Source organism: Anticarsia gemmatalis, chromosome 8 (assembly GCF_050436995.1).
Source record: "Anticarsia gemmatalis isolate Benzon Research Colony breed Stoneville strain chromosome 8, ilAntGemm2 primary, whole genome shotgun sequence".
NCBI classification, from domain to species: Eukaryota; Metazoa; Arthropoda; class Insecta; order Lepidoptera; family Erebidae; genus Anticarsia; species Anticarsia gemmatalis.
In genome coordinates this window covers 4,065,951-4,138,039 of record NC_134752.1, presented here as the reverse complement: position 1 = coordinate 4,138,039, position 72,089 = coordinate 4,065,951, and the positions used below count along the sequence as shown (strand labels likewise).

General features: G+C 34.1%; 1 protein-coding gene and 2 pseudogenes across 1 annotated transcript; 2 read left to right on the top strand and 1 right to left on the bottom strand.

Annotated features, from left to right (window-relative positions):
* Window positions 1-54,948: 54,948 nt before the first annotated feature.
* Window positions 54,949-55,736, top strand: LOC142974595 (L-fucose dehydrogenase-like). Its single transcript, XM_076117023.1, has one exon. The coding sequence runs from the start codon at window positions 54,959-54,961 to the stop codon at window positions 55,709-55,711; it is 753 nt and encodes a 250-aa protein (XP_075973138.1). The 5' UTR covers window positions 54,949-54,958; the 3' UTR covers window positions 55,712-55,736.
* A 2,484-nt stretch (window positions 55,737-58,220) lies between these two features.
* Window positions 58,221-59,101, top strand: LOC142975018 (L-fucose dehydrogenase pseudogene; annotated as a pseudogene).
* A 1,381-nt stretch (window positions 59,102-60,482) lies between these two features.
* Window positions 60,483-61,340, bottom strand: LOC142974566 (L-fucose dehydrogenase pseudogene; annotated as a pseudogene).
* Between the last annotated feature and the right edge of the window lie 10,749 nt (window positions 61,341-72,089).

Genomic DNA, 72,089 nt, shown 5'->3' with positions numbered 1-72,089 from the left:
TATCAATCTGAAAGTATTCAGACCGATATATAATAAAATATAATTTAATTTGGATTACTAATGTTCGCAGAAGTGAACATGAGAAAACTCTGAAACACTTCTTCCTCTTTTTTTCCGTGTAGTTATTTTGTTATTAACCTAGTGCTCAAACTACATAACTGGTAACATAAGACATTTTAAAGGCCTGAAAAAAGGAAGAGGTTCTTAATTCGACTGTATTTCTTTTCCCTAATGTAAAAAGATCATCGTCAGCCTATCCTTACTTCAACTAAGTTGGAGTCAGCTTCCAGTCTAATATAGAAAGAAACAGCTATTATTATTGACCATCGCTTACAGTCTGCTCTTCATTGCTTAACTAATAGTTAACTAACTATTGATAGCAATATGAACGTCTCAACATCACAATTAAGACTGAATAGCAAATAGACGCCGTCTCAAATTAGTTGCTGTTACTTGAGCAAACTTAATATCATGTGTTGAATACGATAATGTATGCATTTCAACCAAAGCAACTAGAACTAATGGGAATGAGTGATATGTATTGATAGTTTCGAAGGATATTAGGACAATATATTCGATATTAAGCAACTATACTTAGTTACTCTAAACTGACACTGAATGTGGTGAAACGTAATATTGGTATATCTTCTTAAACAAACATTGATAAATAATAATTGTATTACTTAAATCTATAGAGTAAATGTGATTGCTGCTGTATCTGTGAAAAGTGCTACAACTGCGACTTTCTGTATAGATTGTGCATTAACCTCTTACTGTAACATAATTAAAATGTACTGCCAAAATAATTCCTACGACGCCCGTTAAAGGCGCTGAACCGATCGTACAAAAGTTCTCGATGGCTAGCCGGTTGTCGATGGTTGATAGAGGTAGAGAATCGCAACACTGTAGCTCGTTTCTCTACTACTATCGACTACCGACAACCGAACTGTCATCGAGAAATTTTGTATGAAAATCTGATCAGCGCCTCTGACGGGTGTCGTAGGGAACATTTTGGCAGTACATTCTAAATGTCAAATGTCGATAACTAGCCGGTTGTTGGTAGTCGATAGTGGTACAGAATCGAGGTACAGGTCGTAACATTTAGCTAAAATAATGTACATCAATGATTATTGCAGAATAATTTATCTACGCTCCAGAGACGGGCTTTTAAAAGAAACACTTTAGGACTCTCTCTAATATCAAAACTAAAATATTATTCAGTAAAAATAATATTATTTTTTACAATAATTATACAAGTTTTTATCTTAAATTCTACACACAGAGGTTTTGTTCAGGTGTTCGAACATCTTAAGCAATATCCAATATTGTAGCGTTATTACGGTTACGTGCAATCTCAAGGCGGATCATCTTCAACGCAGTGGAGACAGGGAACGCTTTAGAGAATAACCCCATGTTGTATATAGCAAGTGTATACTGTATAGCTATGGGACGGAACATGGATTGATTACAAGTCTATTTCTCATTCTATACACTGACAACTTGGTAGAAACCCTGCGCGATGATGCGATGGCGATGAGTAAATGTGTATTTCTAAAATAAAATATCTGTACGAAACGGGCCACTGCCAGATGTATACTCGGCGGTTCAATGATGTTTTAAATTCTATATTTTGTACGCATCTACCAACCACTGACTTAACACACGAGGTTTTTTACTAAGTTGTTAGACTATAATTCATAAAGCAAAACTAACTCTACCTAAAGAACTACCTTATTAAATGAGCATACTTTAACTGACTGAAACTAAAGGACTTACTTTTTTTTATAAATACTTTTTTTTACATATTTTTAAAAATATGTTAAAGAATCGATTTGCATAGGATAATGAATCTCACTTTTGTCCAGTATTTGAAATAAAACAGTGGACAAAAATTCCAAGACGTAAAGTATCCGTTACTTTTTCGAAAAGGCAAATAATTATAGGCTTTGTATAAGAGACGGAGGCTTTCCCGCCAGTATTAACACTGATTAGTTGTAGTAAGCCCAAGTAGAAGCGTGTAAAGGTGGTATTAGAAGCTCTTGTTAGACGTAACTGACCGACTTGATTTAACCCAGTGGTTGGCCACCAAACAAAAATATTGTAGAAGTTTAATATGGAATAATATAAGGTATGAAATGTTAAAATTTTTGGTTATTATAAAAAAATTGAAGACTCAATTATACAATTCCTTTCGATAGCACATCTTTGAAAGGACAACATATTTGATTATTATTAGATTCAATTTCCACCAGTTGGAGTGATTTTTAAGGAAAGTTTTTGTGAGACATTTTTTAAGGTTAACCCGGTATAACCCGGGCAGAGCCAGAGGGGGACGCTTGATTAACGTATTGCAGCAAATAGTTTCAGTCTGCTGCAAAAAGAATTACTTTAGAAAACCTCATACTGTCAATACAAACTTTGTCTGATGAAGGAATCAGATTTGATACCTTATAGTTTTTGTGATTCAAATTCAATCAAAAATTTATTATTTTAAAACAATTTAAGTGGTTATGACGTTGACGATTAAATAAAATATAACATTTAACGACCGCTTATACCACAATTCAGAAAATAGTGTAAACAAAAATGCTTCGCAGAAGTTAATAAATATTGCAACACGATTCCATTGAATCGCGTCGAATAGTTTTTATGTAAATCATGGGCAAACAGACACAGACAGGACAAAACATGGGAAAACCCTCCCGATGTATTTACATATCCTTTTTTTGTGACAAAGAGGCCCTGAAGTAAACTGTTTATATATTATACTGAGAATTTTTCACTGTATTTTATTTGCAGAAAAAGTAGTGAATACGATGCTACAAATAGATTGATAGATTTTTTCAAAAGAAAAGTTTCACTTTTATTTATCTGTACCTATTTATATAGATAATTAAGAAACAGAATTCAATAAAAACCTGCTGGTCTGGTTTACTGTCGGTCATACTCGAGAGCTCAAGGTTTCAAACCGAAAGCAACACACTAGTATCTTTTCACAAAATTAAACATCGTGATATTATATTGCATGCCTAAGAGTTGTTTAAAAAATCTTAAAAGGAGGCAAGAATTTGAATATTCCGGTAAATATCCGCTAAGGACGTTAATCAGATAGTTATACAAAACTTTGTCGATAACTACCTGGGTCTCGAAAGTCGATAGTATAAAGAAATCGCTCTGTAATTGCTGTCTAAGTGGGTTGGTTATTATTTAACCTTCGTGAAGACATTACAAACTTAGACTACTGTAATAAACCTATACAATGTCTCGGTTCAATAATGCAGGCGGGCTTGTGTTGCGTTGTGCGAGATGATTGCCTTCCCATTGTGTCCATTGACATGGCCGGCTCTTTATTATACGATTGTGCCTCAGTCCTAAGCCACTCCAATTCAATTGGACAGGGTGTTAGCCGTGTAAGGGTGGAAAAACATTCGTTATCTCATATCTTAGGGATTTTGGTGTTTGTACGTTTAATTGGTTACCTTTTTCAATACTTTATTATAAAGATTGTTATGTCAAGGAACTAAATGGAATAAAAGGTCAGGTCAATGTCAGTAGGTAAGTATAACATATTTCATTGACGTCCTACGGGTTAGTAAAGTATAAATTGAAAGTTTTAGTGTTTTCAAGTATTTTTTGAGTGCTTATTTACCACTAATTCTTGACTTTTAACTCAGACAGTTCGTGTTCCCGATTTCTGAGATAAAAACTACTCTATACGTCTTTTCTCAGGTATCATACTAGCTTCCAACAAAATTTTATCCAAATTGGTTAGTAATTTAAGTACGATGAAGACACAGGCAGACAGTGTTACTTTCACATTTATAATATTACAAATGATAACTTTTAGGCTATAATTATGTACACTGTACATTGTTCGTAGTTTTCTAAGGACTTAAATACTCGCGACGTACTTGCCAATTTGTACAGGAGCTTCCACATACTTTACCCACGAAATTTGGCCTGCGTACTTATGATTCAAAGTCGGTCAGGCAAACTTGAAAGTACGCAAAACTACACAGTTTTGAGGCTTTAAGTTTTAAGTAGTGTGATTCTTGAAACCCTAGAGAATGAAAGTTGTATAATGTTGATCAGTTTGGGTAATTGTGTTAGTTAGAACCTTGTTCTATCCACTAGTTAAGTAACTATTCACTGGACTAACGGAAGATTTAAGCAAATATTTTATATTTTGACTATAAACTCGATGCATAGAAAAGTTGTACAAATATCAGTTCAAAACGTCAAATCAGGGTTTTAAAAGTAGAAAAATGCGTGCTACATTTTTTCCTAAATTCAATTTTTAATCGAAATCTATTAAATATAAAATGCTTGTTGATAATATAGAGCTTGTGTTTACAAAACGCAACTATTTTATCAAATGTTTACATTTATTTATAAAACAAACCTCTAGAATTAGTAAACGCAAATATAAATGTTCGTATTTATAATATTTGTATTCAAACTCACTGATAAAATACTTTTGTCTAACAAACGCTACGTCGTAGCTGTCACCGCCTACGGCGCTACGGAAGCTACGGGCTAATTATAAAACCGTTGAAGAAATATAATATTATTGCGACGTAAATAGAAACAAAGCGTGTCAAGGAAAATATATATACTAATTTGAAGTGAAAATATTGTGAACATTAAATTACACCTTATACAGAGTTTAGAAACCTAATTCCCTACGACTATCGATTATCGACTACCGGCTATCTATGTAGAAATTATGCAGATGACGTATGGACTAATTGTTCAGTAGCTCGATTCTTTGCTACTATCGACTACCGAACTGTCATCGAGAAATTTTGTATGAAAATCGGATCAGCGCCTCTGGCGGACGTCGTAAGAAATATTTTGGCAGTACATACTAAATGTCAAAATTTCGATACTCGACAGTACCGATTGTACAGAATCGCGCTACTGTTCATTTTAAATGTCAAATTGTTGCTATACATATGTTTCTACCGACTACATACAATGACAGGGTATGAAGATTGCAAAGATCAAAGAACGCTAATTGCTGCCTTCGAAGTCATTTAACTTCATTCGCCTCCATGCATTGACTTGACATACATGAGAACTCCTCAGCCACATCACTTGCGTGGAAAATGTATGCCTATACCGCGCCTATCACTGCTCTAGATAATTATGATCCTAATAAATCCACGTTAATGGTGTTAAACAAAATAATCTATTCGATACTACATCACGATTAAATAAACCACCAAACCAAAATTAGGTTCATCCAATTTAAATTCTAGATAAACTAGCAATAAATATTACGCTACAATATGTAAATATTTTAGTACTAGCTGACCCGCGCAGCTCTGCTCACAAATTATATTTCTTTTTTTTCTATCCATAAAAAATCTTTCCCGTGTCTTTATAAAAACAATAAGTCGAATTGGTTTAGCCATTCTTGATCTTTGCACTTAACGACACATTTAGCGACTGGACAACGTGATAAATTTATAGGAAATATTTTTTTTCGTAATTGATATTTACAATGAGTTACAAGCTGATACTGCTATCCTAGTCGTATCACCGCTGGACAAAGTTTCATAGTCTCCTTTTCTTAATCTTTTATCATAAACGTTATATAATCTACATAAAGAGGGTTAAAGTGCGAATCTATTACTCTGTCACGGTTAAAACCAATTTGAACTAAAGTTGGCATAAACATAGCCGTAGAAGAGCCGCGATCAGATATAGTCTACTATTTTCAAAAAAGACAAACCGTGCATGCTTTGGCAACAAGCTAGTATAATTATTAAAATTTATTTTAAACACCTTCGTAATTATCTCTGCATCACCCTAAGGTAGACTGGCAGAAACTTCCCCTGGCATTAAGTCCACCTTTATACAGAGTTGTATATTAAGTTTAAATAATATAAAATGATTTAAATATTCATTTTACAAATCTGTCGTAACATTTTAACTACCACAAAACCCAACTTTTCACAATTCGTTCGCAGTAATCAACCGACACCGGCTAACAGCTCACGGTCAATTTCCAATAAATTCAAGTGCACTCACTATCCCAATTAGTACTTTCCAATGTAAAGTTGTAAATGAAAACTCAATTTAGCAGCAATCATTCACAATTTTGTACGAAATAAAATTATGTTAAACAATTCCGTAGTTATAAATTTTCGGATTCAAATTCTCGTAGTTGTGTAGTTGTTATTAGTTTAGTACGTGGATAAAATGATGGAACTACATTTTGATATTACGTTTAGGAGAATATGGAAATGAGTAGCTTTAGTATTACTGTATGTGGTTGCCAATCACGAGGTTTTGTTTCTGATTTTCGGTGGTAAGCGCAATGTTTACTTTAGTTTCATAGTACAAGAGCAAAGTTTGTTTAGGTACACGTCTCTTTAAAGACAAGCATTTTGACTTACTATGTCAAGGTCAAGTACGAAAGATACCGTCGATAATTTTATTGTAATATATTCTAGACGCCATTAAAATTGCATTATTTTAACTAACAGTAGCAATTCGGAGAGCAATAACCGTTATATTGAACTTATAAACACATATAAATCTTCAAAACATATTTTTGTATGAAGTATTTTATATTCATTCGCATTCGGTGCTGAAAAGTCGAATTATCGAAGTGTGAACTGAATAAAATGGAAACTACATTAAATTATAAGCTGTAATAAACTTTCGCTATAAAAATGTGCCTCTATATAATATCATTAGAGTCTTTCATTGGTCTATAAATTCTTTTAAAAGTTGGAAGCGTTCAATTTAAGTTTGAAATTATTTCGATCAAATAAGTTAAGGTTCGGCTAACGCGGTCAATGATACAATCAAAAGGGTAAATGTTGCGTAACTTAAGTATAAGGATAGGTCACTTTGCATACTATTAAATAGAGCTATATTTTTCAAGTTAAGAAAATCTTCATAGAGGTCGCACTAGTTTTTATTTGATAAAATCTCCATTATAGTAAATAATCTTTCTGAAATTCGAACTAAGTTACCATACCATTGTAAGTTTTAATAATTCCCAAAGCTGCATTAAACACGTGAACAACAATAATATTTGATTTTTTGCTATTAAAGCTTGACGGGAAACTCATCAGTCAAATAAACAATTTCTTTACAAAAACTTTTATTGTAAAGTAATTCCCAAAAAAATAAGAGAGTAATCAATAATGTACCCTGAATTCCTTTGGATCCTCAATGCCTAACCCCTCGAAAGACACTTTTAAAAAAAGCGTGATTTCTTTTCTGAAAAATTATTTGTTTATTTCTCACAACTTACAACTACCATATTATCTTTCTATCAAACACTCGTTCATAAATAATTTCCAACAGATTCCGAAACAATTTAACACTTAATTTTCAATCTACTTTTCGTAAATATTAATGAAATCCGAAACTCCAATTGACGTCTATTCGGAGCATAAAATAGGTGATTTATCTTCGTCGAGTAGTAAGATGGCAGTCTCGGGTGATTAAAACAATGCAAAGCGGTTATAACTTAGACAAGATTCTCGTTAGTATTCCGGTGGAAAAAAACTTGTTCCGAAGCTCTTTTATCGTGGTAAACTATGTAAAAGGAACTATTTCTTTAACTTAGGAATAATGATGCGGGCTCCCGTTCTTAGATTTTAATGGGATTTCTTTTCGGTATTTCCTTTGAGGGTGTTTAAGTAAACTGGCTTCTTAGTTGTTCAGGATGTTGAGGTAATAGGACTTTTTTAACACGTCTGTAAACATAAGTAGCTACATATAGTACAAATATTATTTGGTTTCAGTTTCCATTACTGCCTGTTGGAATAATTGAAGTAAATTAAAAGATGACATATTTTAAGCGCTAGTTAATTTTTTCGTCCGATCCAAGACAATCATGATCAAGCAAGTGAACAAACGTAATTTTAAAAAAATACTGACTTAAATAACACATATTAAAAATTTTTGACAATATTTTTAATAAGAAAATAAAATGTTTAAATTACATTTGAGTAATACGTATCAAAGCTTATCACAACAATATTTAGTCAAACATTCAACAACATAAAATTTAATAATACAGCTCTGATAAAAACGTTTTATTTCAGTCAAAAACCCCATGATGCATCCCCAACGTATATCTAAACTCATATTAATATTACACTATAACAGTTTCAACCTGATAATACTTTAAACTTCACATCAACCTTTATCTGCATAACGTAAACTGCAGACAACCGACAAATATTGTCGTTTCACTGGCTCATTTAGAAATACACTGTTAGTCGCAGGTCGTAACGTGTGCTGTGTTGAACACAAAAATATACAGATGAATGCGAAATGAATAGTGAGAGAGAATCCGATACTAGTATTTGATGGTCACAATTCCTTTATCTTTTACAAATCTAACTAAATGTAAAAAGACTTCGCAGTTTTTTTTAAACGTAAAAAAAAAACATTTTAATTACTCTCGTATTTACGGTGTTTGATGTGTGTTTAGTAGAAATATTTATATGATTTGATTTTTATCCAAACACCCTTTAAAATATGTTTAATTCTTTTGAAAATAAGCGTCCGTTTCGTTAAAGGTCAGTAACCTTACAAAATACACAAAATACTAAAGATTTAGAACATTTCATCGACTAAAAATCGTTCGTTTATATAGTCTAAAAACAGGTAAGCAGATAAACAGGGTAGATTTGTAACGACGTATGCGAACTATTGTTTGTAGCTGAATACGCAATCTCGACGCTCAACAATACCTTTGAGATATTTTGTCGGACTCTTGTATTATCGTTAATGATGACGGTTTAGATGTTCTGTTGTTTTTTTGAATGTTTTTATTGAAAATAAAACTTTGTTAGTAATATACTGATGGAATAATTGAGCTTAGGACCCAATCTAATGTCTTTTAACTATTCTAAACTGCGTCTGTAGATCGAAGGGTAGATTTGTTCAACGTAGTTCTGCTATTTAATAGAATCACGGGTGATATTGTTGTTCATACATGCGACTATTGATCTTAAGGTGCAGGGTCAATTCCTGGGTAAGGCTGAGTGTTATTGATTTTTAAATTGGGTTTATGCATTCTCAGTTACCTTACAGCTGATATTGTGACAGTGTTTTGAAGGAACTATAAACAGCGAAGAAAATTTAACGGACCTGGTACCATCATAAAAATGTAAGTGAAAATCTAGTGTAGTTGTTCTAGCGTTCTCACGTTATCTACAAGAGTTATGTGAGTTAAAGGAACTGTTCGTGGAAGCGTTACAAAGCTATTAAGCCGTATGTCTTTACGGGTAAATAAATTGTGTAGTGAAGTGAAGAATTGGAGTTCTGGGAGAGACGGTGCAAGGTATCTATGCAAAGATACGAGATGTGCGACCAAGTGGTACGATTGGGGTTCGTTAGATTGCTTTTGGTAGTTTTGGGCCTTTATTTTGAAAAGCTTCTATCTAGATATGGCATGTTTCTGATGTTAATAGGCTAACGAGGATTTGACTAACATTGCTAATGGCGAAACGTGGATATTTTTCATTACTCTTCTGCAATCACCTTCATGTATATCTTTGTGTGGTATATCTTGCAAAAATGATGTCTAGAAAAAGGTTAGGTGCGTAACTAGTAGTCCGCGACGGTCCCGTTTCGCAAGGATGTGAATGAAGCAACGCAATTTTGTAAGGAACGTACCAAGTGGCGTCGTTTAGGGAGATGTACATATGTGCACCTAGCTCTACTCTGCAATAATATCTCAGAGATAATGCAAAAATTGATAGTAAAATGAACTAATTTTGGAATACAAAACATTAAAACAACATTATTTATACCTCGATTCTCTACTACTACCGACAACCGGCTAGCTGTCGAAATTTTAACACTTAGCATGTACATGCTAAGTGTCGATAGTCGATAGTAATAGAGAATTGAGCTACTAGAATGGTTTACTAATTCATTGCCACAAAACTGAGTTCAAATTACCATGAGTATTTTCAGGACATAATGTACGAATACAATAGATACATTTTCAGGTATTCAGATACAAATGGATACTGTTACATTAGGATTATATTATCAGTTTGCGTGACTGATATGCATAAAATGTTTCGAATAGATAGCATGACGTCATTATGTGCAAAATGAGCAGCGATTTACTGCAATTGCGGTTTAGAAAACATTTTTGAAATGTTATTTTTGAACTACTATAGCATTGTTAATTGCTTACGCGATCTATACATTTATGTATATTAAAAAGATAATTTGTGCACGGAGAAGCAAGTTTTTGTAATATAATTTGTATTGAATCTCTGTAAAAATAAGCAGTCATTTGTAGTGTGCTGTGTTTTGTCATCACATCGGGTAGAATTGACGAAGGATAAAATGAATATACGTAACTTGAGTCCCTACCACTGGACAGTTTATAATTATTTTTTGAACATCATTCTGTATTAATAAGTAATTTTAATACCACTAAATTGCTGATAACTATTCTAAAGGTATTATACTAACTATTGTACGCTGGCTAAGTGCAGGTTAGGGACTTATTAATAAGAAGTCAGTTAAGTAATTTTTATGCAACCAAATCACACACTGTCAGACACAATTTGAAAATAAAATTTGTCTCGCTTTCAGTAAAAACTATTTTGAAAACGTACGAGAGCCTGTCTATCAAACAAACAATTTTCTATTGCAACTATTTCAGTTGGATACAAACCACAGAGTTTTCCTTCAATGCAGCCAATTTCAACCAATTCACTCTCGAATTGATACGAGTCGATATATTGCGTTCTTAATCAAACTATTTCACCGCTGAAAATATACAGACCGAATTGTGATTTGAGCATTTTATTATGCAACTGTTAGTCACGGAGTCTCGAGTTTGATCCCCGGGTCGGGCAAGGTGCTATTGGTATTATTCCCAGCCAACATAAAAAAGGAGGGGGCTATAATTTTTTTTTATATATTCTCAACAATAGTTTAACTTAAATTGTTCGATATGATGCAATAGGCTCTACGTCCACTATTATGTGGGGCTGTACTGTTAGTATTTCGAACCTATACCATCGTGCATATGCTTTATAAAAAACGGGTATGCCCGAAGATTTCGGCAAGACGGTATGAAATACACTTATTTTGCATGGGCAGACGCGTGCAAATGGGATTCCACCATTTATAAATAAAAAACCCAATACTTCGCTCCTAGAAACTCACTATCCAACTCAAAATCCTTACCGCGAGTGCAAATTGTATTTTGTAAACCAAAACAGTAGTGGATATTGACCCCGCGTCCTGCCTACATAAACAATGAGAGGCCATTTATCAAATATACCTACAGTCTGCTATTGACACAAAATAATCTTTGATACATAATGGTAATTTGAATACGTTTACTGAATTTTGTGGCGAAATTGAGGCTTGTTTTTGTTGTAAAAGATTTATGCCTTGCCTGTTGTGTTATTTATGCCAGTTATTTTTAAGCACTATAAGTAACTGCCTCGGTGGTCGGGGCGGTAGTGTATTCGCTTGCTAAACACGAGGTCCCGTTTTCGATTCCCAAATCAAACAATTTAGGTTAGAGGTAAGGACTCTAAGCCTTACCCCTCCCTCATTACGGGAGAAGACCCTTGCCCAGCGGGACTTTAATGGGTTGAACAAATAAATAATATCTTAGATTATTTTAGAAAAGTCATCGAATTTTGGTAATGAAGCAATAGGTGCACCACCTATCACATGGGACTTACATTTACAATGTTAAACAATACAGCGAAACGCTAGTGTATTTCATTCACCTCTACCTCCACTTTCAGGTACAACTGGTATGATTTTATGTATGCATGTTGTAGGTGGATACTTTTTCTAAACACATAGCTTAAGAAATTCAAATCGCGCAAGAAGAAATCTTAAAATCTGTGTTAATGTCTAAAACATTAACGTAACTTTGATCTACACTCCTACTCTCAGAAGGCTTTCTTTCTTTGTCATATGAGTCATTTGCTTTACTTACGTTTCAAAGGCTTGCGAGCTTGCATTCGGTTTCTTCAAAGCAAAGTAAAAACTTGAAGAATAATTTTAATCGTAAAAACCATAAAAGGTATTGAGAACCTCTTCCAAGATTCAATGTTAAAAGCATTTTGGAGTGGCTAATTTCGTAAATGTATACTTTTAAATGTCGGCCTCTGAAATATATTTTTGGACATGTAATTTGAACCCTTTTATTTAAGATCAAACAAGTTTTTTATTGTTACTCAATATCAGGTGTATTCGTTTAATGGTACATGTTACAGAATATAGGGTTATCAAAGATTGAATATATTCAGTGACTTTTGTAGCTGACCGTATCTTCGCGCTTAAAGTATAATTTAATATTAAATTAAGTTAAAAAGCGTCTTTCTACTGTACTGTCCCACTGGACAACTTCTGGACACTTCCAGTAAATAAAATACAGGGCTATAACCTAAAAATTCCATTGATCATCCAAAATGCTATATAACTATGAACCGACTTTGTCAATGGTTCCTGGATTGTTTTTTTCTGAATTTTCTGCCGAATACAATTGCTTATAAGATTCAAAATAAAATCAAATTTTATACAATCAAATCCAACTCCAAAAAATAGCCTAATAGAGAAATCAAGAGCATTTCAAAGTCAAAAGCCACTCCATTTAAAGCGTACCTACAGATTTTTATACGCGTCTATTATCCAGAGTTAAGATGAAAGGACGACGAATATTTTAAGATTAATTCGACATCAAAGGAGATATCTTGAATATCAAAGACTTTCCCAATAACACATTTCTTTCCTGCATTTTTTGTCCTTATTGGAACGATATTATTGTCTTGACAGTTTTAAGTTAATCTTTGACTCTCAATTTAGATGTCGGGAAGAATAAAAATGAAGATTTAGGACCAGTTCCATGCCTCACAATTAAGTGGCTTGTAGAAAACTTGATAATATCTGAAGTGACGGCATATATATTGAAAAATTTCTCAATATTTCGCTTTTTAAGCAAACCAATTCTAACAAAGAAACGTATTAGATTTTTGAATTATTTATTAGGATAAATATCTATTAGCAAAGCTAAATTGAAATTAAAGTCCTTGCTTGAATCTGATAACTTATTAACGAATGGTGATCACACTATTCATAAGGTACTATTTCCTAATTTCATATTTTCCTAAAATACAATTCCCACACTAAGAATTGCTCTTGTGTCGCGGGGACTTTAACAAACATACAAACAACGGACACAAAGCACAACCAGACCCGAAACAATTATATGTGGATCGCACAAATAATTGTCCCGTGTGGTAATCGAACCCACAACCTCCCGACGCAAGGGGAGCGGCGTGGTGACCTTAAGGCACGGACGCAGTCCAAAGTTATTCTCATAAGGTTGGAGAGGCGAAAGCCTTTTCGCCCCTCGAACAAGCAGTCAAGGGTTTTAAACGTTAGGCACATAGACTTATTTACCTTTAAAGTTTTCCAAGTATTACAATAGGTCCAGTAGCTTACAATTTATACAGCTTAGTTACAGCAGTAGGCAAAGTAGGTTTTCTTTGCCGACTTTTACAAAGTAAATGTTAGGCTTTCATTTGTTACGTTTCTAGATTAAAACAGGCTTTCTTTAATAACTACGTCTCTTGGGACTTCAGACGAATCTTAAGCTTATTTGTAAAAAATTTCATAAAACCAACTTGGTACCTATAGACACATTTTATTTAATTTCGAATTAATTTTGCATGTGGTGCCAGATTTTTGTTACTATCTAAGAAAGATTTAGGATAAAGGTTTGTCGAATACGTAGAAATACGTGAGTAGCAGTTCTACAATTTGTATATTTTATTTCCTTCAAACAATATCTCTCTCATGCTATGAATCCCATATGGTAGCGGGGTTAGCCCTCCTGGTTTTTCTCCTCCACTTCGCTCTGTCCTGGACATCGTCTTTAGAAACCTCACACTCACTCATGTCCTTCTGCAATTTAATTTAATTTTTTCTTTCTTTCATGATTTCCTTCAAACAATGAAATTTAAAAAACAATTTACTTTATTTATAACATCATATTAGCTAGTTAAAATATACGTACATTATGTGTCTATGGATTAATATAACACAACACCACTAATCTATCTCTCACTCGACTAAGATAATTTTAACAACGGCTTTACAAAATATACTCTACATTTACGAACATTAATTCTACCAAATAATACGTACAACATACTATCGTAATTGCTGTAACCTCATCAAAAAGCAAAGTTGTTGTAGCGTGTGACGTCAGTTAACGCTAATACCTGACCAACACGTCGTTGTCACGTGCACGTGATTGAAACCACCACGGTTCATTCAACGCAGCCAATAGCGTATTTATGTTATTTTAGTTTAATTTTCGTGGGTTTTATGTTTATTAGGAGTTTCAATTTAAAACACTCCATTATTAATTAGTTTTACTTGACGCAAGCAAAATAAACTAAAATATTCATCGAGCAACAAAACCGATTCAAAATAATTACTGCATATGTTCGGCTTGTATCAATCGGGTTCATCTACGCATTTTCAGTTTTGCCGATCAAGCACTAACTTATCTCTCGCTCGAAAAAGGTAATATTAACAAACACATAAGAAAACATGCTTCAAAATATACTCTTCATTCATGAACATTTATTTAATTTTATTCCCCCAATTAATGCGTACAACATACTATCGCAATTGTTGTAACCTCATCAAAAACCATAGTTGTTGTAGCGTGTGACGTCAGTTAACACTAATACCTGTAGCTCGATTTTCTACTACGATCGACTACCGACAACCGACCTGTCATCGAGAAATGTTGTATGAAAATTTGATCAGCACCTCTGACGGGCGTCGTAGGAAATATTTTGGCAGTACATTATAAATGTCAAAATTTCGATACTCGACAGTACAAACTGTACAGAATCGCTCTACTGTAGCTCGATTCTCTACTACTATCGACTACCAACAACCGGCTTGTCATCGAGAAGTGTTGTATGAAAATTTGATCAGCGCCTCTGACGGGCGTCGTAGGAAATATTTGGCAGTACATTATAAATGTCAAAATTTCGATAATCGACAGTACAGATTGTACAGAATCGTTCTACACGACCGTTGTTTTAGCATTACACTCAGTTTTTTCCTATAACGACCAAACTAAATTTCTAATTACAGAATCCTACTTCTGTTTACTTTCTCACAATAAACAGACATCAAAGTAAAGTTAAGCCTTATTAAGTAGCTTGTACACTGGAGTGTGGTCGATTTATCTGCGTTTACCCGAGTGTATGCGAATTAATTAATTAGTGAGCGCGGATTGAGATGCTTGTTGTGCAACTATTTATGTATGTGTAGGGAGATAATGTTGTTGTAGAGAGTAAGGTATGAAGCTAAGGGTAGGTTCAGTTCGTACGAGGTGCTCTAAATTTTCATTGAAATTGATAATATGTCTACACTTGAGAATAAAATTAGATTTTTTAAATTTAATACACGCCTTTTTCTCATAGGGGTAGGCAGAGACCAAAGAATACTACATGGTACGATCCTAAAACTTTCTTTACTTCATTCACATCCACACATCTTGTCATACAAAACCGTCTGTAACGAGTAACTAAAAATTCATCGTGTTTATTATTTTGCTATTTTTCAACGGTTGAACGATCATTTGTGATGGCAACATTGGCAACGTATCAACCTTTAACTTGTATCAACAAGTTAAGTACGGAAAATGTCACGAAAAAGCCAAAATTAGAATCTAATAATGTCCAATTTTTCACAGCTTATCTACTTAACAGATTTTTCAAATTAAATTAAACCCAAGGGATACAAAAAGCTTTACGGAATTACATCATATTTAAAATCCCACGCATCTAATACATAAAAAGCAAAACACCCACATTTTTATCCGTAAATAGCATAACCCAGGATAAATGCACCATCATTGTGCCCATGGTACTGTACGATACAGGGATTAGTCATCCCTAAAGCGCGGTTCATATCTGACGAAATATACGTTGCGTATTATCGGTGGCGTAACGTAAGCGGTCACCCATCTTTGGAATGACTGTGTCAGTGGTTGCTTGACCCACTTAGTGTATACTAACCGGTGAGTGCAACTGGAGAACAGTACCGCAATTCTCTACTATCGACTACCGGACTAACCGGCTAGTTATCGAAAAATGTTGTATATCATTCGGTTCAACACCTCTAGCGGGCGTCGTAGAAACAATTTTGGCAGTACATTTTTAATGTCAAACTCTCGGTAGTCGATGGTTCCCGTTGTAGAGAATTGTGCTACTGACAATTTTATAGAAAAGCGGTCGTCCGTTCACAATCATCCGATGATGCGTCGTTGCGAAGCCCATACTAATAAAGCTACGCCTGTCGTATCTTCCGTCAGATGTGAACCGACCCTAATATCTTAAGGAACTGACGTACACCCCTTACCTGTCTTTACGAAACCTTTTGTAGTAATGGAAAGGGAGTCCCGAATAATATATGGCGATATTCAATGCGTAAGCTATTCCGCTTAGTCTTTTGGTGAGATAAACAATGAATGAAATCTTGAAGAAAATGTATGGTGGTTTGTATTTTTGAAAAATGTGTGGTACGGTTTTGAGAAGATCTATGGAAAACTAATTAAGTAGAAGCACTATTTAAAGCTTATTGCTTAAAAAATATATCGTGTAAGGAAAAGAATAAACAATTAATGCACATACTTGCATAATATTTTCATATTTTTAAATTTTTTTTAAATCTTTTATTTTGTCAAATTGTAGTCGAATCATTAAGGACAATTGTTACTGTTTAAAGACTTGATTGAAGATTATATTATATACCATAAATAATATAGTTACTTTACAATTAAATTCCTGTAAAACAATATAATTTATGCGATAGATACCAAACGTTCATACACAAATGTGGGTAGTTATAAATCAGTCAGACTGATGCATGTGAGCTATTTGTCTTAAATATCTGGAGTAGGAACCGTTTCCGCTTTGATAAAGAACCAACAAGACGAACTACAGCATTTGGAATGAAAATTTATCATTCACTAGCAGTTTACCCCTTTTTAATTTTAGTCCATATTGGCTATATTGTAAATATTTTTGAGTTCCATGTATCATTTTCAGAAATTTATCTAAAATGATTGAAGTTTTGCTGCTGAGTAGCGAGCCATTTCAGAATACGCTAGGGACGCTGTAGCGCGATTCTCGACAGTCCGTAATTAGCGTACCTAGTTATTAATTATTATTAAATTTATTTGAAAGAGTATAGGTAAAATAATGAGTATAGATACCTAGCCGCTTGTCGATAGTCGATAGTCGATAGTAGTAGAAAAACGCGCTTCTGATCAGATTTTTATACAAAATTTGTCGATAGATACAGTCAAAATAAAAACAAAGACATAGGAGAAGCGGGAATGGAGTGTGGGCGGCTTTGTTGTTATGTCTTCATCAGACTTCACCCACACTCCTCTTATATTATAGTTTTAGTTATAGATTACAGTTTTTTTTTCCTTGCAGTAAGTTAAAAGTAAACTAGCTGTAAATCATATACTTAATTGATTATAAACTGATTAAGCAGATTATTTTTTAAAACCTGTAGTATTTATTGTAACACAGTAAAAAGCATTCATTCAAACGTCGCCTTCTTGGTCAATTCTTCAGTCAAATTTAGAAGTTAAGTGACATTCAATAAGGCTTCGACCGGCTGTCTCCATATGAGATTTTAGCAACAGTCTATTTATTGCCCAATCTATCTAGATTAGATAACATCAAACGGCAAACAAGATGAGATTGGTTTCAGCCACGGTCAACACCTACACAGTTAACCTTTCTTAATGTATTATGTGCTAAAATATCCGATTGCTCATAATAGGGATTCCGTAGTACTGAGACTAGGCAATTATCTGCGCCCACGCTAGATTACTCAAAGCTTTTTGACAAATCTTGGCTGTTTTAAAGCATTTTAAAATAAAAGGTTGTTTAGAACAAAAAATAAAGAGGCTAATTTTACCGCCTATATCTAGCTGCCTAGATAAAGCGACAGATAATATTTGGAAAGAACCCTTGTCAATTATTTGTCGTACTTTATTATAATACATTTAGATTTGATTAGATTTGGGCTTCAGAAGGCACGTAAAATGTCTGTCCCGGTTGTTGTTAATTAAGTTAAAATAACAGTCGTTTTAAAGCAATGAGTCTTCGAGCGGCTTGAACAATTTTGATACACTTTGACCACTGACCAAGCGACGAATCAACAAAACCATCATCTCAAATGGGTCTGAACAGCCAATAAATCAATCATAGTTATTTGATAAATGTTATACAAAGCTATAATCATATAAATCTTAACACCACATCACACGACTTACAAAAGTTACTAAGTAAAAGTATCAATATTCTCTTCCACCACTTCACAATTTCATTTATTAAAATATTAGTATCATTATGTAAATAGTGCACTTATTTATGGCTGGAAATGAAAGGAGATATTGCGACAAAATATATTACAGCTGCACTCTTAGTGTCGTCGTTTTGCATAATGACTTCGCGGACAGGCAACTTTAAATCATGACATACGGCTTCTTATTCGGTAAAATGTTTATATTATTCTTTTCGACGTAGTTTATTGTATACTTAACTATCGGTCTCATGGCTTGCTCTTGACTCCTAGTTAACTGCTTCTTATGTAGGTATTAAAATATGGGAATTAAAGTAAACACGCATTTTATCTTAGAATGCCTGATGTTTCGGCGCAGTTTGCAGTTGCCGTGGTCGGCTATGCCCTACATGAGGGTCGTCCTCTTTGAATGTGTCAGCAAATATATTTTTTTTATTCGTGTATTATTTGGCTAGTACATAGGTCTAATTGTTTTCTGTCTGCGGGTGAATAACGTTTACGGTAAATTTTATATCGCGCACTTCGCTTACAAGACTCTGTACAAAGTTGTCATTCTATACGCTCTTGTTTTTTCCCTACATTTGTGTTCGCAATAAAACATAATTCAATGATTCCCTTTCATCTTTACAGGTTGAAGTAACCCGCCTATATTTTTTCCCATTCAAGTTTAATGCGAAACTTCAAACATACAAAAGCCTTCTATGTTCAATAATTTAATAGAATCACATAATTTGTACTCGGCTCGGCTTTTTAATATGAAAACATAAATTGTTACTTACGAAAGGTAACATTTTGTGTTTTTCAAAGAGCCTTTCGTTAAGCTTTTGGGGCAACTCTTAGATCTATTTTAAGGTCATATTTTAATGGCAATCAATTACAATATCGTGTTTCCAAAGAGATTTTGAAAAAAATACACAAAATAATGGAGATTATTATTTCAATAGCATAATGCTTAAAGGTAATTTGCAGCATAAGAACCTTTTAACAACTTCCGTATTACTTGTTACCTATAATAGAATAGGGGAATTAACATGTACCCGAATTTTACCTTGGAACGCCTGAAGTGTTAACGTCTTACACTGCCTGTGGACGAAGGCTGACTGGCTAGACCTAAAAGTGTTCCAACTACTTACAATTAATGTCAAAAAATATCAATAACATCAACCTTTATGAATAAATGTTTTGATTCTGATGTAGGAGCACGGCAGTGCCCCTGCCAAGACGAGCCAAGCTCAAGCCCGACTTTAGTGCTTGCAGTAAGAGCTGGGGCGGGTTAGAAACTTGGCTATACATGATATCTGATTACTTCTTGACAGTGCGAGATACGTGGTCTAGTTCTGTTCACATTTTATTATATTTTACATGAAAATATTTTTTGTGGGATTTTACTTACATATAGTTTCAAGCATTTTTGACTGCAAAATTTTCTAAAAGAAATTTCTGATACATATTTTCATTTACCTACGCGTAAACAAAACATCGTCGTACATATTATATGCACCAAAGCAGAGCAATAAAAGTGATATATTTGCTTCACCGTAAAAACAACCATAAACCTTGATTCTCATGCATGTCTTTGACACATACCTTGATACAGTTGTTTACTATGAAATGAAAGAATTTATATATTTATTTCAAAATTGTTCCTAACCTTCAAGGTGATATTCTTTTTTATATTTTGTACAGACACGAAATTAGCTAAAGAATAAACAAACATTTGGCTTCAAGTTTGTCTTTCTGCAACGATGTAGGTATGTATATTTTTATATTCCATTGCCAAATTAATGCTGGGCATGGCTCCTTAATATTTTTGTGTCATTATTCGTCGCATGTTTGAACTCCTTATTAAGCTTTAAGTGATTGTTTATAAGGTGTAATTTTTATGTGTACGTAAAATGAGGCCGAAATTCGAATATGGATTACTTTCAATCGTTAATTGGACTATATTACGGCTATCTCAAACAGCTAACTAGCATCAGAATACCAATAACTCTATTGCTTGAAGCTCTGACAGCAAACGGCGATACTTGTTCAACTTCACACATAAAATTCTTGGTATAGACTGACACAGTAACCAAGATACTGCACGAAAATTTCCCGCTAATAAATCATACAATACCGGGAAATCATCACCAGGCTCTCTATCAAACGCCAGAGAAACGTAAGAGTAGAATATTGATCAGTTTTCTTAGAATATCCAATCATGGTCGATGATATTGGGAGCGAAGGCAAATATTTGCACTAGAAGCCTGACGCATGGTCGTTCACGTGTTCATAATTATGTAAACTTGCCTTGTTTTACTTTTCAAATAAAATGTAATGTTGGCTTCCTAATTGGTAATTAATAACACATTACTTTTACTCGGAAGTATAACATTTGTATTGACAAACGTATTGCTATGTACTTGAGGTCTTCAATTCCAGAAAATTATTGGTATGTTTATAAAAATGACGAAATCACGAAAAGGAAGAAAGCCATTCGAATTACCGTATTCTAGTATATAATAAACCTGCAACGCGAATGTTTAAAAAATATGATTGTAATAAGGTATTTTAAAATTGTAGCGTTTGTCCTTTACGTTTAAAGTTCCATGTTTTTACCATAAATCAAATCAAACATTTCCATAAAATTATTTATAATAAATAAACAGCGGAATTTAATCAATTCACCCACGGATAAAATAATAGGCATGTATTCAAACAAAAATGCGAGTCATCACCCAAGTTTTCCGTTAAACGTTCAACAAAGCTATGAAAAAATTGCAAACGCGTCCATTCGTAGCGTCATTCGCGGATTATTAAAATTGTTCAGCCATATTGTTCCACCATATTGACAAAGTTCGGGCGGTTTCCAAGTTTTTGTCGTTAATTTAAATGTTCGGATGACATCAAATATTTTTATAACGATGAGTTTTCTTTTAAAAGATTGACGTGTATGTTACAAGGGCTTTGAAAGCGACGGAGTATCTTACCGGTACAATTACGACAGTGGCTAACTTTTAGCAGACAACTTGATTTCTCAGTACACATATATAGAATTAACGCATCTCAAATTTGATGAATAATTTAACGTTAAGGCATTAGATTAGATAACTAGGACTACTTTTACACTTAAAACAATCACCAATCCTGCCTGCTTTCATGTCTTAATAACTGCGTAAATTTTTTCGTCATCAGAAGCGCAAATAAACTGAGAGAATCATAGAGAAATAATAGGTAAGGAACCAAAACACGAAGTATAAAGGCAGCCACCGAAATAAAATTTACAATATTACAAGTAAAATTATAACACTAAACTTACCTAACATTAATACCTATAACATAAATTAAACAAGCTTTTGGAATTTAATTATGTTAGCAGCCGTAAAATGTTAGGACTTGCCGTCCTACGTATGCATAATTCAATGAATACACACGCCGTATAACGGTACCCTTTAAAAGCAATTTCATATGTCCGAAAGCACCGTTTTGATCTCGGCCGTGACTAGTTTTTCGTACAAAATCTTTATATTCAATGGCCCTTATAAGGTTTATTGTGTTCGTGTAATAAGAATTTTTCATATACCAATTTTATTTTACATACGTTTGATTCTTGGTTGTATTTTTTTCTTTTCATATCTCAGGGATATAACCAGAAGTAGCCAAGACTCCATGAGCAAAACCAATGCTTCGATGATTTTTAAAGTGAATTTCCCTTATAATTTTCACTTGCCTACTATAACAGCGGAAAAAACATAGGAGCCGTATCATTGAGAACATTTTTTTTTGTCTTATTCATTTAGCTCTTGACATTGATCATTAGAAGATTCTATATTTATTTCTCCTTGATCTGAAGCAGTATACCAGTACCATAACAACAGCGCAACCTTGCAACCCACATCTTCCTACATTTAGTCTAATAAGCAGCTATGAACGTAAAATAAATATTTGCGAACATCCTTAGAAACATTATATTTGCAAAACAATTAGCTGCCTACATAATGTTAAAAATAAAGTATAAGAATATGTACTCATTCTATTGATTCGATGTTAAACACAAACAAATGTATTCTTTTGGATTCCAGTTCATCACGATTTTTAACAAAAATTTGCAAATATAGATAAAATATTAGCAAATAGAGGTGACGACTATTCTCATTTTTTTGTCCCTGTTGCCGATATTTTTTTAACAATCTACCAGAATATGGACAAAACTTTAGAAAATAGTCGTCGTCCCTATTGGGCCCAATGTAGGGCAACTACGTTAAGACTTAACTCGCTCTACGCCAAACCGTTGAAGATCAAAAATACTAGTCCATTGCTGGCCGTCGTTGAAAGATTAAATATGTGATGAGATGAGAAATTGAAATCATAAAACTCCCCATTTAAATATAAATATAGTCCTATGGAACTTAAAAATATTTCATCCGTCAGCCGGCCGCATATAGCCGTATCAGCCGTCCACATTACAGCCATTATACTCGACAAAGTGTAAGCGAATTGCAATTATGACACCCTAATGGTAGTAAGGTAGTTTAAACAGCGATATGTGTCGACCTAATAGCTCGAACAATGTGTATTATTATGCACCGGACTGTGGTGCTTCAACCAGAAATGAGCGAGAAAGAATGTTTGAGGAAAAATGGAAAAATATACATAAAATGTAGTTTATATATTATGCAGGCAGATGTGATGCGACATCTCGACCGACTGATCGGCTGGTGACTCGATAGATGGAGAGTCCAACTTAACTCCACTTTATTTATTAAATAACTTGTCTAATGGTCACCCAACAATCCAAAGCTATATGCAATGGGTGTTCAGTTACAGCTTTACACTTTCCATTACTTAACCCAAAAGTTATATCATTGTCTTCGTACAATCTTCCAAGAAACGTTCTCTAGATTAAACCAACAACAAAACAAACATTAACCTGTCTCCCCAAATCTAATCATCGACACGGCTTCCTCAAACATATTCAAATAAAAAAAAAGCATTTACATATTCCACCATATCGAGGCGAGATCTTTTTTTCATGAGCCCATTTGGCAACCCAGCGTATGTACATCGTAAAAGTCCCAATGACTGCTGTACAAACAAGCCTATAGGCTGTATATGCATGCCTTGGCCTCTGAAAAGTTTAATAGATGCATGGATGAATTTCCAAGCAATTTTCAAAGTAAGGTTTTGTTACACAAAGCATTCCTAATGTCGCATTTTTTTTAGACAACTCTCGCACTAAGAATTGCTCTTGTGTCGCGGGGACTTTTACAAACATACAAACAACGGACACAAAGCACAACCAGACCCGAAACAATCATTAATTTGTAGATCGCACAAATAATTTCTCCGTGTGGGAATCGAAACCACGACCTTCTACTTCTATTGGTGGTTCAACAAAAGATAATTTAACAAGTACATTTGCAAAAAAAGCGCATATAATGCCATAGGTATCGTTAACCCTACACCTAGAGTCCTAGAATGGTTATTAGTATGTAATGAATACTGAAACTACCGCTTATTTTAGAGTAAAGTTTAAGTTTTAGATCATCATCGTACCATACTAACGTACAAACCGTACATACCTTCTGTAAATGTACATATTAGAGATAATATAAATGTAAAGTACATATTGGAAATAGACTATATATGAATAGACTATTTTATTTTATAAATAGCCTTCTGGAAATGTACAGTAAAAAGCAAATGTTTATAATTCAAGGAAATGAGGCTTGAACAATTCATATCAGTCGTTTGAGTGGCTGTTGTAAAAAATATATTCGACAGCCGTTGTTTTATACTTAATATGCCTCTTGGTTTTCATGTTATAAGGAATAAAAGAGAATTCATCTTTGTATAAGGTCTTCTTAGGCCTTAAAAGAATATTATCGGCAAACAATTTTATTGTTCTCAATATTTTGTTTCTCAACTTACTCACGGTTTTTCAAACTAAGTAGAGCTTGTACTATAACTTATACTTATACTTGTAATCAAATAACTGATAAACATACTAATATACTTATAAATACATACTGACATAGATAAATTAACAACCAGGCTCAAAACAAATACTCGTGCTCATCACACGCGGCGCTACGGTTATTGCGGTGAGGTAAATATCTATTATATTAGTCACTGCATTTATATGATCTAATCAAAGTCTTTTTTTAATGTCTTACATTTGATCGTCTTTATTAGGTTATTTATTTTGTGGTACAAGAGACACTTTTAATATTTTTTAATTAAAATATCCCCTTATATTGAAGAGCTTTCTTCAAAAACACAAATTGAAATACTTGATTGATCGATCTGAAATATAATAGTGACATTACTGAACAAAACTCTTTTCTAGCGACAATAACTTTATATTAATAAATAATTCAGGGGGGCTATCACGTATCTCAGTTGTCAAATATTTGAAAGACACTACCCTGTACATTGTTTTCTCCCTTAGAATACTGTGGTTAGCACGTTACGTCAAAGCAGCAATGTACTGAATAATGACCATCAATTTGACGTACATCATCTATACGTACTTCTCATCTATACGTATCTCAGTTGACAGCTAGTGTCAACTGAGATACGTGATAAGCCCGCAGAACGAAAATACAAAAATACCAAGTGAAAAAATAATCGCGTCAAATACTGTGAAGTTTGAAAGTAATCCATCAATGCCAGACCGCGGGCCAACCTTGAAATTTCAGGGTCATCACCTTCTAGAAAATAAGATGTTTTTGAACCGAGCAAATAAAGTTTTTTACAGCCTTATCTGGATCAAAATAATAGATATGCTTTGACCAAAATAAGGGTTATTGTACCTTAGTTTTATTAAGAGTTTTATGACAGAATTTCTACTCAATATACAGCTATGCTTTCTCAAGTGCCTACAATCATATCTCCATCTCTTTTTAATGTATGAATAAAACTCGGACCTCTCGCTTTTACTTAGGGTTGGTTGAGTATTTTCTTACTTTTGTAGGTGTAGTTTTTTGTTTATTATCAATAGATTTCCTGATATTATGTCTTCACGATCTCGATTTGTTTTCGATGAGTGATATATAGACGATCTTTTCGTACTTAGTTGGCAATTGTAGAAATACGATCGTGTTTTCTAGGCGATAACTGTTCATCTTATTCTTTCTATATATTTTTTCTTTGTAGTAAAAATGAAATAATTGTTTTGACAACGATTGATAAAAATATAAATGTTAATAAGAGTTTTGTTACATTTTTTCAATTGTGTGGAAAAGGACGGACCAAGATGCTTTTAGGGAGCCGGATTTTTGGAACTGTTATTCAATCGGAATTGGCAGTAATTTTCACTTAGCCTTATTCATTTGGCTTCACATTTGTTTATAACTTGTTTGTATTTTTTTAAATGTACTTACTTATGACATTATATTATTATCGTGTTTTAGTTTTTTGAATTATCGACTACTTCAAAATAAATAAATTAGGACAAATAATTAAACAACAAGTAAGATAAATTAACATACATTCAAAGTCTTAATTATCAAGCACAATTCAATAAAACATTTACTTTCCGTCTAACTTCCGCCTTTATCCCACCAATACGTAATCAAAGCTATTGATATTCAAATATTATTAAGACTTTGTCGTTGACAAAATGGCGCCCACACAATAAAGGTACTTACAGATTAAATAATATGGTGTATAACTTGTGTTTCATAACATTTTCATTTCATACTTCATCAGCATTTATTACGACTGCAAAGGAAGCGTCAAATAATTCGTATTCACTGTGCCATTTCCAAAGGCATTTTGATGAAAAAAATATTAACATTTCTACAGAATATTAGCCACTTTTACACGCACACACTATCGCGCATGAAAGAGCGCGCGTATGAAGGGTGTGCAAGGGGAAAGGAAAGATCACGCGTCGCGCTCATCAGAAGAAAATCGCGAGTGAATAGCGCGTAGGCCTTCCCTGGCGTAATCCTGTACGCTCCTAAGAACGCGCGATAGAGTGTGCGTGTAAAGGTGGCTATTACTATTTTTCTTTCTTTATGCCTGACAGTTCTTTGATACAGTTATTGGACGATTGCAAGGTCCCCAACTTGCAATTGGCTAGCGTAAGGGACTAAAGGCGTTGTACGAAGGAATTAAAAAGGGTCTAGTCCCTCACCCTGGACAGAAACCCTAGCACAGCAATGTCCCATTGCTAGGGTTTCTGTCCAGTGCCAGTGGATTAAATTGTTTTTATCTTCTTTGTTATGTTAGATAATGTGTACGCACCGTAATAGCCATTCAAACTTGTTTAATTAGTCTTACTGTAACTCTTAGTAACTTCGCCTTACTATATGAAAATATTGACCAATAAAGGACACGAAACTAATTGTTTGATGTTGATTGTGTTCTAAGTTCGTAGGGATTGATTAGATCATATTTACTCCTCTGTTTGTTTCCGAGTTTTGCCGAAGTTTCCCGAGGATTCACGAAGTTGTATTTGCGATATGAGACATTGATTGGCTATTTAAATGACAGCCGTTACGTGTACATAATTAGTATGTCTAAAGCAGAATTGTTGCTTAACTGCTTTGAAACTAGACAGATTTTAATTAATATCTACCATTAATAACTAGTGCTGATATTGATACAAGCGTTATTAAAATAATATGTGCTTGCTGATTATGAATCTAATTCTTGGGTCGGGTGGTTACGAACTCAAATAGAAAGATGAAGTGTTTAATATATACATTAAGCGTTGGGGAATTGGGACCAGCCAGATTTAGAGGACCGAAATGTGGTCAATACATTCTGCTATATATATCAGAATGTTAGACAAGAAGAGAAGTAACTTGTTGCCAGGTTACCATTGAACAAACTCTACTAAGTTTGGAATTATTTGATGATATTGTGTGAATAGTCCGAAGATATTTATAGAATGACCAACGGCTTGACGAGCTAAACTTTATACATAAAAATCTTCGATAATTATTCTATCTATTAATGAAAGCCGCATGAAACGCGTTCAGTCGGTTTTCACGTTATTCCTAAACAGACAGACGCACCGAAGAGACTCTGTTAAAAAACATGTGTGATATTTGCGCATATCGTGATATTGAGCTGTTACAATAACTACACAATTATCAAACATAAATTCTGGTATAAAATTTCACTACAATGCAAAATGAAATTTGTCAAACCGATCCATTTGAACAGTTCATCAAGTTTCAAATATTATAGAATATTGTATCAAAACAAGTATTTACATAAATAATTTAAATTATAATGGTTCTATGCATTGTTAAATTGTTCTCGAATGTTCCATTCGTATTATATTAGGGTTGATGATGAATGACATTCTGATAATAATTTTGGAGGACGAACCAAATACATGAGTACAAATTGATGTTAGGTAAAACCATTACATTTAAACTTCAGAGAGGACGATTAGTAGACATTTATGTTTTAATTCAAAATCATTAAAGATGGATGAAGTAATAGATGTTATGAAACAAATGAATATTTTCTTGTCAATATTTTTTAAAAAGCTTGCATAACCCACGCTGTGTAATCCACAAAACGTAGATCACACGTTAGTAGTTCTGTAGGCTACTGAAAAAATAAAATAAAAAATACTGACCGTACTTTACACGACCCGGGAATTGAACTTGGGACCTACAACCTGAACCTGGGCGCCTCAAAGGTAGCTGCGGACCGTTGTTTAAAGAATAAAATAATAATAACAGCCAGCAGTAAATACCTAACCTTCTTCAAAGCTCCCTTAATTCAGCACGAACATACCTATCCTAAAACATTCTTGAGTTGAACCACAAACGACATTTCAGAAGCCCCAGTCATCATGACAGTGTCACTTCGTTTAATTACTCCGGAGACGTTCGGGTCAGGTCTCCAGCGTCAAAAATGGAAACCGCTGTGTCATTACATTTTATATTCTTGCCACAGAGATTAATATCGGTGTTTTGTTAGATTTAGTTTTATAAAGATGTTATTATTTAAAGCTGTACAGTAGCGCTAATCTTTATAGTCGGTACTATCAAGGGTTGAGAGTTTGACATTTAAAATTTATTGCAAAAATAGTTTCTACTACGCACGCTAGAGGCGCTAATCAGATTTTCGTCTACAATTTTTCAAAACCTAACCATACTATGGCATAGTAAATATTTATTGTTGAACATACTATCAACTATCGACAACTTGCTAGCTAACGACACACTTTGCAAGAAAATTTGATAAGTGCCTCTAGCGCAGGGGTTCCCAACCAGTGGTGCGCGAAAGTCAAAATATGGTCCACGAATGGTTTTAAAATTTTAAATTTTCCGGTTGATTATATTATTACACTTTATTTTTAATAAACTTGCATAGTATTCCCTGCTAACAAACATAATATTAACGTGGACCCGGACTAAGAAATGGTTGGGAACCCCTGCTCTAGCGGGTGCCTTAAGAACAATTTTCCCAGCACATTTTAAATGTCAAACTCTATAGTACCTACTATAGAGAAGCGCGCTACTTGACCTTTGAGTTCGATTCAATAAACCATTACAATAATCCACTACGAAACAACAACTTAAACCTCAAAAATCGATAATTCATCTCAATACATATTCAACCTCTCTCTATTTAGTTTAAGTGTTAACTTACTTAAGTTAAGTACTAAAGTCCAAGTTGAGTAGAAAAAGAAAAAACACTTGTGTAATCCCTCAGTTGCTTATAACAACTTTAACTTATTAAGTTCGTGGAGGAACTAGTCATAATGAAAGCTGCTAGGGATCATTTTTGCTAAGTTATTCTAGTGACTGCTATGGGCTAAGCGAGTTGACCCTAGATTATTTGGACAGGGACTCTTTTATTTATTTATTTTAAGAATACTCATTTTCTTTGGAAATAACGTCGCCTCTTTTGGATACTTACCTATTGGATGGATACCAATAGTAGTACCTATCCATTCAATAGGCAAGCAATTTTTTTTAAGAATAATCCCGCTCTATGATAGCCCAACGGCACAAATTACGAATCCAGATCATATTGTAACAAGTGGTTTTCGCAATCGGGACTCCAAGTAAAATATAGCAAAGCCTATGCATTATACCGCTTAGCTTAGCACCTTAATAGTAAAAAAAAACTTTTGATCAAAATTACAAATCAACTTTTTATGACAAGATTACAAGATAACATTATTTGCCAAAGAAAGTTCCAAAATCGTACAAAGCAAGCCAATCACATAAAAATATAATAAATTAACATAACAAAAAAATAAATAACGCAATAAAACTCTCATCAACAAAATGTATGTGTCTCCTTCATTTTCGTCGCGCGCCGATCCCATACATCATGACACGAATCACACAAACTTTATACACAACAAATACATGATGGATGCCTTTTATATTTGTTTTATTTTCATGTTAATTTTGATATAAAAGAGGATATTTATAATTTCCTCTTTGCCAGTGTTAATATTTAACAATCGATTTGAATTAAAGGGCAATGAAAACCGGAATAATGAGATATTTCGAAGATATAACATACTGCAGTAACATTACAGAAATCTGGAGTTCATTTGTTATTTTGTCGGCACTTGGAAATAAATATCACTATAGAATTTACTTATAAATTTTAATTTATAGTAGCCTCTGTATTCAAAATAAGATATCCTTCTGGGCATCTTCATTTTTTCGATAACTTACAAAATACTTTTGTACTGAGATGAGTGGGATTCAAACCTTTTGATCGTAATTCCCGTACATACGTAGCATTTCAAAAAATAAATGGATCAAACTGTACTACTCTCTGCTATATTATGAAGCATCATCTCTAAAACTTCCGAGTTCCGTCTCACAGCTCCCGTATCCGTCACCTGCAGATGACGTCATTTCTTATTAGTTTTAAAATGAACGTTTCCCGCCAGTGAACAGAAATTAGTGACGTAATAACGATAAACCGTCTATTACCAACATTTGAAGACTTTTGGGTAAGTGACGATTTGCTGAAGAAGTTTTTGAGTTACGGTTTTAATAGGCTCACGATATTATTATTAATAGAATGGTTGGCAACTGGATGGAGGTATATATAAACTAGAATACCAATTTCTTTCTAATGTCTTTGCCTAGGCCTTTCCTAGTTCCTCTCCAATACCCTCTATTACTGTTTATGTCGTAAAATGTTGGTCCAAACTAACTGTCCTCAGGTCATTACTTCGTCGATATTCAAGCAACAAAGTAACAATTCCTGGCCGTTTTTATTGTGCAAGCGAATGGTGTATCTAATAAGGATTTTTGCAATAAGTAGTAGGCAATAGATATGACGCAACAATACGTCTTGTTTATCTTTGAACCTGGCTTAGATTGTCATTTTTCTCAAGATTTTTTCCTAGTTTTACACGTTACCTTACAGTTGGAAAGGTTTAAAGGTATCCTAAAACATGTTAACTTCTCAAAATTTAGTTTTACTATAGCAAATCCAAACCACACTAAATCAATCTCTATAACCTAACCACATAAAGCCTCAGACTCCCTAAAGGCCTATACAGGATTGTATTAATCACAAACTTCCAAAGTCTAACCCATTATGTTAGTTATTGAAAGTAATCTCTATCAAGATATTGGTTAGCGTTTAGTTCAAGAGCTTGCCTATAAGTTTTAATGTCCCATTGTTGGTAACAATACAAGGATTATTGTGGGTTTACAACATATTGTATTACAGCTAATAGCTTGTAGCTATTAAGTTGTATATTTGAATTTGTGAAACGGTTAACTGTTTGTTTGTTTGTCGTATGGCTAGTGGTCAACCTGGTGTCAAAGTTGTTCAAGCCGCCCGAGAGGCCTTTGACGTGGCTTAACGACTGTTATCTTAGTAGACAACAACCGGGGCCGACTTTTAACGTGCCCTCCGAAGCACGTAGAAGCCCAGTTCAAATACCAGTATGTGGTCACCCATCTATGGAATGACCGCGCCAACGATTGCTTAACCCACAGATCGTTTACCGACCGGTGAGCGCAACTGACTATGGGTGCCTTTATGTATGAGCTATGGGCGCGTTTACTTATGAGTATCCTTCCAAAATCCGTCTAAATGCATGTGACTTTTACATTACTGTTATCTAATGACTGACCTTTGTAATTCAATAAGCGTTTGTGTATGCGACTTTGGTGCATGGATCTTAGACCTGTAGTTCGATTATCTACTACTATCGACTACCGACAACCGGCTTGTGATCGAGAAATTTGGTATGGAAATCTGATCAGCGCCTTTGACGAGCGTCGTTGTTACTTTTTTTGCAGTACATTCTAAATGTCAAACTTTCGATGCTCGACTTGTAGCTAAATACCGTCTATAATTAGCCTATTTTAACGCTAGATAAATTTAAAAATACTATGTCATTTGCGATTGTTATCTTAGTTAGCAACAACCAGAATCCAAGACTAGATATTAACCTTTAGAAACATAAAAACGCTTAGCTAATTCGACTGCCCATCTGCGCACTACCCACACCAGACGTTGCTTAACTCATACATAATTTATTTAACCTTGAATGCCACTACTCTTTCGATAAAAAACTCAGACTAAGCTACAGTAAACACACTTACAAAGATTCTTTCAATAGAAAATCCCTCGTTTGTATAAATTTCTCTAGCAATCGTATACTTATCTCCTTATAAATAGGTATAAGGTATATTTAAGTCCTAGAAATGGAGAGAGAACATTTGCATTTCAATTCAAACCATTAAAAAGAGCAGCCGTGAGACTATTGGAGGAAAATCGTCCATTACAGACTTTGGCCACGAATTTATGAATATGAAATGATTGTGAATACGCAATGGAAATCAGTTTTATATCGTTTATCGTGTTTTTTTGAATGGGAGTCACGTACAGTTGTATATTCAGATGTAAAGTCCAATACAGATGATAAAATAGGTCAACGCGTTCCATTGTTGGGTAGATTAGTTTTACATTTTATTGGCTGGACCGGGATAAAAGATTATTTTGGTTATAATTGCAGAATATAAAAAAGCTGTTTTTAAAGGCCTTAATGTAAATGTGAATGTTTCAAGTTTATAGGTACCATTAAAATGGAGAAGTATTGATTTTGGACGCAAAACATCTTTTGCCATTCGCCTTTATATCGATTTGTATGCGTTATTTGAGGGACTCGTAACCAAGTTTATAACTAATGTTGATTTGACTATTCCAGGCATTATTAAGTGTATCCATAGATAACTGTGTAATGTTTGATTGTCCATTATTGGTTTATAATTAACGCTACGGAGTACGGTAACGGGCCTGGTATATGGCAATAATCTTGCCCCTTATTAATAATCTTTTGAGTAATAAAATCTAATAAAAAAAATACATTTCAAAATTTTATTCATAAATTCTGTTTTGAGCAAAAAAAAGCAAGATCCAGTTTGCAAATAAAACATCAATGTTAGAGTTCCAAGTATTCTCGCTGATATTAATTACCGTACTGCACAGAGCTTTGTAGAGATTGCATTCACAGATCCTGGAAATCTGAACGCGCTGGACTCGACAGGTTTAAGGCTAATTCATTTTCTATAAACTACTGATGATAACTGGCATCTCATTTTCTTTGAATTAGAGATCAAGATAATTTTGTTGACTGTGTAATTTGTGTTTCAGTTCATGGTAAATGAAGGCTACATATAAATAAAATTGTTATTCCAGTTCTGAGACGTAAGTACCTAAACGTCAAATGCTCATTGAAAATTGACTTTATATACTATAAATTATTTGTAGTACCTATATAAAGTGTTGTACTATAAATTATTGAAGGCATGTACTTTGCATTGCTTAAAAAACTGTGTTAAAAAAACTGGCACCGTTAGAATAAGTATAATAATGAATACATATTATACAAAGCTAGCCAACAACATATTCTTACACATACTTCAGGAGGCTTATAAAAGCGAGATATTTTCTAAATAAAACAAAATTAGAAATTTTCTAAAAGAATATTCAGTAAAAACATTATAAACTGTTTCAGACAGCAAGTATATAACGTAACACTAGTCTAGTAAAGTAATAAAACTAAAATTTTCTACTAAAAGTGTTCAAAAAACGTGTCAAACACTTAACCCTAGGCGTTTCGGTCGTAAAAGATATCGATTTATTTAAAAATATTCGCCTCGTGCCCGACCTTTAACAGTCTAGAGCTTGCGGCAGCTACAGGTGACAGATTCAATGATAGTTTTGAAGTCTTATGTGTCATGTAATTTTACGTGTATTAAGAGCAAAAATGTCTGAGGGTTAAGGGAAAGTATTTTTTGGATAATTAAGTTTTTTTTAAAATACCGTAACTGGATGTAGAAAACAACACATTATCTATACTAATATTATAAAGCTGAAGAGTTTGTTTATTTGTTTGAACGCGCTAATCTCAGGAACTACTGGTCCGATTTGAAAAATTCTTTCAGTGTTAGATAGTCCATTTATCGAGGAAGGCTATAGGCTATATATCGTCACGCTACGACCAATAAGAGCAGAGCAGCAATAAAAAATGTTACAAATACGGGGAAAATCTTGACCTATTCTCTCTTATGTGGCGCAAGCGAAGTTGCGCGGGTCAGCTAGTTATTTATAATCTGTCGTTTTTAAAGAAACTGCAGAAAGTGCTGTAGATGCATAAAAAACGAGTGTCAATTAATGACATTCTGAAAGATGTACATAAATGAATAACACACAGTCATCTGATTCTAAACTAACCGGGCTTTTACTATTAATCTGTTTATATTCTGCTTAACATGTCACATTTTTATGTTGAGGACGGAATTTGAACCTTCCACACGGGGCACTACAGTTATTGCGGCGATGTGCAGTAACGAATTTCAGTAACTACAACAATAGCTAACTGATACCGGCAACTGACCTGTCATCGAAAAAAATTGTATGAAAATCTAATCAGCGCCTCTGACGGGTGTCGTAGGAAATATTTTGGCAGTACATTCTAAATGTCAAATATAATATAATTTCGATAGCTAGCGGGTTGTCGGTGGTCGAACTGGTAGAGAATTGAGGTACAAATCTATGAATTTACCGCAACGTGTAATAGTCTAAAAACAATTGACATCCATTTGAACATCACGTTCATCGGTTGAGTGTAAATATTGTTAAACTAGTAAATCAGAATTTTAAAGTCTATTTGTAGATTCAAATTAATTAGCAATTCGAATTCAATGTATTTTATATGGTTGAATAAAATGTGGCTTATTTTGTTCGGCTTTCGGTAAACATGGATTTTAGTTGCGACGTTGGTACAGAATTGCGGTCACTGGCGCGGTTAAAGGGTTAAGGGTAATTAGTTTAATGTAATTACCTAGTCGTGTAATCCTAATTATCTAAATGTCAGGTGATGTTTAGGGTTATTTTCAAAGTACCTGTGAGTGTATAAAATAGACAAGTTTGTGATAATACCGATTGGTTTTCCAAAGTATTAATAGCGTAAAATACATTTTGTGTACACTACGTACAAATAGGCTATTTAAAAGATAAAGTAACAATAAAATTATTCATCTCAAATTATTTTCCTAAAAATAATTTACACTTTTCCAGTAGTGTTGAAACCGACCGTATAAATAACTAGCTGACCCGCGCAACTTCGCTTGCGTCACATAAGAGAGAATGGGTCAAAATTTTCACTGGTACTCTGCTCCTATTGGTAGTAGCGTGATGATATATAGCCTATAACCTTCCTCGATAAATGGTCTATCTAACACTGAAATAATTTTTCAAATTGGATCAGTAGTTCTTGAGATTAGCGCGTTCAAACAAACAAACAAATAAACAAACTCTTTAGCTTTATAATATTAGTATAGATTAGTATAGATAAGTAATAAATAATCACTATCTTTCTTGTTCTAAGGAACACTACAAAAATTATTTGTTTTATAAAAATAGTTCCTGGGATCATACCAGCATCAGAAGGACATGAAGAATATGCCTAGATACAAAAAACAGGTTTTATAAAATTAAAAGCATAATTATGTAACATCACATACAAAATATACATCACATAATTAAAACTTTCTCAGAATATAATAATTTGGAGCAAAAACCTTCATAAAACACAATTTTCTAAGGTTCTATCCTTAATGAGCTTGATTAAAGTAATTTAGTTCATGGACGATATTCAATATGGCTTTTGAAAGATAAATTCTTTGGACTGTAATTAAAATGTCTTTGAATATTATCAAAAGAAATACTCAGGTACTTCTATTAATTGATGAGATTTTCCTTTATTTGTTTTACTGGTATCTTTTTCAGCTATCAGTATGTTTGAGGAGCTTGTGGCTTAGTTAGCAACAGCCACGCGGATCGATCTCTGAGGTTAAGCTACGCTTGCCGAGGTTATTCTGTGGATGGGTGACCATCTTATACATAACGGGTTCCTCCGTGTTTAATTACGAAGGCACGTTAAATTGTGGGTCCCGGCTGTCAATTTTGAAGACCTTCGACAGTCGTTAAAGCTGACTCCAACATAGTTTGGAAGAAAGGCTAAGCCATGAGTTTGTTTACTCACCAGATAATTAAATATTCTCAGAAATGTACTCTATCAATTTTGCGTAAGTAGAGTAGTAGTGAAGAAAAACGTCCTGATAAAACCTTGCATTGTTGAGTCTTCTTTGAACAGTTCTTGCACTTCAGCCATCAGGTCTCCCTCATTCTAGAAAAGACCCCTGCTTATATTGGGACGAATTTATTATTACTTTTAAGACAGCAATACCTAAATGCTTTTATTTCTTTTCATGATAATATGGCTGGCGACCGTGCCTTAAGGACCCTTTTTTATACCATAAACCTGTATCTAGATTCTCTACCACTATCGACTACCGACAACCGGCTAGCTTTTGACATTTTGACATTTAGAATGTACTGCCAAAAAAGTTTCTACGACGCCCGACAGAGGCGCTGATCAGATTTTCATACAAAATTTTTCGATGACAGGTCGGTTGTCAATAGTCGATAGTAGTAGAGAATTGAGCTACGCTATCGAAATTACAAAAATCTATATACAAAGATGATAGTGTCTCTTGACAACTACTGTACGTCAAATTGATAATCACTGATGATCACATTAGTTCATTGACGTAAACGAGTTAATCTATATAATCTAAGGGAGATAACAATGTACAGCAAAATGGTCAACTGAGATGCGTGATAGCCCCCCTGTAATCCTAACTGCCACACAAACAATTAATTGTTTTTTTATTTTTTAGCCCGTTATGTGTTCCACTGCTGGGCAAAGGTATTCCCTTTTTACTTCCATATCTGTCTGTCTTGCGCGATATTCCGACACTATAGACCCGCAAATGCCGTTAGATCATCATGCCACCTTCGTCGTGGTCGGCCTCGGCAACGATGTCCATTGTGTAGTATCCAGTCTGTCACCAGCCTCGCCCATCTCTCAATCAAACAAACAAATTTGTTCTTGAATATTTAGATTTATATACACACTCTCTCTAGCAATACACACAACTACAGAGCATAGTGAACGCAAGGACGGTACTATAACGAGATCACATACATAACAGTTCGTTAGCCTCGACGTGTGAGTCCCACCTGTTACGTCATCATCTGCAATTTGCCTCGCACTTGATTTCATATTAAACTGCTTTCGATGTTCAATATTGTTTGAGGTGAAAATGAGGAAATGAGAACGTTATTTACGACGACATTTATGTCACTTTACATGGGTTTTTAAATCAGTAATTAGATCTGAGTAAATCATTTGGTTTTTCACTTCATTTTAAGCAAAATGGATGTTGTTTTCTGCATTAATAGATGTTTTGCAATGGTCTAATCAACAGCAAATACAAAGAACATTAGCTGCATTTACGTTCATAGAAACACTTCTGGCTTAATAGAAAATTTCTGCGAAATGCGTTTAGCAGTTTTTCGGGAAAAGAGTAACATATATTTTAATCAAGGTTTTAACAAATTTTACAACTGATTTTCCGATTTTGACCTAATAATATTCGTGTTTTCCGCTCAAAATTCAACCTATAAGGAACGCATACCGTAAGTACGAAAATACGGAAAAATAAATAAACAAACACGTAGAGAGTCCAATCTCCGAATCACGTATCCTCGTAATTTCAAGGATTCTGTTTCAAAATTCGTTATCAAATTGTGTGAATTAAGCCCGAGTGCCGCCCGAAACAAACAAACTTTCATCCGTCAAAACTGTGCGTAATTTAGTTTTTCTGATTGGATTTTTTAGTTTAAACGAATTAGAATAACCCTGTTCAGGAATTTTGGAGTGATTCAATAAAAATCATCAACGCAATTCTTTTTGGTAGCAAATAACGTGATTTTGACATTAAAATAAATGTAGAACAAAAATAATTCTCACGGCGCACGCTAGGGGCGCTGATTAACTTTTTTTACAACATTTTTCAACAGCTAGCTGGTCCACCGGCCGTCAATAGACAATGGTGTAAGATAATCGCAATATCACTCACATCCAAAGCCCTTTCTAAGCTACTATGTCTGTACAAACAAACAAACAGCTACATATCACGCTTTGTAACCCTATGTTTACAGGATTCGACTTTGCAAATGATAATAATGTATCTTAGATATACTATGTTGAATTTCCATCATAACAAGATTGAACAAGTTTAAAAAGTAGCTACTATTGTGACTTATAACGTACAATTACAAAATAGAATGGTAAACAATTACTAGGTAAGTAAGATATCTTACTTACTGTGTAACTTAAGAAAATAGTTACATTTAATTTATTTTCCTTCACGATTGTTTTGATCTAAATAGCCGTTGTAATCATCTCCTTATCATATTTCCTCAACAAATTGTTCGGAGAATAATTGGCATAATTTACAAGTAATACAAGCTTTCGTATAAAATAAAATTATTCGTTCCGATAAGGCTTCGAGGAAATACTGTCGAACTTTCAGATTTAAATGTCAACGACCTTTTAATCTGACACTGACAGCTTTCGTTAAGCCTTGTGTATGGAGAGAATAACAACTACGCTTCAATTGCGAAAATGCGATGCCGCTTATGAAGTTAAAAGAAGGAATTATTGATGAAAAACAAAATAAATAATATTAACATCTCTGCATATTCGTATAGCAATGCTCAAATACATTCAATCAAAACTTTTAAATACATTTACATTTACTACATTTTAGAGACTAGCAGATATGTGACAAGCGATATTTAATGAACCGTATCACAATTTCTACAGCCAGTACTATCGAGTATTAATTCTTTGACTTTCATTATGACTGGAAAATTAGTTCCTACGACACTCACTTGGTGCGCTGATCAGATTTTCATACAAAAATTATTTTTCGTCGTTTGAGTCGATTTGAAGAATGACTACTCTGGTCTCTAACTTCGTAGAACTGGTAAAATTATTACTATCTTCATTAATAAGGTGAATAACATTTAAATAGATACCACTTTTCCTTCTCACTTTAGATATTACCAAATCCTAATTCATAAAAGATTATTTAATGTTCGTTCTAATTCTCAGCGGCCCATAAAATCACTCAGGCCTGCAAATAATGGTCAGATTACTGAATTAATAGTTAAGTTATTACTAAACTACTCACCGAGGCTATTTGTTCAGGAAAATTGCTGACAATTCTATTAAAATTATCTTCAGTTTCGTATTATAGTATTTAATATTATGTTTCATTTCTATCTTAGTTAACAACTGCGTCGTCTGTCGGTAATTATATGACTGATAATCACGAAGTCTTCGATTCATTTTGAAGGCTTTACATATTTTTAAAAGAGACAACTCCCGCATCCAGATTTGCTCTTGTGTCGCCGGGACTTTTACAAACAAACAAACAACGGACACAAAGTACAGCCAGACTTTAAAAAAATATTTCCGGATCGCACAAATAATTATTCTGTGTGGGAATTGAACCCTCTGCCAAAATAGTTCCTACGGCACCCGCTAGAGGCGCTGACATATTTTCGTGCAAATTTTGTCGATAGATGGGCGCTTGTCGGTAGTCGATAGTAGTAGAGTATCGAACTACAGAGTATATATGTAGTATATGATGTTAAGTTTTCGTTAACAGGCAGCGAGGATTTCATAAAAATTATAATCATCAAGAAAACAATTATAGAAATGTCCTGTCATTAAAATTATATACAATAATGATGCACTTTAGCTTTTTACCGAATCATTGTCCAATATTTATCAATATTTTTTCCACTTACAGGAAATTACACAGCATTTTTTTAAATAACTAATCAAGGAATTTTAAACAGACACTTAATATGATAGTGATACTATCTCATATTTTCTTCACCGTCATCATCATGAGTCTACTTTCTTTAAGGAAAATGTTACATATTTTCCATACTTTAATTATCTATGTATATTATTGTATATGTCCTATCTATCACGTATTATAATTTTCCTTCATCATGATCTAAAACATTGCCTAAATAAACCAACAGCTGATTAAATATTATGCAAAAGCAAACCATTGAATCTCATAATCGTATAATAATATTAAAAGCGTATATTTTCCAAACAATTTTACTGGTTTTCTTCGTTTTAATATTCAGTGGTCCGACCGCCTGTCATGGCGGATTTGTGAGGTCTACCGAAAAGATCAGTATGAACTCCCATTGTAGATTTGAATAAAGATATGTTAAAATGTGTGTATTTTGAGTTAAAAATAACTAACCTCTTGAAGCTCTAGTTGTCCATTTGGCTGCAATTACTAATTTTCGCAACATTATAATGGGCTGTTTTCACTCCAACAATGAAAACCAGCCTTACAAAATATCTTAAGTAATGGGCGCAATCTTTAACCACGATCGACAGCCGGCTATCGACAAATTTTATATGAAAATAATTTTGTTCGCCTAGCGGGTGCCGTAGGAACTAATTTTAGAACTAATTTTAACTAATTTTTTAACGTTAGTATACGCGCTGTAGTAGCGCGATTCTGTACAGTCGTTACTGTCAAGTATCGAACATTTTACATTTAGAATGTACTGCTAAAATAGTTCCTACGACTCCCGTCAGAGGCGCTGAACAAATTCTCGATGACAGGCCGGTTGTTGGTAGTCGATTGTAGTAAAGAATCGAGCTACAGTACAGTAAGGAGAACAGTAGCTTCTTATCATAAAAAATCTATGAGATATTCAAGCTCGTAAAAATTATCTGCTCATAAATCTGCCAGCGAGCATTTCACGTATGTTTTAAATTTAAAAGCACTTACCTCAATCATATAGCTGTAGATGGAGGTTTAAAACCTACAAACCATATATCATGTGAGTCTATAAATCTTGCGTGCACTATACGTCAGGCAAGACCGCCCCCCGGGACTACGATCAACCCGGCTCGTAAATTCGATGCGATTTCTCATAGCCACTGAATATTGAACTATATATAACCATAGGAATATAACAAGGAAGTTATTTAAAAACATTGTAAAAAAACATTTATTTTATAAAGGAAAAAATACAATTTTACTGCGAGCATCGCACCCAAACTTTCATATAATGTTTAACATAATGTTAGATCTCGGGACTGAGTCATGTTGTCATCGTCCCAGAAACCCTATTACAATAGAGTTGTACAGCATTTTTGTTGATATTTAAAAAATGACATTAGAAACTAAAAAAAGATACGGTATAAAGGTAAAAAAATCAAGGTTAGGTATGGGTAACCAATCGTGGGCCAATTCATTTCAACAATCCTAAATAAAATCAAAATTTTACGCATCACATTTCCACATATTACAGATATCACTTAATCAGTACTTTATCATTGTAACTACGAAAAACAAGCACCGCATATTTCACCTAAAAGGGGTAAAAAGTCACCTAACTAACAAGACAACTGGACGCAATAAAATATTACTAGCACATACATTGCCTCACATGCCTGAGACCCTGGTCCCTAAAGGCTTATTACATTCCCACTTCTTCACGAGGCAAAAGGCCTCACTTAATTGTACCATATTATTATTGTACCTTCGTAGTATGCAGGTCGTTTTTCCACATTCTTGAAGAACAGGGATAATGGTGAGTTCTTTCGTTTCGACCCCATTCTTAAGCAAGAATTCAGGATGTGGTTAGGATAAATGTTTTGGTGACATTTTGGTAGTGTTGGCGGTTTTAATGCGGTCGAATTACGAGTAACTGTAGTATGTAGTGAACAGTTTCTGGAAAAGGTATTTTTAAGGTTAAGAAGTTTGCTCTAGTAATTCAAATTTATAACTGCAACGTTAACGTAGTTTCCTCGCCGCAATAACCGTAGCGCCGCGTGTGATAGGTTCGAATCCCACCCAGGGCAAATCTTTGTACGATGAGCACGAGTATCTGTTCTGAGCCTGGTTGTAGATTTATCTATATAAGTTTGTATTTAGAAGTATATATATATAAGTAATAATAAGTATGTTTATCAGTTATTTGATAATCATAGTACAAGCTCTGCTTAGTTTGGAATCAAATGACCGTGTGTAAGTTGGCCAATAATATTTATTTATTTATTATATTTTAGAGGCCCGTCTACCATCTTTGAATAAGTTTAAACAAAATAATGTTTGTAAAAGAAATAGGTACATGTTCTACATATTTATCCATTAAAGAACATTTTGTATCAACATTATATATGAAAGGTCCATTTAAAATGTTTCAGATATCTTAACTCTACGTTGATTGTTATCGGTATTCAGTTATATTATAAACCGTACAAAGTAGGTCATAACAATTACACGTATATAACGTATTTTATAAATTATAAAGTGCAATATTGTTGCTCTCAAAGGAAAGTTCCCTATAGAACTTTTTACTGCAAATATACACAGAGAAATATGCTACATATTTATTTTATTCAACAATCCAGTACATATTTATTTCATTCATGCGTCAGGAAAATACTAAAGCGTTTAAGTACTCTACGAAGTCCATTGATGTATAAAATATAGCGATAATGAGGTTTCTACATTTATGATGCCTTTCATGACAGTTGAATTCATGCATTCGTTATCATTTTAAAAAGCCATATTTGACACTTATTCACTTTTTATTCTATTTGGTTAACGTGGTCACATTGCCGCCATAACGGTTGAACCACGTGTGGTGGGTCCGAATCCCACCCGGGACAGATATTTGTGTGATGAGCACGAGTATCTGTTCTGAGCCTGGTTTTAAATTTATCTATAGTATGTATTTATAAGTATATTAGTACCTATGTTTGGAATCAGAAGACCTTGTGTGAGTTATCTATTGATTTTATTTTATTTATTAATTACCTGCGAAAACTACAAGTCTAAGTCCACCACGCAGGGCAAAGGCGGTTTGGAGTCTTTGCATTTCAATTTAACTTTAAAATTTTATAAAGTAAATCTTAATTCCTCTCGTGTATTACCCTACAACAAATTACACTTATTTATTCAATTTACACAACAAATTGAACAAAAAGAAATGTAGTGCAAAATTAAATATTTTATTTGTATAAGAATGAAATGTACGTAAAAGCAAAAAAAAATATACAGTAACATTAATTTTACAAGCTCTTAAAAATGTATAAAAGTCTAATTTAATCCAACACTTTTGTAACAGAACTGTTTAATGAAATGCCTTGAAAAAATGTTCAAATCACAAAATAATTTAGAGCGAGCAATCAGTCTAGTTTCATTGTTAGAACTTTTGCACAAATATTAAAAAAGACTAACATTTTCTTAGAATATTTAAACTCTTGTCTACTACTAATCTAACTGGTGAGATTGTATTAAAGTCTGCTAGGAATTTAAGGCTACTGTTGTGAAAGAAATATAGCGATTTGTTATTTTAACTCATTAATATTATATTAAATGATTACTTTTGATTATTCGATAAACGTGTCTATCGCGACGTACGTAGATTGATATTGATTGGCATCAATTTAAGACTACTAAAGAGACAATACTACTTCCATTATAATTAAACAATTAAAAATGAAGATTAAGCTAATGAACATTTCCTAATAAATAATGCCCATTGCAAAATAATACACTATGGAAAATATACATATTATTATATCAACAACATAATAACCAAATTTACAAAATAATTTATAGTTTCTGCCAGCAACTCCCACTCTATGTAAGTATACAAAATTTGACCAGTGCCAGTGGCTCGAATCCTCTACTACTATCGACTACCGATAACCGACCTGTCATCGAGAAATTTTGTATGAAAATCTGATCAGCGCCTCTGAGGGGTGTCGTGGGGAATTTATATCAATATTTTGGCAGTACATTTTAAATGTCAAAATTTCGATACTCGACAGTACCGATTGTACAGAAACGCCCTACAGTAGCTCGATTCTCTACTTCTATCGACTATCGACAACCGACCTGTTACCGAGAAATTTTGAATGAAAATCTGATCAGCGTCTTTGACGGGTGTCGAAGGAAATATTTTGACAGTACATTTTAAATGTCAAAATTTCGATACTCGACAGTACCGACTGTACAGAATCGCGCTACAGCACTATCATCTCGTTACCGTAATCAACTCGCTTTATCCACCATAGCCTATCCCCTACTGCATCAGCGTTTTACAAAACAACTATGTTAATAGACCAGTCGTTAGTTCAACGGTGTATTTATGCAAAAATTTACATAAAAGATGTTTGAACAGTCGTCGAAACACGAACGTCGGCGAACATTTTACTGCCATTGGATTTTAGATTTTATAGTTTCAGTTTCTCACTATAGAGAAGGGTGATTTTTATATGTAAATCGTGGATATTTATTGATCTTCCACTGCCTGGGAACACAGGGTAATTTCTGCTTCTGATATCTACACTTAACACGTAAAATTATTGATTTATTTAAATAGAAGTAATTTGCTATTCTAGTGCTTATCGCATCTAGACAGATGGAATTTGTTTTTTTAATAAATAAGTCGTTTTATATTTTACGATACTGTAAAATTTGTACTTAGAACATAATATTATGATTTTTAGGCTTACCAATAGCTAGGTAGATATTGTCAAAAATAACTTTTTTAGCATTTGCGTACCTATAACGTACCAATCCACAAAATCCTTATTTAGAAATAATGGCTTCAAAAAAGCCTTTTTTACTCCAAACATATTTTAAATCATTCAATTAGATCCCCATTCATTCAAATCAATCATTCCTCCTGACAGTTTTAATTATTCCCCAAATCTCGACAAAATCAACATTTGTTACATGAATATTGAGATACCTTGTAACAACATATGCTTAAGTAAACCAAAACTTTGAAACACATTACGTTCTGCAATCAGTATCGCGATTCTCTACATCAGTACTTTCAGTGTATCAAGAGTTTGACATATAAAATATACTGCACAAATAGTTCCTTCGGCGCCCGCTAATAGCGCTTATTTGATTTTATCACAAATTTTATCGATAGGTAGACTTGACGATATATATATAGATGTAGATTGTAGAAATTCTGCGCTACCGTAGCGCGATTTTCTACAGTCGCTATTAAGCAGAATTGAGAATTTGACATTTAAAATGTATTTAATAGTTAGTTTCTATGGCGCTTGCTGGACAAGCTGATTAGATTTTCATACAACGTTTTCATAGCTAGTTGGCTTACGTAATAGCAGTAAGTCGAGTGTCGAGTCTCCAGATTTTGACATTTAAAATGCACTGCAAAATAGTTCATACAGTGCCCGCTAGAGGCGCTGATCAGATTCTCATTTTTTTATAGCTAGCCGATTGTTTATACTTGATAGTAGTAGAGAATCGCGCTACAGACAATTACTCATACCACATGCTGTATTCGGGAACCTTCGGAATTTGACGGTGACTTAGCGTAATATATGGATCCGGTTTATTTATTCGCAAGTTATTTGGCAATGGCATTGCGTGATATATGGATGTGGCTTCCGTTGAAAATTCTATATAAAAGCCAAGTTTAACTCTTATTTTATTGCTTAAAACAAAAACTTAATAATTTATTTACTGGCACGTCGAGAGTAAGTAGAATAGTAGATTTTTTTGTTTAAAACCGACGTTAAAAAAGGAGGACGTTTTCAATTCGTGTGTATATTATAGTAGGTACATTATATTAATGTTGTCACCTCTAAATATTTACTGAATTTGTCGATTTAGTATGAGCCTATTCCGCTTTTATAGCTAACTTATAAATCAACATTTAATGAATTGATATAGCAGATGAAAAATATATACGCAAGCAACGCCAAGTGAGTCAGCTACAGTTATTTATTTCTCTATCTCAAAGTCTATTCACCACGTCTGAAAGCAACACAGGCCATTGCTTCCATACATCAACGTAGACAAATAAAACTGATACTAAACTCTTTGTCCGAGAGTAACGACCTTGTATAACTCCTTTATTTTATTCAACCAACAATATACCTGGATTAAGTACTAAACATAAAGGAGACTAGGTTTTCATGAATACTTAGGTATCTTAATTTCTAAACCTACATGGTTAATATCACGTATTTTATACCCAAAAGTGAAAGCAAAAGGAATATGAAATACACCATATTTCCTTTTTTTTAACGTGGTTAATGCATGAAATATACACCGAGATTTTGCCATTAACAATGTTAGTCCCATGCAATAGGAAGCGGGCATATCGCCATTTACCGAGCACGTTACTAAACCTCGGTCTACTATATTAATATCCTGATAGAAATTATAAAAAAACAATAGTACTCTACCAAGTATCAAATCCGGGAACTCAATGCGGTAATCGCTTAAACTGCCGACCGAGCCACCGATATCATAACAAATTAAATTAAATATATTTTTAGGCAAATCTCTTACTATGAATTAATTAACTCTCGCGGGAGATTTCACAAGGTAATCACGAGTTCAAATTAAAGATGAATTTATCTGAGGATAATGATTTTCTATTTACTTCCTTATGGCCCAACCCCGTACAAGACTTCAGATCATATAGTCCCGTATTCGATTCTCGAGGGTGTCGAGCTGGTTTTTCTTTATTTAGATAAGTTAACAGGCTAACAGGATTGACCCCTATATCACGAAATCAACGTGACCTGATTATATCTACAGATATAAGGGGCAAAATATTATAAAAAGTAAGCATAAAAAATACGAGAAATATACTCAAAACATAAGACAAAATATAATACTCCAAAGACCTTACTCTATCCTTATTCTCAACTATGTTGGGTTCTTGTCTAACCGGATTATGCTGGATATCCGATTTTCCACGAAGCAACCACCATCAGACCTTCGCAACCCAAAGGGATAATCGGTGTTTAAAAGACAGGTAAATATATTTTCCGGCCATATTTCATATATATTTTTATAACTGCTGTAACTACGTCATAACGCATGTTTAATAATATAATAAATACTTTTCTTTTGGTCCCTGCATGAAAAATTGTCCCCTCACTCATGGGAATAGTGATTAAAGAAGCATTTTACATAAGTAATTTAACTTTAAAAGAGACTTAAAAATATACTTACTTATGTAAAATTACTTATATTTATTTTAAAATAGGGTGAGCTAAGTAGCTGACTCTATTTTAAAATAAATAAAAAATATAATAAGTATAATTAATTATTTCTTCTGGACGAAGAGCCTAATCCTTTCTTTATTCCGGGAACAGTCCCTTTCTGCCGTGGGACAGAAATTACTTACATTGTCATGTATTTGTTTATTTTTAAATATATTGTCAAATAAAAGCCTTTACGTCAATGAAGTTAAGAATAATGTAGCAAAAACGCTTTACTCATTCTAACGCGGTACCTACAATGTAAAAACGTGTATAGTAAAAATAACAGAGATTGGAACAAAGTGCTCCCGATGTACGGATTTCCTTGGCAAAGCGACACTTGGGCGTAGTTCTCCAGTAAGCCTAGCCGTCTAACTTCGATTTTCTAGAGAGTTCCAAGGGGAAATGGAGTATTTGAGAAAATTGTACTCAGATCCGCCTCCGATTGCATAATGCGAACGTTTATATTACTCTTCAAAAAGAAAGCGTAGACAGACGAAATATAGTACATTAGTACTACTTAACAATATAAAATTCTCGCTAATATGACCAATGACCATGGACCATAACACAAAGTAGAATTAGTAATTATAGTGTGGTCTGGCAGACTTTTAGGTTCAACAAAGTTTTACAATTATTTGACAAATATCTAACGGCACGGGGATTTGATTCAAAACTTAAAAATATTGACGATAGCAAAATCACTTTTTTAATGTAATTAAAATATTGCTATACTACAGATGACAGTGCAATTTCGATATCGCGGTTAAATGTCGCGCTCGACAGTTAGTGCCGAAAACGCAATGTAATACCACTGAAAGCGATTTAATTACTACAGATTATGTCGAAGCGATCAAAACGGATAAATACGTCATCGTTTTAGTCGCTGACGCGGTGACAATATTTGTAGCAAGCCTTAAGTAAATACCTTTTTTTGCGATTTCAGAGTGGGCGGAAAGTATAGTTAACATTTGTGTTAATGTCAGAAATGTCTTTTTTAACATCAATTGCCAAAAATATACACTAGAGCATACACAAGCGTTGAAATAGAAAATAACTATAGCCTCATTTCATCAATATCTCAAGTATAAAGTTACAATATTACACTGGTATTTCATAAACAAAATACAAAAACATTCCATTGCTTCACAATCCGAAATCATCCATTAAATACTTAAAATCCACGAAACAGCTCGAACGACTTAATAACTCGAAAACAAAAATTCATCGTCACCATTTCAAGGTAGCAACAAATAAAAAGTAGAAAAAACTTTTGCAAGCCGCTTTGCCACACTTTCGTCGCCAACACAAAAATTGACGTATCGACAAAGATAATTCTTGATTCTTCAAACCTTCAGAGGGAATTACAACCTTATGTGATTGTAATAGAGATGGTATTACATTGACGATGTAGCTTGTTCTCGAGCATAAAGAGAGAAACAATGACCAAGGTACAGAGTAGTTTATGATCAGTAGGTTAACTTTGTTTGTAAAAAGTTTTCTTCAGATAATTTGATGATTTGTAGGAGATGTGCCTGAATCGGATTTTGGTTTTATTATTCTTCAAACTAACGGTACTACGAGTATAAGGATATCTGCTATGTTTCATTGCATTCATATTGCATTATTATCTTTATTTAATTAGAAAATATGATTCATACTTCCATGGATCTGTTTGCAGTATTTAAAACGGAATAACTAACTATTGAACTAACAAACGAAGAATAATGAAAAAGTTGTAAAAGCAAGAATAGTTTAATCAGGAATTTTGGTATCAAAACTCGAAAAACATTGCACTATGTATATAAAGGGTCTCAGTTATAAACTTTCTAACTCAAAATCAGATTGAAATGCAAATAGGGCTAATATCAGTTGCACAATCACGATATATCAACGATAGCTTAGCATACACGATATGTTTGTAATCAGTATAATTGAGTTACCAAATACTCAGTCCATCTTAGAACTAAGCCTATTAGATATACTCTATGTCTGTCGAGTCAATGCTATTGAGACCACTGATAGCACTATTGATGTATCGTTCAATTAGATACAATTATTAAAGGTTCTAGATTATCATAAAGTGGCAAGTGATGTCGGGACATTGCGTTGAGCGTTAGTAGTTTAATTATAGGAATTCTCAGTACGATTTCTAGAGTTATTTCGTATCTGTAGTCAAGATGTTTCTGGTGTTCCAGATTTTTATGTATTAGGAATTTTATTAATAGGAAATATTTATACAACTATGTTACATTTTTAGGCAGTGATTTATTCAATAAATGGTGTCCTAGAGGTAACGTAACTAAAGGTTTGTCCAGTGGAAAGATGAAAGAAAATTAAATGGTACCAACGTTTGATTTAGCAAAACGATACAATAATAAACTAGAAAATAGAATGAAACAATACACTAACAAACTTAGTTCATGTAGTAAGTTGCGGACTTTTGGCTTGACTGAACTATACATCTGTTTTCGCAACTGCGTAAAATCGACCAATGGTAGATGGCATTATTATTACTCTTTACATTCTAATCGAAACCAATGCCACGTACAGTTTTCCGTGAAACCAGGAGGATTATTTCAGCCTCCCAGTATCAAAAACAAGTGTCAAATGTACTTTCCTTTGTAGTAGTAGAGTACAAACTGTGATATCAAATGCAATCAAGCCGGCCTGTTGCAGTTCACCGCACGTCCCAATTTACCCCGCAACACCCGGTCACAACTCTGCCTGTTTCACAAACCTTTCCGTTGAAGTATTAAGTTTTGATTTCTTTGTGTCTAATTGTGCTTGTTCCATGTGATCTTAGAATGATAAAGGTGAGTAAGTCGACTGGATTTAAAGATAATAGTGGTAATTAGTTGCATTAGTAAACTTTTACTTCATAAGATGAACGTCATACTACAAGCATTTTATGTAAAGTTATGTACTTAAATTACTATAAATTATATTGCTCTATGTTGCTTGAAGCCCGCGAAGTCTTCTGAAGTTCGAGTATCGTCATTCCTCTGTAGAGTCCAGAACGAGGAGGGAGTAACGATAAATACAAATATAACCCAATGGGTTTAGCTTCCATTGATTGTTTACTCTTATGATGTTACATTTTCTATAGAGGTACAATCAACCAAAACCTCAAATATATGAATAATAAAATTTGCATTCTAGAAATTCGGCTTTTATTTAGTGGTCCTACTGTTTACTTCAGTACGGTCGTTTACAGAACGACTCAATATTAAAAATGCAGCGATAAAAAAGACATTCGCCACGGGAGGTGCGCCGCCGATGAAATGTGAATTTTTGCTTTTTGTGCATACGCTACTGACCAGTTAGTACTATTTGTTTTTGTAAAGCAAAATACTGTATATAGACTCCACTTTTCTATCGTAATTAACATAAAAAAGACATTTTGACGGCTAATGTACGGAGGATGATTTGTTAAGCAAAACTTATGAATTGAATACGGTTTTAAGCTAAGATAGCATTTGATGCAATCTACAATCAAGTGTTTAAATCTACGTGTAATCCCAATGAATTTACAAAAAAGCCTATCTATGAAGTTTTAAAAATGTTTTTAAATTTTGAAATCATTGTGATAGTCTTTTATTTAAACCTATAATTATTATCTGCAAGTAATCATGTAAACTCCTCAAAAAAGAATCGCAAACAAAATACCTAGACAAGATAAAGTGATACTGATAGTTATCGAAATACATCCCTTTGATAACTTAGTTTGTTCTAAGTTACAAATAACCAACAATTAACTGTAAAGGACCTTTGGAAGTTAAAGTTTAACACTTACAAGACATAGAGCCCTTGAACTCTGTAGTCTTATCTCTTTAGAGTTCAGGTAACTTTCTTATATCATAGGGTTTTTATATTTTTATTAATTAATATATCATTGGACAACTCACACGCGGTCAATTGATTCCAAACTAAGCAGAGCTTGTACAATGGTAACCAAAATCCTGATAAACAAACTTACATAGTTTTAAATGCATACTTTTGTGTATATATTTTACAACCAAGCCCAGAATAGATACTCGAGCTCATCGCACTAGATACTAGCAAAGGCACTTTCTAGTCGTCCATCTACTGATCATGACGTCTCGGGTTCCATTCCCGTTTCATAAAAAGTACTACATTATTTTTTTATTTATATTTTTCTCAATGGTAGCCCAGGGTTTAGTAACGTGTCCGGTAAAACAGAAAAAGGCTCTCCCCTTTTATATTGTTAGTGACGAAACGTACATGAAAAATCAATCACAAACTTTACTAAAATCTTTGTTTAATGTTAAGTTAACTCAAATAATTGGAGGGATAGCAACCCTCAGGTTGAATACTAAACCAGCAGTTAGATGCGACAAAGCACTAATAACTTGCAAACCGCTACATCTACGCCAAATTGCTATGCTTATGATTATTATTACTATTGAAACACGATCGTGTTTACACAATCGTCTTAACTATAGTGTTTGTGGCGCAAGATTAACATATAATATAATGACTGACTAGCTATCGTGACTATTAGAAGTGTGTGTGACTTTTCTTTCTAAAAAATATGCTGTGTCTCCGATGTTTAAATGCTGAATTTTCTAGTGTTCTGGGTTATAAAATAAGAAGATAGTTTATCTCTATATTTGCACACTACACATTATAAATAATTTAAAGGGATAAACATATTAATTTGTTTACTTATGATTGTTCTTACTATTGAAACACGATCGTATTAACCCAATTGTCTTAACTATAGTGCTTGTGGCGTAACATTAACATAAAATGCAATGACTGACTTACTATGGTGACTGCTGAATAATGTGTGTCTTTTTCTTCAAAAATCTTGAGGTCGCACGTACAATTGTAAGTTACTACTTATAATTTTCTGGGCTTTATTATAATAAGATGATATATTTATAAATCAACACGATGAAAATCTCTTGTGCAGTGGCGTCCTGCTAGCTATTACGACTACAATATAATTACGTAATAAACGTATTAAACGTGATTTTATACAAGTTTGATTTGCTTGATATTTCTACCACACAGTACTAAAAAAAGACAATAACTAAATTTTAACTAGTAGTAGATATTACAAGATATCTGAAGGAGACAAATTGACTTATTATCTCTACATTTCATAATCAATCTTTATTTTCGGAACAACAAGCATTATACTTTCTTTCATAAATACGAACAAGTCTAAAAATACACATCAAAACACTCAAATATGACAAAAAGAAAACAACAATATTCACTTCCTAAATGCGAGACATTTCATCAATATTGTCGCGTCACTCCTTTAATCTACTGAAGTGGGTTTCTTAAAGGGTAACACCTTCGCAGTTCGCTGGCGACATACTTTAGTTACCAATATCTTATTTGCCCTGTTCATAAATTATATCAGATATTATGAAGTTATCGCCTGTATAGAGATCACAATAATTCATCAGAATTATTAAAATAATTTTGCATGTTTTTTTTCTTTTATATGAACCCCGAATTAAAAAACAGTGATGGTTTCCCACGAATAAAACCAACTCATAAAATATGACAATATAAATAAAAATCTTACTAAACACAAATATAAATAAAATTACAACTCATACTAAAGTCAATGATTAGCTTTGGATTGGCCCATCAACTGAAGATCGAAATCAATGCTGTGAACAATTTTGTAACAATAACAATATATTTACCAAAGTAAACAGTTTATTTAAAACATTGTAAAAAAATACTGGCACATACGCATAATCAAAACAATTAAAAACTTCATTTAAACCGCTAAAAAGCAAATTAAAATCCATATTCAAAACCAACCGCCATTAGCGCTTCCATTTTGAAATAATTATGACAGTTATTCGCGCCAATAGTAAGGGCCACGTTACCGTTATCACTGGTCCGCAACATCCCATTTGAATACTGATGCACCTGTTCTCAGCGATAACGAATGCTACAGTATTTTAATATCAAGTTCTACTAAGCCGCTGATAAGAATTATTTATGCGTTTTGTAAGCCCACCTTTAGAAAAGTGTAGAGATTTTTAATTTGCTTTCAGAAGAAAAAATACTAGGATTTTAGATTGCGGTGGCTCCTTTGTGAAGTTGTTTATCCGTGTTGTGTAAAGTGACCAAAGAATGAGTCGTATGTGGTTTTCTCTAGTATCTTTAAAGTATAAAAATGACTTCAGTTCCACCTCGTTTGAAAAAGATAATTTTTTCGTAACTTAGTATATATTCGTACAATCAAAATCAATTCTATCAATTATAATAGATTTGCTCACTGAGATTAAAAAATATGGCATACTGACTAAAAAACTCTACAAAAAAGGACTTTTTACATGCATTTATTGCTCTTTTGCTACATATTGCACTTGAATACCACTCAAGATCAATTAAACCTCTACCCAATCAAACATATTTTCCATCAAATAAAAGTAGCCGTCGGATTTCTTTAAACTCGTTACACAACTCTCAGTTAATATTGCAGGCAAGGCACCTCATGAATGAATCAACATGGCATAAATTCCATTAAACTTTAACAACTTAAGTGGTTCGGACAGACACGGCGAGAGACTTACATTCAGCTTTATCCGTTTTATATTACTTTTTAATACCACTCGGATAACTTTTTCTGAGAAATTATTAAATTTTCATATCAATGCGAGATGGCTGCGGGAAATAGTTACTGCAGCGACTATTCTTTTGAGAGTTTTATATTACAACAAATATAATAAATGTGAATTTCCTTGTTTGTCCTTTTTCACAATAAACTTGCTAAAGTACGTTAATTGAACAAAAACTCCCAGAACTGGAGATGGCCTGATCTCCAATTCTGGGTTATTTTATGTTGTCCTTAAAAACATTTATGCATTATTTCCTATTTTTCAAATCACGTTTTGGGCCTAGGTAGCCAAAACGCGACAACGTGCTATTCATAAAAATAAATAGAAATAACATTCAATGTTTTCAAAACTATATTTCTTAACAAAAAGCGTCAAAACCAATGTTAAATAAATTCAATACAGTAAAAAATAGTTTAGTGATAAAAAATTCAATCAAAACCAGCACACGACAATTTTTCAAAATTATCATAAAACATTTTCATTGCGCTCCAAAAACGAGGACAAAATGAAAATGCGGTTTTAAAAATAGATTTTAATTCATGCTTTAAACCCATTTTCATTTAGCGGAAAGGCTTTCAGTTACAACGAATTTATTTATGGGATGTATGAATTCTCGTTAAACTACTATTAGAGGGATGTAATAAACTTGTGTGCATTTTTTTGAACTTTAGCTGGAAATAACTATAAATTTATCAAAACGACTCAGCGCAAGGTCGCGTATAAATCCAACAATTTCGTAGAGCACATATTTTGATTTCATAACTATTAAACAATTACAAATTTATTATATAATTATTATAAGGGAATTAACGCTCAAAAAAATAATTTACAGTGGATTGCCTGACGTTTCGTCGAAGGTAACACTGGCCATTTTGGACAAAATGCATATTTTTAAAACCATAAGATTAAAACGCTTGAATATAACACAACTACCGTCCTTCCGCCAACGAGACAAGTCCTTTTAATAATAATGACGTGGAGTTTGTTAACTATTTTTACTTTCTAACAACCTGCAATTTTTTCTCCATCACTTCGCTTTTCCTTCGTTCTTCCGTGATAAAAGTACCTAGTTTTTATTTTCTTTGCTTTCTTTTACTTTCCCTCTAATACATAACAGTTAAATACGCCTTATATGCCTCTGTGGCGCGTCGACAGTGTATGTATATGAAGGGGTCTTCGGTTTCAAATCGGAATAAATTTATTTCTGAGTAAAGTTCTTCTGTCAAAAAATGCTCAGTATATTTCCCGTTTTTATGTCTCGGTCTTGCCTTTAGACTACTCTTTGGTCTCTACCTACCTAATCAAAAACAAAAACATATTATTTATGTGATATCGTGATAAAATCTATTAACAGGAGGTATTTAATTTTAAGTACAAAAAGGTAACTATAATATATTATCACTGGCGACTGCCGATAAGATACACCAAATGTAATAAATAACATTTGCCAATAAATTCATGTCATTGTGCGACAGAGACGAGTTGGTAAAATATGAGTTTCCAAGGCAAAGTTGTACTCGTGACAGGCGCTAGCTCAGGTATTGGAGCCGCCATTGCTATCAAGTTCGCAGAAGAAGGAGCTCAAGTTAGTCTGGTCGGTAGAAACCAAGAGAAACTGAACAACGTCGCTAAGAAATGCGGGAATCCTTTGATCCTAGTAGCCGATGTTACCAAGGAGGTAGATGCGAAGAGGATCGTAGATGAAACTGTCAGATACTTCGGTCAGCTGGATGTACTTGTCAACAACGCTGGTATCGGTCTGATGGCAAAAATAGCCCAGAGGGACGCTTTGGAAATATTCGACAAAGTGATGGCAACGAATCTTCGAGCGCCGGTCGTGATTACAAACCTAGCAGTACCTCACCTCGTTAAGACTAAAGGAAACATCGTCAACATTTCAAGTGTCGCTTCTACTCGTGTGTTTTCCGAAGAAATATTCTCGTACTGTGCATCGAAGGCTGGTTTGGATCATTTTACGAGGGCCATTGCTTTAGAGCTGGCGTCTAGTGGTGTTCGTGCGAACATAGTTAACCCAGGGCCAGTACTGACGGATATTATTGAGAATACGGGCGCAGGTTCAGCTGAGGTAGAAGCTGCTTTTACCCATATGAAGAGCCTCACTGCTTTGAACAGAATATCAGACCCTGAAGAAGTAGCAGACGTTGTACTGTTCTTGGCTAGCAGCAAAGCCAGAGGCATTACAGGTTCAGCTTACGTGACTGACAATGGAACGACCTTGAAGTAAGGAAAGATTTTTCTTTGTGAGTATTACCGCTTTAATATGTAATAAATACAATTCTCATTTATGGTTTTCCTATTATTTTTTTCAACATAAAGATTTTTATCCCGTAACTGTCCCTCTGCTGAGCAAGGTTCTTCTAAAAAAACCAGACAAAATCAATTGGTCACAGACCTCATCAGCCTTTTTTCCAAACATGTTGGAGTCCGCCTTAAGTACCTACCACTGACTTCTAACGACTGTCAAAGATCTTTGAAAGTTACAACCGGGACCCGCAATTTTACGTGCCTTCCGAAACACCAAGAAACATCACCTGAACAAAGTCGGCAAGCGTATCCGTGCAGCTGTTGTTAACTAATCCACGAGTTTCTCCAAAAAGTAACTGTAGAATTAATTGACACAAATCTAAAGAACTATATAATCACAATTCATTAACTTAAGGGTGAATTGCACCATTAAGTTGGTATAATGCATAATAAATCTGAACAACAATAACTAAAACCTAATTACACATAACAAACCGTTACTTTACGTTTCTTGTATTTAAGTTGTACAGTATCGTAGTTTGAACTTAGTTATTGGAAATACCTTTACGGTTTGCATTCGTTTACAAGTGGCACAACTTGCGCGAAACAAAGTATTACATAGTGTGGGCACGTTTCTACGATTTGATCATTAGAATTGCATCAGTTTATATGTTTCCGTGGATTTATATTTTATTTAAGCCGCGCCAATAGGTACCCAATACCTACCTAATTTATGAATAGTGTGTGTTATGGTCGTTAAAATTTAAAATGTACCGCAAAAATAGTTTCTACTGCGCCATTCTACACGATTTTTCATCCAGAAAATCTCGATAGTTGGTCGGTTGTTGATAGTCGATAGTGGTAAAGAATCACGATACTGTACCTCGATTTTCTACCACTATCGACTACCGACAACCGGCTAGCTACCGAAATTTGACATTTAGAATGTACTGCCAAAATGTTTCCTACGACACCCGGCAGAGGCGCTGATCAGATTTTCATACAAAATTTCTCGATGACAGTTCGGTTGTCGGTAGTCGATAGTAGTAGAGAATCGAGCTACTGTTTATTCCATTTTCTAGAACTTTAATTGCGCGGCTACTTCATTCATTAATTGCCTGCCTAAAACATATGATATGTGAGTTTAATATATAGTAAATATATATGAATTGAAACAGATTTTCGCGTTGCTGTAAAACCGCAAACGTGACTCTACTTATAAAGACGTTTTTAATTTATATTTTCCTTTTGTGTGTTTCTTTGAGAGTATCTTAAAGAGTTCCACAAGTCTTAGATTACCTGCTAGTGTTCTTTTCTGTACAAGCTCGCATTTTAATCACAACAACAGCAAACGTATATGTATGTGTAAAATAACAATTAAAATATTTCATATTATTATTATTCTTTCTTTCTTTCGGAGGAGCTCGTGGCTTAGTTTACAACAGCCGCACGGATGGATCTCTGAGGTTAAGCTACGCTTGCCGAGGTTGTTCCGTGGATGGGTGACCATCTTATACATATCGAGTTCCTCCGTGTTTCGGAAGGCACGTTAAATTGTGGGTCCCGGCTGTCATTTTCGAAGATCTTTGACAGTCGTTAACAGTAGTCAGAAGCTTGAAAGTCTGACAACCAGTCTTACCGAAGGGTATCGTGTTAATACCCAAGTAACTGGGTTGTGGAGGTCAGATAGGCAGTCGCTCCATGTAAAACACTGGTATCCAGCTGCATCCGGTGAGACTGGAAGCCGACTCCAACACAGTTTGGAACAAAGGCTAAGCGAATATATATTATTATTCTTTCTGGAGGATCTTGACCATAATATTTTATGCTGCTGAGCAATAGTTTTATGAAAATATGTGTTGCATTCATAAATTAACTATCGTAACAATTGGTTAAGCAAAACAAAATTATGCTCAGTTAAGTTATTACTGTCAGTATTAGTGATATGATAGCCGAGTGGTTTAAGTTGGCACCACACAAGTGGTTGTAGGTTCAAACCCGAGGCAACACACCAATGACTTTTTGAAGTTTGTATGTACTAGAAATAATTATCACTTGCTCTAACGGTGAAGGAATCACATCGGGAGGAAACCTTGCATGCCTAAAATTTGTTTAAGACATTTATCGAGGGCATGGAAAGTCCCCAACCCGCACTTGGCCAGCGCGGTGGACTCAAGGCCTAACCCCTCCCCCACGTTTGGGAGGAGTCCATTGCCCTGCAGTGGGACAACATTAAAATCAGCCTGCTTAAAGAAACAATTAGCTGACCTTTGCTTCAAAGTACGAATTGATAATAATAGAACACAAACATTCGCAGCATGTAACGTTGCCCTTTGAAACCGCACTATCAAGTTCAATCGATGATACGAATTTTCTACAAAGAGATTACAATAGATTACAATATCTAGATCAGGAGATAGCGGTAAATTAGTTATTAATTATTTCCTCAAATTATTGGGGTATTATTTTATCACTGACGATAAGATACACTACATGAATAACGCGTTGTAATAAATAATCATTCGCAACAAATTCATGTCATAGTGCGACAGTGACAAGTGTGCTAAAGATGAGTTTCCAAGGCAAAGTTGTACTCGTGACAGGCGCTAGCTCAGGTATTGGAGCCGCCATAGCTATCAAGTTCGCAGAAGAAGGAGCTCAAGTTAGTCTGGTCGGTAGAAACCAGGAGAAACTGAACAACGTCGCCAAGAAATGCGGGAATCCTTTGATCTTAGCAGCAGACGTTACCAAGGACGTAGATGCAAAGAGGATCGTGGAAGAAACAATCAAACACTTCGGTCAGCTGGATGTACTTGTTAACAACGCTGGTATCGGTCTGACTGCGAAGATAGCTCAGAATAACGCCTTGGAAATATTCGACAAAGTGATGGCAACGAATCTTCGAGCAGCGGTCGTAATCACAAGCCTTGCAGTACCTCATCTTATCAAAACTAAAGGAAACATTGTGAACATTTCAAGTATCGCCGCTACCCGTGTGCTTTCCGAACAAAGTTTCTCGTACTGTACATCGAAGGCTGCTTTGGATTATTTTACGAAGGCTACTGCTTTAGAGCTCGCGTCTAGTGGCGTTCGTGCGAACACAGTGAATCCAGGGCCAGTATTGACAGACATTGTTGAGAATGCAGGCGCAGGTGCGGCTCAAGCAGAAGCTACTTTTGCGTATATGAAGACCCTTACTGCTCTGAACAGAATATCAGACCCTGAAGAAGTAGCAGACGTTGTACTGTTCTTGGCTAGCAGCAAAGCCAAAGGCATTACAGGATCATCATACGTGACTGACAATGGAACGACTTTGAAATAAGGAAAGTTTTTTTTTATTAATTATATTGTGTAGCAATAAATACAAATTCTCATTGATGGTTTTATTTTTTCATATATAACAATATGAGTGTAGGATAAATATTTTTTTAGTTTATTTTAACCCGTGTCTGTCCTTGGTCACCGCGCTGGCCAAGCGTTGATCGGTGACTTTCCCCCAAGAAATGTGTTAAACAACTCTTAGGTGTGCAGGTTTTCAGCACGATAAATTACTTAACCACTAGAACAAGTGAAACTTATTTCTCACACTCACATAACTTTGACAAGTCATTGGTATTGGTATTGGTATGTTGCCTCAGGTTTGACCGTCGACCACTTGCGTGGCAGGTAACAAGTGGTATAAGTAGGCACCTATACCAATCTCTATTGTAGTTCGGAGATATGAATATAATTAGTATAGATTAAGTGATGCTCTAAGAAATGATTAACACTCCTACTAATGATTACTCTTAGATTGAGTAAAACCAATTGATCACGGACCTATAGCAATAAATAATCACAATTCATTGACTCGAAGGTGAATTGCACCATTAAGATTAAATTTTAAGTAATTAATTGTTAAACTTTCCATGGAACAAAGATAAACTAACTTTGGTTAGACTCCCTGTTTTATAAACTTAGTTTAATGAGTGGTGGCAACTTACAATTTGGAATGTGCAATAAATTACGGATTTTAAAGTTTTCCTTCAATATAATTTGAGTCTTTCGTCATTTCTAATCATGTTTCACTCAGCATGTTCAGTTCTATTTATGTACAGTAATTACACGTATTAGAGGAAATTGAGGAGTCAAGTTGCAAGTATTTTTGTAAGGCAAGAACATCCTGAAAATAAGAGCAAGAACATAATAATATACTATTCAATGCTTCATAGAATATTTTAAAGATATGTATTAAAATATTGATATATTATTAAATTACGTAAGCTAGTCTTAAGTCCATTGCCTATTTTATAACTTCCGGTCTTCAACTTATCTATACTGATAAGTAAGATAATAAATCGGTTATATGTACAATACAAGCAGCTGTATATCTTTTCATAATACAATAAAATCCAAATTTGATCTGAATACGATGATGATATACCTTAGAAACGGTAAATCTGAACATATATAACTCAAAGGTGACTGACTTACTTTATCTATTCAGTAGCGTTAAAACTCAAACAATAAACACTATTATATAGATAAACTACCGCTAAATGTACTCAAACCGCGGGATAGTGATTTGACATACAGATAGATGTTATGAGGTTAGCATCCGCTAAGAATTTTGATCGATTTTACCTCCAAGGGGATGAAATAGGGGATAAAAACTTCAATTAAAATTCCGTCCTAGGTCACAAACCACACGGGCGAAGTCGCGGGTAGAAGCTTAACATAAAAAGGAAAATTAAAAAATAAAACCACATAAATATTAGTAGTAACGATAATATTTATTAAGGGTAAATAATTTAATGATCATATTAATTTTATTGATGACGAATGAAGGTCAAGCGATATAATTGATTTAATGTTTTATAGACAATCCATTATCAATCACGTAAGATGATCCGGTAACACCCTTGGCTTTGTCGCTAGCCAAGAACAGTACAACGTCAGCTACTTCTTCAGGGTCTGATATTCTGTTCAGAGCAGTGAGGGCCTTCATTTGCTCAAATGCAGCTTCTACATCAGCTCCTCTAACACCTACATTCTCAACCATGTCTGTATACACTGGACCTGGGTTCACTGTGTTCGCACGAACGCCACTAGACGCGAGCTCTAAAGCAATAGCCCTCGTAAAATGATCCAAACCAGCCTTCGATGTACAGCACGGCACACTTGACATGTTGACGATGTTACCTTTAGTCTTAATGAGGTGAGGTACTGCTAGGTTTGTAATTACGACCGGCGCTCGAAGGTTTGTCGTCATCACTTTGTCAAAGATTTCCAAAGCATCACTCTCGGATATCTTCACAGTTAAACCAACACCAGCATTGTTGACAAGTACATCCAGCTGACCGAAGTATCTGACTGTTTCATCTACGATCCTCTTTGCGTCTACCTCCTTGGTAACATCGGCTATTAGGACCAAAGGATTTCCGCATTTCTTGGCGACGTTGTTTAGTTTCTCCTGGTTTCTACCGACCAGACTAACTTGAGCTCCTTCTTCTGCGAACTTGATAGCAATGGCGGCTCCAATACCTGAGCTAGCGCCTGTCACGAGTACGACTTTGCCTTGGAAAGTCATCTTAAACGCACTTGTCACTTCACAATGCCACGAATTTATTACGAATAGTTATTTAATACATGTACTGTATCTTATCCACAGACGTCAGTGATAATAATGATATCACCATATGTACTAAATTTGAGGAATAATAAATAATCAATTAAGCGCTATCTTTAAAGTAGCTATCACTAACTGTGATATTGAAATGTATCAATATTTTCTGTAGTAACCCCTGCCGAGAATTCTGTGTCTGTTATTGGTGTATTCACAAAAAGAACTCTCTTCTACACAATTTCAATTTATCACTATTAAAGATTTAATTAGGCCACAAATTTACACGTCTACTTCCGTCGTTGTATACATTCATTGTCTTTTGTAAACAACCAAAAGTTCCCTCATAAAATGTTAAGGGAGAAATTAAAAGTCCCATCGTACTCGATTTATGGGCGCGTCGAGCGACGTCTATGAAAATATTTGGTTCTCATTATTATTCTATTAGCCGTACATCACCGATCATGACTTATGGTATTATATTTAATGTGTTCATTTTACGGTGAATTAATGAATTTATTTCGTCGTTTAGCTAAGCTTTTCAAAGTAATATTTTTAATATCTTCATCTATTCAACATATTGAGTTTACTTTATTCCCATGTACTTTAAAGAAGTCCCTTAGTTATGCAAGGTCTTCAATTTGCACTAGTTCAGCATAGTTAACTCAAGGCATTGCGCTTCTTTCGTTCGAAGATGGAACTATTGCCTGGCAGTGGGACAATAATAAGCTAAGTATTTTTATATAGTGTACTATAACATAAAAAACAGATGTTCTTTTGATACAAATATTTAAACCATCTGCAATAGAAGCACAGGCCATAATGATGAAATAATTCCGCAAATAAATAGATGAATTACATAAAAAATTTGCTTGTACTTTATAGTAGACTAAATTATAAAGGACAGGCTTTGCTACTTATTAAAAACTAGCTGACCCGCGCAACTTCGCTTGCGTCACATAAGAGAGAATGGTTCAAAATTTTCCCCGTTTTTGTAACATTTTTTAATTGCTACTCTGCTCCTATTGGTCGTAGCGCAATGATATATAGCCTATAGCCTTCCTTGATAAATAGACTATCTAACACTGAAATAATTTTTCAAATCGAACCCGTAGTTCTTGAAATTAGCGCGTTCAAACAAACAAACAAACAAACTCTTTAGCTTTATAATATTAGTATAGAAGTATAGATTAGTATAGATAATATTTCTGACATTAAAATTACCTAGATTTACTTCAATTTTGTTTTAAGATGAAAGTCATGTCGAACGTCAGTCTTGATTAAGAGTCATTTACTTGAATATACAATTTTAATGAGAATATTGGTCTTCAAACAAAGGTTACAAATACAAATGAATGAGAAGGTTAAACAAACGAAAAAAGTTATATTAAATTGAGATGGCTCGATCGCTCTATTTCTAGTCGACTTATGTCCGGATTCTGAGGTACATTTAGCGGTTAGTTTATCAATTCAATAGCGTTTAAGCTGATATAAACATGACAGATTGAATATTAGGTCGGGGAAAAAGTCTTTTCGCATTATAGTATGTATGAACTTGTAATAAAATCTCTTTGACTTCAAGAATCACAAATGAGTACACGGTTCATTAGGTTTCTTTTAGTGAGCTCGTGAGGTACCCAAATATCGAGCTTTTTTGTGTAGAGAAAAGATTTTATTACAAGTTCATGCATACTATGATGCGAAAAGACTTTTTCCCGTCCTAATAGATAAGCTACCGTTAAATGTGCCTCAGAAACCGGGAATTGAACCCCAATTCTTGATACTACACCACAAACTTTTGATAGGTGCTGTTTTTGAGCTAGAGTCCATTACTCTCGAATGATACATGTATCGTCCAAGAGCTCTATTTTCTACAGTCAGTAATATCGATAACTGGCTTACTATTGTCAAATTTTGTACGGAACACTGATAACTAGGCACTATGTTCCTTAACCCTAGAAAGATAACCTACGCCTCAGAGGCGCCCGCGTCCGTTTGACATTGCTGTCTCTTTCTAATGAGCGCGCGTATCTACCTGTCCTTTTTAGTTAGCTTTTTAGTTAGTTGTAGTTAAGTTAGTTCATTAAAAAAAAATATTAATATATCGTACGCCTCTAAAGCGCATGGTTATTTTTTGTGGCAGTCAAAATATGGTTATCTTTCTAGGGTTAAGTAATGAAATGTCAAACACTATCTAGTTTATAGTACTAACTAGGACTTAGCCAATATTTCCAATATTTTATTACATTTGTTGAATTTTTTAAAGGAATATTCGAATAGTATTCACTTTGTATACCTACCAACAGGTAGCAAAATAACTACGAAAAATTGCATTACTCTACACCAACCAGCACTGGTGTAATGAAAAATTAACCTTGTTTAATTACCCATAAACTCAATTTTTCGTATAGAAATTGAAAATTTTAGTAAAAACGTAGAGTAGCTATAAACCGAGAGATATAAAGTTAATTTCACATTACACTCGGGCCGGACTGTAAGTGAATCAACCGACGGTTTCATTTACGTAATAAGGCTGTCTGTCTGCTTCTACATTTACATTTCAATATTATATTTGAAGCCACGTGTAGTACGGTGGCACAAAGTTATGGATATAAAGCAATTGTGTGTGATTCTTAGAAAATTGTTACAACATTTTTGTACAAAAATTCAGATTTAGAAATTCAGGTTCATAAATAATCAATCTTTCGGTTCTTATTGACGTGTTTCCCAAACTAGGAGATACTCCCTTTAAATAACACTAAGGGGTCACCCTTCCGCGGATTGGCCGAAGCAAGGGCTACTTAACCCCTCATTGATCATTTAGCGGATGGTGAGGGCAAAGTACACTTAATTTTAGTAAATTTTTGTAAGTTTACCGTGCCGTTATAAAAAAGAATAAAAAAAAAGAGTAATATTTTACCCTAAAAGATATCTACAAGTTTTTAATTTGGTAATAATTTTATTTTAAAACTATAACCGTATAAGTTACTGACATAACATCGTGTATTCTCAAGTTTTATAGCACTCAACTTTTAGTAGCAAAATAAGGAATGTATGGCCTAGAGTAGTTGAGCGGAAATAAACTCACTTTTGACGACGTACTGGCTCCAAACTACAGCAATAATCTAGATAATTTAGAAGATTGATCTCTTAAAACTGACATATGAAACTGGAGACAATATATTTAGCAATTATTTTTCGTCATTCGTTCTAAAGAAGTTTAGTCTAAGACTGCGGATTAACTTGACAATGTATGTGTGTATAAGAAATGTTTAGAGGTGATGAAACATTCTGTTTCGAAACATTTCTTATCTAATGAAATTTTGAAAGTTGTTTTCTTATTATTACTGTAAATATTATATTTAATTTATATATTAATATAATTTATAATTTATATTTAAACAAGCAAATAGGTTATCTGATACTTATTTATACTAACTTATACACAGTGACACTAACAAGTTAATTAGCAAATATAAAAGCAGCCCAATCGCAGTAAAAAAATTTTTGAAATCGTAATTAAAATAAAAAAAAATTACATCAGTATTTTTTGCACTTTTACACCAACGTTATGTTTTATTTTACTAACGTATTAAAACTATCCCAAAATACCTGATACCATTTTGATATGGTAATAATATACCACAACACGGTACTATAAATAGCCTCAAGATACGCCTAACTAATTCATAAGTCGGGTGGCTTGTTATCATACACAACAGGTACACTAATCGTCTTAAGGTAAGTTAAGTTAACTTAAACAATAACTACTGACACAGGCTTTATAACATAAGCCCTTTCATTAACTAGTTAAATAGTAACTTTTAAACTGCAACTGAAGAATTTGTGAAGGGCAAAAAGTATCGAATTTGCACCGTATTTTACTTGCATAGTGCGTTGTATCCATTATAACGGCAAACTTTTATCAATACTCCCAATTCAAATCGATAAAAACAGGAAAGAATCAAATGTAAAAGCGGCAATATCTTGTTTTTTTATACATATCGCGTTCGACACGACACCCGTTTAACACATCTTGATGAATTAGTGAGAATGAGTCCTATTAAAATTGGCTTGCGGGGCTAATGTACCATTTTTTTTGTTGTGTTAGCTACTCGACTTATTGCTCGATTTATCGATATATAGGTACATCGAAAATATATAAATCGAACGAGACGAATGGTCCTTTGAAACGTAGAGCTGTTATAGCAAACTTTAAAGAATCATTACTAATATGAAATTGATAGCGGACAGACCAACACATATCCTAACATTATCTAATAGTTAGCCGAGTGCCAGATATGTCTCAAGTGTCATAAACTGTCAATCTAACAAATGGAGTCTTAGTGGCAATAAACGGTTTATAGTTCGCAACATAATTTTATATGTCGAATATAAAATATAAAAAATCCAATAATTTTCAGGTGGATTGTCACCATTTACGACTGGTACAAGAAAGTTTGTGACAAATCTTTGGCAGTATACTTTATGAGTTATTCTCTTTTGACCAAGGATACGAACCACTTTGTTTTGATGGAAGTTTGTTAAAAAGTAAATCAAGGGGAAATAAGTAGGCTAATTTTGTTGATACTTCCTCGCGGCTCGTGTTTTTCCGTAATAAATGTTGGTTGTTTAATGCTGTAGGATTTTTTTAATAACTTTTTGTGTTTATGGCAATTCGAGCACACTTTTGTATGGGAAATTTACACGTGTTAGCTTTCAATGTTTTTGACGATACCTCAACTTTCTTTTGAATCAAAAAGACTTAGGGTAACAATTTTAGAATCCAAGGTCTTCAAACGTGAAACACCGACGTCGATAATGACAATGTATACACGAAGTTATCACGATATTAAGGATACTACAAGTTTCTGACAACTTTTAAATCACTTCTTAATATGATAAGATTCTTCACTAACTACTTTTCTTAGGCGTAGATTGTCAAGGGAGTCAGCTAAATTGTTTACATTTAATAATAACCGAATGAGTATCCCATGTTTCAGTCTTACATATAAACTAGGGCAGTTACATGCACCTTAAAATAGTTAACTCGAATTCCACGACAAAACGCACCATTCATTACGCCTACACCTTTCCACACAAGCAATTTGTAACAAAAACACCTTAAAAGCGGCCGTTTGTGTCGACAAAAAATTGCAGAAACACTTGCAACTAAAATGTATGTCGTAAGCGACAATTTTGCCGTGCCACGACAAATTGGTCGCGTGAGATATGCGCGCGATTGTACGTTACTAGGTGACGTATGTACTGCAAGAGTTGCGAGGTGTTGAATACGCTTCGGGAAAATGGAGAAAATGTATTACTGTAGTCGGACCGACAACAAACTGTTATACTTTTGCTGCTTTTTCTAATAACAGGGACTGGAAACTGACTGTTGTTTTGTAGGTGAAAACGCAAGTTCCCTCTGAATTTTGGACGGTTTGTCAGTAAATATTTTTGTGAGGCTTTTTGCTGTAACGTTATATTCTTAGTTACAGCACTAGCAGTTAATCGATAAATCTCATTAAATGGGCATGTAACATTCTCATCCTCATCGTCACTTCCAACAAACTCCTTTAATCAACGAAAATAAACATTCGGTAAAATTTTGATATTTTACAAAATTTTGTTTTCACGGTCCATAGTAGGCCTTCAGGTAAAATGTAACAAAAGTATTTTTAACATAATATTAAATAAATGCATTTTATTGCTACCGCGGTTTCTATAATTTCATTTTAACACACCATATATTTCTATTCAACTTTTTATTTCACTTCAACAAAATCCTCTTGCGTAATGAGAAACTCGACTCGTGAACAATTAAAAATTACCTCAGTCGTATAAAACAAACTTTTAATTTATCTAAGCGCGGTGCTATTACGATAACGATGTTAACGACCTACTGAATTATCACACTGGCGGTAACATCATAAGATAAATTCCCTCCATTCACCTCATAGGGATGACGACTATTTTTAATTTTTTTTGTCTTTTTGGTAGGTTGTAAAAAAATATCATGCATGTATTTTTTTTCATCAAAGAACAATGTTAGATGACTTAGTTAAAAGCATTAAAGTTAGGAGTGGGAGCTCATGACGTCACGTTGTTGTAGATGTTTTTACTATAATGTGACGTCATGCGACTTTTCAACTTAACGGCCGTCATTATTGGATTGTAAAAGAAGGATAAATTCGTGTAGCAGTGAGAGCCGAGTCGTATTATCACTTGCACTAACGATAAAGAAAGTAATAAGTAAAAATAAAGAAAGTAATAAATAAAGTAGACGATAAAATAATGCTTATTGAGGGCATGCAAAGTCCCCAACCCGCACTTGGCCAGCGTGGTGGACTCAAGGCCTAACACACCTCGTTTGGGAGGACCTTTGCCCAGCAGTGAACAATGGGTTACAAAAAATGATTTTTTTTTTCACAATTTAACAAGATAATAAAAATTATCGTCACCCCTATTCTGCACAATTCAAAAGATAACCGACTCTATGAATTAAAATCTTTAACTTCCTCTTAATAAATTCCCTCGGTGGGAAGTTAGTTTGAAGTTTTGAGAAATTCTTATCAAGCAATGCAACGTAATGACACTTACGAAACTATGCCAGTGGTTGAGAACTTTGCTATAATTATTTGAGAGACTGCATAAGAAATATTGTTACTACGGAATGTTGCTTCATTTTGTACGAACTATGAACTCAAGGGAATTCGATAGTTCAAGTTTATTTTTACAAAATTGTTTGTAAGCCAAGCCAATATGGTACTATTTTTACTACAATTAAACACAGTTAACGCAGTCGTTAGCTACAAAACCATACCTAGCCTGTATACACAATTAGTCAATATTATAATAGTATTTAGTTAATTATAACTCTCTTGGCTGAATGCTCAGTTTGGAACACGTGAATGCTAATTTATAAGTAGTGGTTTCTTTTATTAAACGAAGATATGAATGACGCATAGAAAGTATTACTAAAACGAAAAACTCGATCAAAATTCAATACCGCTTATCCATCTAAAATAATAGAATACGCTAGGGACGTTGATCAATTTCAATACAAAAAATCTTTGTAGTTATTCAATACCCAATTAGAAGAAGGCTCTACTCCAACCATTCATATCGTTATATGAACATGTGCCGGTAAAACATCCTAAGGCGCCACATGCTACCTGTATTTTTGATACATTTACAAAGGACGGAGTATCAAATAGCCCAGAGTCACGTGGCCACTCGACACGGCCGCCGTATATTACGACAGCCGGAAAGTCCCACATGTTAGCGTCTGTTCTGTGACCTAATAGTCCGTTTGTATGTCCTGTCACGTTCGCCGCCTAGGTCCTGGCCTTTTGATACTTTTGAATGACACGTGGAAAAGTTTCTACTTGTTGTTGAAAAAGTAAAATATATATTATAGGAGGCTGTATTAATACTTTTTGTTATATTATATTGCTAAAAGCCACAATATTTGCAGTGAGTAGTCTATACATAGAATAGATAATTATCTCAAAATAAGATCACTTCAGACCTTGAGCCAAAACACTAGCTATGTGCGTAGAGCATTTCTCCATAAACTATATAAAAACTTATAGGCAAGTAAATAATTACACTTAATGTTTTAAATTGCCATCCTAACAGAAGTTATCACACTATCTTTAATTTACTTAAACTTTACTATAATCTTTACAAAGTTCCCACTTAATACACTAAACACTTATATGTATGTACGAGTGAAAGTGTGATACACCATTTTCAGTATTAATACTTTAATTTGTTTGCCATCGACACGCTAAGAAGAAGAAGTAAATCAAAAGCACTATCGATTCCAATCAATACCAAACAAGGCATTGTAGCCATTCGGTGTATTGTCAGCCAACACCTACAGTACACGACGACAGAACAAGACACGTTTCAACACAGTCAACACGTCTCCACTACAATTACGAGCGAGTTCCAGGAACTGCGGCGAAGATGTTCCGAGAATTACCCCTCTTGATACGACAATCTTATGGCTTGTATACGAATTGATTGTTGAAAGATATGACTAGGGATTTGCTTTACTCAAAACATGTGATAACTTGATTGTTAAAGTTAGAAATTGAATCCTGTGCCTCTAGTGAAAAAGGGTATAAGTCCGATTTTGTCGAAAATGAGTTAAATACATACTTATATAGATAACTAGCTGACCCGCGCAACTTTGCTTGCGTCACATAAGAGAGAATGGGTCAAAATTTTCCCCGTTTTTGTAACAATTTCTACTGGTACTCTGCTCCTATTGGTCGTAGCGTGATGATATTTAGCCTATAGCCTTTCTCGATAAATGGGCTATCTAACATTAAAAGAATTTTTCAAATCGGTCCAGTAGTTTCTGAGATTAGCGCGTTCAAACAAACAAACAAACTCTCCAGCTTTATAATATTAGTATATTAGTATATATTTAAGGCTCTGAACAAATACTCGTGCTCATCACACAAATATTTGTCTCGGGTGGTTATTGAGATGAGACGGAGTGACCACTTTAACCACTGCGCGAAACGTGCAGTTAATAATATATATTTTATTGTAATATCCGGAATGATACGACTTTAAGAAATTGATTCTATAATTTCAAACTGTTTTGCTACTCAATAAGTAAATGTTGTGTTCGGTTAACCGCCGAATGTGCTAACTAATTGCGGTTGAACAAATCTTGCAATTGGGACTTTGATAGCCAATATACGGTTGTGTAAATGGAACATGTCGACTAACGGTATCAGGAAATGTTAAACTAACGTAACCGTGGCATTTCTTTGTCAGTTAAGATTTAAATAAGTAAAAATGGATCATAGAAATGTATGTACGCTCATAACTGTCTGTGTGTATGTTTGTCAGTTATTTAGTTACCATAGTGCTGATGAATTTATTATTTTGATTTTGTTAATTCTGAATCACAGGCAGTGTTATCAGCGAAGAAATGTTTAGCAATTAAAGAATAAATTATCGCCTAAATTCGAATACAATATTAAATAACAATTTGCATTACTTACTTGCAATGCTTTAAAGTATAATTATTATTATTTTGTCATATTTCCAATGGTCGTCCTATTGTCAAAGTCGTTCAAGCCTGTGCTGTTCGAACACCACCTTCTTACGTGGCTTAATGACTGCTATCTTAATCGCAAACACTATGAAGTGGCCACCTATCCATAAAGTAACTACACCAAGTGTTGCTTATCCCACATATCATTTATCAAACGTTGCGCCTAACTGGCTATGGGCACCCGCGTGTCTTCGTTACATGTGGTCAAATGATCCTCAAAAGCAACAATACCGTCCAATTGGCGGCCTAGAGAATCGTTTGCTCAATTCACATTCGACTAAAACATCTGTCGGCGTATCAACTAGGCTACTAGAGCCTTTTACTTTGTGCACTCGATAGCAACGTTTCAAACGCGGTTGGGCCTTCAATTTAGATACAGATACCGTTTGCTGATCGAAGAATTGTGTGACCTTAACAATATTCTGTTTTAAATACAATATATCTATATTAGATCAAATTGATTGCTATATTAAAAGATACGGCAATTGACGCAAACGCTCATTTAAGGTTGACTGTCTACGATTTCGACGAGTGTAACCTGCGCCAAAACGCCAAGCATTTCAAGGTAAATTGCGTGTTCGCTTTCCGTGTCCTATAATACGTGTATAGTTAACATGCAACGCATATGTTAAAAAGTTATGAAATATAATCTAATACTATCTTATTTGGAAATACATTATGATATTGAGTAAAATACTGCATTTTAATGATTCATACAAACAAGCCTCAATATGTAGTATAACAATATATTCAACGTTAAACAACAATCATTATCAACAAAAACTTAGTCTCAATAAACAAACAAAACAAATCCCGCAGTAATTACATCAACAAAACAAAACGTACAAGACAACAAAAAGCCCAATTTCCCAACAAATGAGTATTACTATAAGGCAGTATAAATCACAGCAAAACATTACCTGCAAAAGAAATTATGTATATTCCGACTTAGTATTCAATTGCTGTACTGGTACGAATGAGGAATGCCTACAGAACAAATAAAAGAAACGTATAAAGTGATTTAGAGGGTCTATCAGACCACTAGATCGAGGGTCAGACGGACCCCGCGATAAATAATAGCTAGTATTTGCTACAGTTATGTATTTCTGTCTGTGTTCTTTCTGGACTGTTATGTTTCATTGGCATTTTTGTGATGGGATAATAGATCAAAATTATTTCTAATTTTAATAGTTAATTAATTCATCATATAGTGTGTAGGCTGTCGACATGGCTTAAGAACTGTAATCACAATTGGTAACGACACTTGACGAGCAAATTGTTACTTGTCCTCTGAAGCACGGGGCGGACGGCGATTTATAGAATGTTAGCCCTAAAGTTTGTTCATTGGTAGAAGATCTAGTCTCTAAAATATTTTTAACTATTTTAGCTTAAAAACCAGCTAAAGCGATATAATAAATCTTACTACTATGTATAACATTATACAGTCTATATAAACATAATATATTAAATAGTTTTAATTTTTTTCCAGAAATGAGCAGTTAATTGCAGACAAAACCCAATGAAGTCTCTAGTGTGGCTCCTGGCTCTCTCTTTCATCCATATAATTAGCGCAGACTAAATTCAGTCCCGGACGTTCCATAAAATAACATTTTACTGGAAAATTCCACCTAAAAATACTTCATACGAAAACCTCATTACTATCTTGTTATACAG

What these genes read in the sequence shown, in the direction of transcription:
- LOC142974595 (XM_076117023.1), top strand. Translation starts at nt 54,959, where the DNA reads ATGAGTTTCCAAGGCAAAGTTGTACTCGTGACAGGCGCTAGCTCAGGT.